Source organism: Benincasa hispida, chromosome 1, assembly GCF_009727055.1.
Source record: "Benincasa hispida cultivar B227 chromosome 1, ASM972705v1, whole genome shotgun sequence".
Taxonomy (NCBI): Eukaryota; Viridiplantae; Streptophyta; class Magnoliopsida; order Cucurbitales; family Cucurbitaceae; genus Benincasa; species Benincasa hispida.
The window spans coordinates 72,956,723-73,015,425 of NC_052349.1; the positions used below are offsets into that span (position 1 = coordinate 72,956,723).

The following is a 58,703-nucleotide window of genomic DNA, read 5'->3' on the forward strand; positions in this document are numbered from 1 at the left end:
AGTATATGCCTTCCCCTTCCCCTTACCACCCTTCTTCTTCTTTCACTCTCTAGTGTTAGAAGTAGAAGGTGCAGACTTCGTCCCTGAGGTCGAACCTCGATGGAACTTCTTTGAAGACGAGGCAACATTTGTTCTCACCTCCCCTCTTCTCCTTACTTTTCAGTAATGATTGATAAGTCTACAACTCGTTGAGGAGAGTTTATAAGGGTATATTCCACTTTGTTAAGAATCGCATTGTTAACAAAGTGTAGGAAGCGTTTCGGCAACGAATGTCATATTATGCTTACCTGACGATCCTCATCAATCCTAGACCCATTCATCTCCGCCACATTGAAGTGGACTATCATGTTAAGCACATGTTTACGAACAGAGGTGTCTTCTTCAATTTTTAGATTGAAGATGTATTTCAGAGCCTCATGCTTGAGCTGTCCAGACGGTTGTCTGAACATCCCCGCAGGAGTTGGAATAGGAGGACGCTTCTCCAAGGGCGAACATGAGATCCTCGATGATTGGTATAGCCATGATATATGTTTTCCAACTAGCATAATTGTCGCCATTAGCTTATCGGCACTAAGCAAGCTATTGTGTCTGTAGCCCATTTTAAACACCGTTGCTGAAAAACGAACAAACTTTTATAAGTCCTTTTGCTAAACCACAATTTAAACCAATTAGTTTTAGAAAATAGTTACCAAGTACTTTAAGTGATAAAGATTTCTATTTCGCAATGATGCGCCCAACGAGGTAGGACAAAGTCATCATGAGGTTATCAGATGCCCCTTACTAGGATGTGACACTCTCAATCATTAGGCGAACCAACTCTGAACTGCACCTAACCGTCACCATTTGTTCGTCTAGAACTGTTAACATTTAATAAATTCGCATAAGTGATAACCTCTTGTTTCGGCCCTAGAGTCCCGCCCTAATGCGTCCACCGTAGGGAAAAAACAGATTAGGACAAAAAGACTAAGTAACCTTATCCTATACAGGAGATCAAATAATGAAACGTGCAAAACTGTCATCCTACCTATAAGGGGACACTCCCAGGTGGCCTTGAGGTGCATAGAAACTTTATCCAACCTAACGAGAGAGACCGTGGGATATGCTATCGCACTTCGCTCCACTTACTATGAACATTCTCTCCATCCACCTTGATATTGACCTACCCAAACACCATCCTTTAGGGGGACACTCCTAGGGTGCCACGAGGCCGAGGCAGATCTCACGGTGTGGATAATAAAGAGAGAAACACGAGAGATTTAAATGAAGCATCAGATGCCCCAAGTACCTCCCACTGAATGTTCTACCTATTCATTAACTTATACCATCTATCTATTGATTTTAATCTACGTTCGTTTAATCTGCTAAAAAACAACTTTTGTCATTGAAATTAAACAAGTTCAAACACTTACTATGAACATTCTCTCCATCCACCTTGATATTGACCTACCCAAACACCATCCTTTAGGGGGACACTCCTAGGGTGCCACGAGGCCGAGGCAGATCTCACGGTGTGGATAATAAAGAGAGAAACACGAGAGATTTAAATGAAGCATCAGATGCCCCAAGTACCTCCCACTGAATGTTCTACCTATTCATTAACTTATACCATCTATCTATTGATTTTAATCTACGTTCGTTTAATCTGCTAAAAAACAACTTTTGTCATTGAAATTAAACAAGTTCAAGTAGCCACATTAAACACTTTAATGGACTGTCATTAACCTTGCATGCATGCATCAAATCTATCTAATTCACCTTTCTAGGTAGGTTCCTAGGTAGGGGTGTTCCGTTTTCGTCACCTTAAATACCTCAGCCTAGACAGAACCTGCCTTAGACAAAAGGTCCATTATAGTTAGATTTGCTACACTTTAACCTTTTATTAGCCAATTTAATCCTATTGAACTGATTAAAAGATTAAAGCCTAAAGTTGCTAATCATATTTGAACTGTGATCTTAGGTCTATCTCTACCAAGTTTTAAAACTCTTTTAAAACCATGATTCAAACCTAAGTTGGCATGCATGTCTTTCTTATAGATTTTAGTTCTAATTTCCTTATAATCATTATAAAAGAAACAACTAAAACCATATTGCCACACAACTAGGTATTTATAACATTTATAAATTTTACCTATGTGTTATGCTTCATGTAATGTCCGTTCATTACTATACATAACTTTTATATACAAGTAACAAACCAAGCATACATGCTCCATACACCTTTATACTATAATACTTATAATATAAAGATGATGCATGTCAATGCTTTATGCATGCATAAATATAACTCTTATATTATAGGATGCATGAGCATGCTCATACATAATTTAAATCATGCTTCTCTAAATCATTACACTTATAATAAAGAGATGATGCATGACCAATGCATAACCTAAGGTGGGATTTCTTCTATATGGCATACCATATGACATATAAATAAACATACATCCCATGTACATTCACAAAAATTAATGAACTGGGATGAATTGCCTCAAAACCGGAAAGAAAAAACTTTATCAATCGAGCAAACCGATTCATAGGCAAACCGAATCTTGAACTGCCCGGGCGAAACTCCCCATCATTTAGTAAACGCGGCTGAGTATACAATCGTTTAGCTACGATCGAGTAACAATAACTATGCGATGAAGCATGAGATACCTAATCGTTTAGTGCACTAGACATAAACAGGCGATTTCTAAATGGTCGTTTAGACGATAATGTAGCTGCGAAGCTCGATTGTCTAGACGATCAATTAAAAAGCGATTAAGTAAACGATTTACTCCGCGATCGTGTAGTTAAGAACTAAGCGATGAAGCTTGCTGAGCTACACGATCGTCTAGTGCGCGCGCGTTAACCTGCTGTCGAGTATCCGAAACTCTCCGATCGTCTACCCCATCGTTTACACAACTGGACCAACGCTTGGTCGTCTTCATCCTCGAAAAATAGCAACCCTTGCTATGAAGGTTCTTCACGAACGACTCACAGACTCAAACAACTTTGAAATTACAGACTCGATAGCAATTAATACGCCCAAAATGTAGGGGTCGTTACAATTAACTTCAAATGTAAAAGAATTTAAACAACTAGAGGCTTCATCCCAAAAACTCCATTAATCCTACCTACACAAACTATTTAATGCTTAAACAGAGAGCAGACATACTTTTACCCACCGAGAAAGTAAATGCAATTCTTTACATCAATGAATTTGGAATATCAGAACCTGGATCTGATACCAATTGAATGAACTCTTATACAAGAGTACCTTTGAATGGAAGCGGATCGTTCCAAACTCATTGTGACATACTTAACGCATTTACAATCAAACAGAATAGATATGCAATATTCAACAAATTACCGGCATGCTTTCAAACTTAAATAACAAGAGAACAAGAAATACATACCAGTTGAAGAACTCTTCTTCACCAAAACTCGTTCTCCCCAAACAAACTGCTCCTCTCGCTCTCGCTAATAACGTCCAAGCCAGTCGTTCACCAAATCACCGTCGTCTACCCATGAACGGACTCCACACGAACACAGCACAGGGATGACACCACCACTTAGAACCCTGGATATTCTCGGTGTGAGAATCCGGGGGGTGTAAGCTCTGTTGGATTTGGCAGAGGGAAGGAGGAAAGGCAGATCGTATACCACATCCAAGCAAGTGGGAAACGATGGTTGATCGTTTAAAAGAAGGTACACGATCATTTAGAAAAAAGGTCGCGATCGTATAGACGATCGTTTAGTTAAATGCTCGGATGCGCGATCGTTTAGGAAAGAACTAGACAATCGTGTAGCAAATCCTATGTGATCGTTTAGAAAGAGGCGTGCGTGTATGCGATCGTGTGGAAATGTTGAGCTATCATGTAGGCTCTCGGTTTGTTATGAGGTAGGCAGTATACAACTCGTGAGCGAATTCCCTGATCTTTTTACAAAATGAAAACCATTTTCATTTTATTTTTTAGTTACGAAAACTGAATGAAACCTTTCACTATCATACGGTTACGGAGAAAATATCGGCACAATTATCCTATAATTGTCCAATTAAAAATAAGAAATATAATCATATTATATTCTTTAACCTATGGTTTAATATCACATAATATGCAATACATTAACCGTAGCCTTTTGTCCTCCACTAGATATAAATCATATTTATATCAATTTCCTCCAAATAATATCTCTCATATATAAAGTCAATCATATCATATATAATTAACCAGTTCAATCATATCATATATAATCGAACTCCCTCTTGTCAATTTGAACATTTCAAACTGACCCAAAAACTGATTCTCAACTTGAATCCATTGAGCTACCAAGGGAACCTTATGGACCTATGGCTCGAAGCTTCAACAGTACGTGAATAGCTGACAAAACTCTTTAGTCACGAGATTCACCATCCGTTAATACCAGGCTCTCCATTAAAGACTGATAGTTACACTCTTCTCACCACATATATATTTCTGTGTCTACTGGATATAACCAATCAACAGTACGATAACCCTCCACAAATGCTCGTATGTACAGTTTGGCCAGTTTACTGTTTTGCCCCTGTAGTTACATCTAACTTCTTAAGTACAACTGATCCCTCTAGTGAACAATACAACATAGTCTTACTATGTGTGGACACCTCTCGAGCCATGAGAAGGTGTGTGAGGCCACATCGTTCTATCCCCGGGATCAGCCCTTATGGGAGCAATCAATCTACTTATCCATACTTCGAGGAAGGAGTGAATTCCATCTTGTGTAGCTGAGTTTCTAGCTCCCAAATCAGACGAATTCTCGAAGTGGTAGGTTTAAGTCGGCGATCTAGCCACTCACACCCATGCAAATCAAAGGACCGCCTGATAACGGATAAAAATGCACATTATTACAGCGCAAATAAGTAACACAATGAAGGAATGCGATGGTAAAAATATACAAAATCATGTCCAAAAGCGTTAAACTGAGAAAATTGCGATCGCATGCGCCCATCGCAGAAAAGAAGCTAATTTACTTATTTTGTGCAGGAAAAATGCGTTGGCACAAGTTAAATTGGGATCCAAGGAATTTGGTGTCCGCGCGCATTGAAAATATGCAATCGGAAAGTCATGCAATCGTATGCGCTCGCGAGAAGTCGCTCAAGAAGGTGGCCACATAAAGACGGTGCATCAAGGTGAAAGCTTAATAAATCATGATGGGATGGCAAGCTGATGACGGTCGAATTTGAATTTAGTTGACAAGCCATTAACGACATACTGTAGCAAGTACATTCAACTTTTCGGTGACCATTAAGCGACGCATCAGAGCAGAAGATTTAATGACCTCCCATCATTGCAATCATTAGAGAGAAAAGCTTCTTCACCTTGAGCTCTATAAATACCGAAGGCTCGTTAAAAGAGTTTGCCATATAGAAGAGAGATCATATAAGATAGTTAGTCGTTTGTCTGTTCATAGTCATTATTTTACTTAGAAGACGGAAACGAGTGAAAAGAAGAAGATGCCAAGAGATCATTCCCAGACAACTCGGAAGACTGTCGGGAAGCGCTACAAAAGGAGAGAGGGCCAACACTTGCGGAAGCAAGGATATTCTTCTAGGCAGCGTTGGGGTGAAAAGACAGTGTAAAAAGCCACGGGAAGCAAGACATTGCCACCGGGCTTCTTATCTCTACATTCTATTGTTATTTTGTATTCTACATTTAATCTCTAGACAATGGAAATATCCTTTCAACTTATGTTGAATCTCTCCATACTTCGCATGAGTAGCTAAATTTTCGAATGGGTTAAGAAGTACTTAGCTAGCATGACCTATGATCTTCACTTTATGCGATCATCTTGTCTTATGTATGCGTCATTCACCCTTTAGAGATGCTCGGGAGAGTGGTCTAAAGATAGAATATAGGCTTGCGAGAGTCAGATTAGAATCTAGGCTTGGGAAATTCAGATTAGAACTGCATAAGCAAGAGATAGAAACTTAGGAATAAATTCTGTTTGCTATTAACACATCGCATGCACCGTAGAGATAGGATATGATAGTATGCGGTCACCTTATGTATGTGTGCATCATTCATCATCGCATAGACAAGAATAGAGGCTTAGACATAAGTCCTATCGATATTATTGTATACATCGCATGCGTCCTAAAAGTTGGAATTATGGCATTTGCATTGGGAGATGACTTGCTGTTGTGTGAGTGTAGAATGATCGCATAACTTGAACGCATTCTTAGGAAGTGTTAACTAAATCCCTTCTCAACTTGTTCACCGCATACTCTTTGTAACTCTCGATTTCATCAACTCTTTACTCGAATCTATCGCATAGGATTTATACTTAAACAAAAACCAACTTATTTGTTTTTGCCACTCCAAAGGAATCAATTTTACTGTCGCATAGTAACTCAGTAGTCTCTGTGTTCGACCTAGACTCACTAGGAAACCTAGTGAGATTTATACTTGGGTTTTACTAGGAAAACTTGCATGTGCAACGTATAAATGATAATCGCAATTATACACCATAATCACATCACATTACAAAGCATCAAGTTTTTGGCACTCTTGCCGCGGACTTGGAATCTAATAGTTTGTTGAGTTTTGTGTTTTCGCAGGCACCCTTTTTACCTTAGGAGTATTATAGCTTGTGCAACCAAGTTGCAAACAATATTTTAAGTGTAGGTGATGCGTCGAAAGCCAGTATTGACCCCGAGATAGAAAGGCAATTAGTCGCATGAGCTGAAAGCAGTTATAAGCGCATGACGACCAACATGTGCCCAACAATTGCCGAAAGTTCCAATGGTTAGGGCGAGCCTCTTGACCTAAGTAGTTGAGATCAATCTTCTGCATGGAAGACTCCTTGCGGTAGCCTCACTCCAATTTCTCCAGAGACGTCTTCTACTTTATCTTTACCCTGCTTTCTTAGTTTAGTTTATTTTGATTATTGTTTTTTTGGATATGCGGCTGCTTTCTTGAATGTGGTGCGTTCACTCCTTGTATGTGCGGCAATAATTCTCCTCGGTGCGCAGTTATAACGGAAGAATTCTCTCCATCATTCAACGCATGGCTTTGACTACATGAATTCTAAAGTATGGTCGCAAGTGTTCTTCTACTCGAAGGTTCTTTTCTTGTTATCTTGTACGCATTATCCTTTTGAAATTTTCTTTTGCACGCTTGCCTACCTTTACATTGCATCTATGGTGGTACGTATAATTCACTACATTCGCTAACTAAAAATCGCAAGGCTCACTTCACTTTTAATAGCTTCTTCAAGGTTTGACAGTCGAAGTTTTGTTATGTGTAAACCTCTACTCAAACATTTGTTATCACATTCCTGATGAGTTTCTCTTTAGCTTTTCGGCAAGACCGCTGCTGCTCTCTAAGTTTGAGGGTGGCAGCGGTCCCGGAAAATGCGTCCATCACATTGCGATGTTAAAAAAAATAATAATGGTGTTCGGTAATAAAACTCCACTGTCAGCACAAGGGGAAACTGAAGCTGATAAAAGTTAAGTTGTGAAAGGAACTTACCCGTAGTTGAATACTTCACATGACACCCATGCAGGTAATCCAAAACGAAAGTAAGTGGCCATGATCAACGCATAAGAGCAACTCCTTTGTCTGGCGTAAGCCAAATTAAACCAAGGCAAGAGTTGAGTTGAATATGGCACGCAACTGAAGTTGGCTGTCTGCATGACAACGTGGGGGCAAGCCAAAACGAAGAGCGTAACCAGGTTCAACGCCGCATTCTAATAATAAATCGCAAACCTTCGAATTGTTTTAAACAAACGCATTGTTAAAAGCTAAAAGCAAAGTTTCAGGAAATGAGTAAAAAGTTTTTGAGCAGAGGCTTACCTAATTTAAGCTTAGAAAAGATCTCTTTGAAGAAGTAGCCAAAGTTGAGGAGACGTTGCTGCCAAGGTTAGAGGTACGAGTAAATTATATTTTGAGAGGCTGGTCATCGCAAAGGAAAGCCAGGGGGTGAATTATGAATTTCTTAATTATAAGGCATGCTTGAGGACAAACATGATTCTAAGTTTGGGGGTGTGATGACGAACAGAAATGTACGTTATTATAAGACTTTTATTTAGAATTATGAGGGCTGATAAGAAGAATATGCGGCGATTATACTAAGAATTCATGAGAAAATGAGCTTGCATAGATCAGCACTGAAAATCTCGGCTAACCCACTATTATGCGTTATTTTGTGTCCGAATGTCTATTTTGTTAACTATTGCAAGAATAGATCGCATGCGGTGAATCTTACCATTATAGAGGCGACCGCATACATTCGACTCATGGATGTTGTGGCCATTAACCGCATGCGTCCATCGTATAGAGGATGCGGGCAACAGAGAAAATTTGGGGGTTGTATCTTTCTTTGACTTTTTTTATTCCAAATTTTGCAACCTCGCATCTCATTTTTAACATTATTAATTTTATCATCGCACCCTCTTTAGTTTAGTGCAATCATTGAATGTTGATTACTTTATTCAGTCACCGCATTTTTTTCCGTACCAATTATGATTTCAATGATGAAACACATGCCTTTATTTCTCATCGCATGTACTAGAATCCTCTTAATTTCAGGACAGTCAATTTATGAAATATTTCTAGAAGTTAGTGGTCCACTAGCTTTCTTTCAAAATGATTTTTACGAAACTTTCTAAGAGCATCGCATGAATCATTTCAGTCTATCAGTAATGAGGACATTGATGCGTGTAAATTTATGGGTGCAAGTATTTATTTTCAACTTTTCTACTTTTAGACATTTGGAAAAAAAAATCATAACGTTGAGATTGGACCCCACTCGTAGTTGGATGTCCACATGACACCCATGGAAGCAAGCCAAAACGAAGGTAGGAATCGTGATATGCTGCCAAATGGGCATGAGTTTAGAGTGAGAAAGAGTGTCTTGCTCGTAGTTGGATACTCGCATGACACCCGTGGGGGCAAGCCAAAATGAAGACAAGGCACTTGGATCAGCGCAAGGTCACAAAAAGAATATCTAAACCGCTCAAGGATAAAAATCATTTGGAAACACCCCGATTGGAAAAAGTTCTGAAATAAATCATGCGATGTCCTAAAAGCAAGTAAAGTATTTTTTAAGGTTAAACTTGTGGTCCCTAAGTATTAGTAATATTTTATGAAGAGACCAGGATAGAAATTAAGCAGATTTTGGTTCATAAAATTTGAATAAGGCACCTCGAGAAATCTAGGTAGGAAAGAGGCGGCTGACTCTCTAAAGAAAATCTTTAGTTTAAACTTGAGGACAAGCATTGTTTTAAATTTGGGGATATGATAACGGATAGAAATGCACGTTATTACAACGCAAATAAGTAAAACAATGAGGGAATGCGACGGTAAAAATATACAAAATCATGTCCAAAAGCGTTAAACTGAGAAAATTGCGATTGCATGCGCCCATCGCATAAAAGTAGCTAATTTACATATTTTGTGCAGGAAAAATGCATTGGCGAAAGTTAAATTGCAATCCTAGGAATTTGGTGTCCGCTCGCACTAAAAGATTGTGATCGCAAAGTCATGCGATTGTATGTGCTCGCGAGAAGTCACTCAAGAAGGTGGCCGCATAAAGACGGCGCATGAAGGTGAAAGCTTAATAAATCATGATGGGATAAAAAGCTGATGATGGTCAAATCCAAATGTAGTTGACAATCCGTTAACGACATACTGTAGTAAGTACATTCAACTTTTCGGTGACCATTAAGCGGTGCATTAGAGCAGAAGATTTAATGACCTCCCATCATTGTAATCCTTAGAGAGAAAAGTTGCTTCACCTCGAGCTCTATAAATACCGAAGGCTCATTAAAAAAGTTCGCCATATAGAAGAGAGATCATATAAGATAGTTGTTTGTCTGTTCATAGTCATTATTTTACTTAGAAGACAGAAACAAGCGAAAAGAAGAAGATGCCGAGAGATCATTCCCGGACAGCTCGAAAGGCTGCCGGGAAGTGCTACAAAAGGAGAGAGGGCCAACACTTGCAGAAGCAAGGATATTCTTCTGGGCAGAGTTAGGGTGAAAAGATAGTGTAAAAGTCCACGGGAAGCAAGGCATTACTACCGGGCTTCTTATCTCTACATTCTATTGTTATTCTGTATTCTGCATTTAATCTCTAGACATTGGAAATCTCCTTTTAACTTAAGTTCAATCTCTCCATACTTTGCACGAGTAGCTAAATTTTCGAATGGGTTGAGAAGTACTTAGCTAGCATGACCTAAGATCTTCACTTTATGTGATCATTTTGTCTTATGTATGTGTCATTCACCCTTTAGAGATGCTCGAAAGAGTGGTCTAAAGATAGAATCTAGGCTTGGGAGAGTCAGATTAGAATCTAGGCTTGGGATAGTCGGATTAAAACCGCATAAGCAAGAGATAGAAACTTAGGAATAAATTTTGTTTGCTATTAACACATTGCATGCATCGTAGAGATAGGATATGATAGTATGTGGTCACCTTGTGTATGTGTGCATCATTCATCATCGCATAGACAAGAAAAGAGGCTTAGACATAAGTCCTATCGACATTATCATATACATCGCATGCGTCTTAGAAATAGGAACTATGGTATTTACATTAGGAGATGACTTACTGTTGTGTGTGTGTAGCATGATCGCATAACTTGAACGCAATCTGAAGAAGTGTTAGCTAAATCCCTTCTCAACCCGTTCACTGCATACTCATTGTAACTCTCGATTTCATCAACTCTTTACTCGAATCTGCCGCATAGGACTTATACTTAAACAAAAACCAACTTATTTATTTTTGCCACCGTAAAGGAATCAATTTTACTGTCGCATAGTAACTCAGTAGTCTCTATGTTCGACCCTGGACTCACCAGGAAACCTAGTGTGATTTATACTTGGGTTTTACTAAAAAAACTTGGATGTGCAACTCATAAATAATCATTGCAATTATACATCATAATCGCATCACATTTACAATGTATCACCACCCTCAAAGGCAGAAGTTTCCAACTCGCTCAGGATTAAGGTCATGTTACCTATGGTCATTCTAGTGAAGTGAAGTCTTTGAAATGAACGATGTTATATAAGAGACTATAACACTTCGTGGTCCGATCTTATACAAACTATTTGTATAGGACGTCGCCGCTCGCATGTCCTCACATGAATGATCAGGATCAGACCATAGTAAGTCACAACACTTCTAACTATTCTACAAAGCGAGCCACATCTGTATCGTTACCAGGATAAGATTTCCCTCCTATATCCATATACTACAGACCATTTTGGTTATCACTTAAGACATGATCCAGTTGTATGTCTCCACATACATGCTTAAGTTACAAACGACAACCAGGGATATCAGTTTATTGGTTTGTGGTAAAGCACATAAAACATCCAATATTCATAGACAATAAGTGAAGAAAATATCATATATTATACATCACAAGCGTTTGTTCGAAACTGTGTTTACAAACTACAGGACACGAGAGTTTAGGGCATCATCCCCAACAATTTTGGCTTTGATTATTGATACTCATTGTGTTTGGGTTTTGGATTCAAGTTTCGGGGAAATTTTGGAATCGAAAGTAAGTTGTCTAGCAGAGTAAAGGATCAATTTTGGCAGTTTTGGTAAATATGTAAGATTATTAGTGTTTTTCAAGGATGATTGGGTTGATTACTGATGCTTTAAATTGGGTTTTGATTCCTAAAATTTTGTGTTTAGTTTTTGGGTTGTGCTATTTTGAAAGTGTTGAAGTGGATTCAAATTGAACCACGCTTTGGATAAGATTATTTAGAATTAGTTGGAATTATTTGGTTAATTTGGTGATTGGAGTTAAGTCTTAGTTGTTAATTTTTAAATTTAGATTATGTTACAATCTTTACTTGGGATTCAAAAATTTTACAAAGATTATGTTGCAAACTCATTGGGCATAATATCAAGGTAGGTGGCTTTATTATTGGAATGCCTTCGTGTCGAGCATTTTGGTTCCTCAGTTTCAGTTGGAAATAAGTAAATTCAGAAGCATGTATTAAACCATAGGATTATGATGTATGTTGAATGATTCAGTTATGCGCATGTCAGAACTATGAGAATGTTGTATTCATTATAATCTGGGACAATAGATACACGACAAGAAAAGAGTTCTCCCGACGCCTAAATAGAGCGTCGGGAGTTAGGTCGTTAGGAGAGACGGTCTCTCCCGATGACATAAATGCCTGTCGGGAGTTCCCGGGAACTCCCAACGGATCTCCCGACGCCCGTCGGGCGACATCGGGAGAGGGGTCTGGTTTAAACCAGACCCCTTATTCTTCCCCACTCCCCCATTTTCCTCATTTTTCTTCACCATTCTCCCTCCCTCCCCCCATTTTCCCATCCTTTTACACCTTACCTCCCATTTTCTCTATTTTTTCCATCCCATTTTCTCTCATTTCTCCCTTTAGTGTTTTTCCACCAACTTCTTTCCCTCCCTCTCCCATTTTCTCCCATTTTCCCCCCATTTTTCATCGATTTTTCCTTCGCCGCCGCTCCTCCAATCAACTGCCCGCCGCCGTCGTCGTCTCCTTGCCGGTAATCTTCTCATTATATTTTATCTTGTATATTTATTTAAATCATTATTTCACATTTTTTTTTGTACAAATCATGCCCATTAACAATATTGTATTCGCTTTTGTTAATTCTCTGAAATTGTTGTACAAATCATGCCCATTAAAATGTGTTTCAATATTGTATTCGCTTTTGTTAATTCTCTAAAATTGTTGTACAAATCATGTCCATTAAAATCATGCTCATTAATATCATGCCCATTAAAATCTTCTCTGAATTTTTTTTGTACAAATCATGCCCATTAATATGTCATCAAATTTTCAGAATATATTTGTTTTACAATTCTCTGAAATTGTTGAGAGTAATTTTATAACGAACATGTCATATGATGTTGGTTTTTTGGAGCCTAAGCATGCATGATTTAACATTCCAAAGATGTTGAATAGTTGAAAGACCTATATTAATCTAAAAAATATAAAATAAATCTTTAAACCTCTAATTTGGTACTTAACACATTTAATATTTTAAAAAAGTTTAAAGAATCTACTAGACATAAAACTAAATTTTGTGTCTAATAGAATATTGAACTTTAAATTTTGTGTCCAATAGGCTTGTAAATTTTAGAAGATGTTGAATAGATGAAAGGCCTATATTAGACACAAAATTGAAGGCTTGGAGACATAACTAAATAAAACATTTGAAAGTTGTTAAGACAATTTAAACGGTCTAGGGACCTATGTGTTTATTTTGCCTTAAAAAATGAAAATTATGGAACTCAATGCTTAATAATACTTTGTACTTTATCCTCTAATCCAGGTTATTATTTTGGATTGCAAGTTGGTTAGAAAATATTTATTTTTAAGGATGAATAAAGAATGGATTAAACTAAGGAATAAGTTATCAGTAGAGTATAGAGAAGAAGTATCACAGTTCTTAGATATGATAAGATTTCATGTTAATGATTCCGGACGAATAAGATGTCCATGCAAGAATTGTATGAATTCAATTTGGGAAAAGATAGATATTGTGGAACGACATCTATTAACATATGGAATATCTCCCTCATATTGTGAATGGGTATATCATGGAGAGCCAGTAAACTTATCTAGAAGTCATACAAGTCATTCAATACAGGATGTTGAAGTAAATAGTATAGAGAGTAATACTATCAAAGAAAATGAGATGTTGAATCTTATAAACGATTTACAAGTTCCAATTGAAAACGAAAATGCAAATGAAGGAAGGATTGGTAATGAAATGTCTTTAATGGTCAAGAAAAAGATACCATAAACTTATTCGAGGATTTAATGACCGAAGCATGTAATGAATTATCCTTGAACTTTTTAGTGAAGTGGATGCATATCAAATTTCTGAACGGTTGGAGTAACAAAACGTTTGACATATTACTGGAATTGTTAAAAGCAGCATTTCCAGCTGGTACCTCTATACCTACTTCCTTTTATGAAGCCAAGCAAAAATTGTGTGATTTAGGTTTAGGTTATGAGTCTATTCATGCGTGCAAATATGATTGTGTATTGTATTGGAAAGAGTTTGTAGATTTGCAACAATGCCCTGTTTATGGTGAGTCTCGATACAAAGTTAATGATGGCAAGGGTAAAAAAATACAACATAAGGAATTGCGCCATTTTCCATTGATATCGAAATTAAAACAATTGTTTGCATCAAAAGAAGGCGCTTCTGACATGAGATGGCATAAAGATAAGCGAGTTGAAACGGAAGGTGTATTGCGACATCCAACTGATGTAGAGGGCTAGAAACATTTTGATCGTGAATTCCCTCATTTCGCTTTAGATCCTGGAAATGTTCGTTTGGGATTAACTTTAGATGGCTTCAATCCATTTGGAAATATGAGCACTTCTTATAGTGTGTGGCCTGTGGTGATAATTCCTTATAATTTGCCCCCTTGGAAATACATGAAGGAAACAAACTTCTTCATGTCTTTGCTCATACCTGATCCAAAATCTCCTGGAAAGGAAATTGATGTTTACTTGCAACCGTTGATTGAAGAGTTGAAAGAGTTGTGGACAATTGGTGTGCAAACTTATGATTCTGTTACTGGTGAGTGTTTTCAATTATATGCTACCTTATTATGGACGATTAATGACTTCCCTGCGTATGGTGACTTATCTGGGTGGAGTATAAAAGGTTATCAAGCATGTCCAATATGCAAAGAAGATAACTCGTACTTCGGGATAAGAGGGAAAATATCATTTATGGGACATGGACGTTATCTTCCAAAGAATCATAGTTGGCGTCAAAGTAGACAATATGATGGAAAAGTTGAACGTAGACCTCCACCAGTCGTAATGAATGGAAACAATATTTTTCTGTGCTTAGCAAACATCCATCGAAGCAAGATAAAAAAAAAAGAAAGCGAATTCTAAACTGGACTAAAAAAAGTATTGTTTTCAACCTTCCATATTGATCCAGACTATTGTTACGACATAAATTAGATGTAATACATATTGTAAAAAACATATGCGACAATTTGGTGGGCACATTGTTAAATATTGAAGGAAAGACAAAGGATACAATGAACGCTCGATTAGACTTACAAGATTTGAAGATAAGAAAGGACCTACACTTGATACGAGTCAATAACAGATTTCTAAAACCACACGCAGCATATACATTAACAAATGGTGAATGGATTTCGTTTTGTAAGTATTTGAAATCAGTGAAATTCCCTGATGGATTCGTATCTAACATATCACAATGTGTGAATGACAAAGATGGAAAAAATATCGGGGCTGAAAACACACGACTATCATGTGTTGCTTCACAGACTACTCCCTATTGGAATTCGAGCATACCTATTGAAGAACGTATCCATTGCTATTGTTGAGTTGTGTACATTCTTTCGCGACTTATGTTCAAAGACAATATGTGTAAGTGATTTGAACAGACTACAAGAAGACATTATAGTCACACTTTGTAAATTGGAGAGAATATTCCAATCTGCCTTTTTCGATGTAATGGTATACCTTGTAGTTCATCTACCATATAAAACCAAAGTGGTGCGTCTAGTTAGTTATAGTTGGATGTAATCTATTGAAATAAGTTTACGAACATTAAAATAATTTGAACGGAACAAAGCACGTCCCGAGGGATCTATAGCGGAAACATATGCAATGAATGAATCATGGAACTTCTGCTCGCGATATCTAAGTGGGATTGAAACGAGATTCAATAGAGATTAACCAAATGATGATAACATTCCCGATCACGAGATATTTAGTGAATTTGAATTATTTAGGTAGAGGGTACGACCATTAGGGGCGTCAACTTTACGGACGCTATCAATGGAGGAAAAGCGCATTGCACATTGCACATATAACTTTAATCGCTCGTTCTTACCCATTTAATTAGTATGTCTAGCATCATATGTTGTAATTACAATCCAGCCCCACTCTAGAAGGTTCTTAACCACTAACAGGGGATGAAATCTGTGAGACGATTTTGGGTAGACGACCCGGATATTCAAAAGGCCTAGGTTGGGGCCTTAAGCCTAAGTCAACGACAGAAGTAGCATCTCATCAACCGTCATCTACTCAAGGAACAGAGGCGGAATGGAGGAATTGAAAGCTAATTTCCAACAGTCTCATTCGAGGATTAAGGAACTTGAAGACGTTCAGAAAAAAATGCAAGAGGATCATGCAAGACAAAATGGAAGAAATGAAAAAATGATTGAAGACATGAACGATCACATAGAGAAGACCCATCAAATTAGGTATGATTACTACATTATTTAGTTTTTCTAATACGTTGCTATCCTACAGTTATGGTAACAAAGTTTAGTTATGCCTTAAGTAGCTTTATGAAAAATTAAAGAATTGTTGGCTATCCTGCAGTTATGGTAGCCAAAGCAATTGGATTTTGAAACGAATGCAATGAATGAATCATGGAACTTCTGCTCGCGATATCTAAGTGGGATTGAAACGAGATTCAATAGAGATTAACGAAATGATGATAACATTCCCGATCACGAGATATTTAGTAAATTTGAATTATTTAGGCAGAGGGTACGACCATTAAGGGCGTCAACTTAACGGACGCTATCAGTGGAGGAAAAGCGTATTGCACATTGCACATATAACTTAGTCGATCGTTCTTACCCATTTAATTAGTATGTCTAGCATCATATGTTGTAATTACAATCCAGCCCCACTCTAGAAGGTTCTTAACCACTAACAGGGGATGAAATCTGTGAGACGATTTTGGGTAGACGACCCGGATATTCAAAAGGCCTAGGTTGGGGCCTTAAGCCTAAGTCAAGAAGAAGTAGCATCTCATCAAGCTCGTCATCTACTCAAGGAACGGAGGCGGGAATGGAGGAATTGAAAGCTAATTTCCAACAGTCTCAGTCGAGGATTAAGGAACTTGAAGACGTTCAGAAAAAAATGCAAGAGGATCATGCAAGACAAATGGAAGAAATGAAAAAAATGATTGAAGACATGATACGATCACATAAGAGGAGACCCATCAAATTAGGTATGATTACTACATTATTTAGTTTTCTAATACGTTGCTATCCTAAAGTTATGGTAACAAATTTTAGTTATGACTTAAGTAGCTTTAATGAAAATTAAACAATTGTTGGGCTATCCTGCAGTTATGGTAGCCAAGTAATTGAATTTTGAAACGAATGCAATGAATGAATCATGGAACTTCTGCTCGCGATATCTAAGTTGGATTGAAACGAGATTCAATAGAGATTAACGAATGATGATAACATTCCCGATCACGAGATATTTAGTGAATTTGAAATTATTTAGGTAGAGGGTACGACCATTAGGGGCGCCAACTTTACGGACCGCTATCAGTGGAGGAAAAGCGTATTGCAACATTGAACATATAACTTTAGTCGCTCGTTCTTACCCATTTAATTAGTATGTCTAGCATCATATGTTGTAATTACGATCCAGCCTCACTCTAGAAGGTTCTTAATCACTAACAGGGGATGAAATCTGTGAGACGATTTTGGGTAGACGACCCGGATATTCAAAAGGCCTAGGTTGGGGCCTTAACCTAAGTCAAGAAAAAGTAGCATCTCATCAAGCTCGTCATCTACTCAAGGAACGAGGTGGGAATGGAGGAATTGAAAGCTAATTTCTAACAGTCTCAGTCGAGGATTAAGAACTTGAAGACGTTCAGAAAAAAATGCAAGAGAATCATGCAAGACAAATGGAAGAAATGAAAAAAATGATTGAAGACATGATACGATCACATAGAGGAGACCCATCAAATTAGGTATGATTACTACATTATTTAGTTTTCTAATACGTTGCTATCCTACAGTTATGGTAACAAAGTTTAGTTATGCCTTAAGTAGCTTTATGAAAATTAAAGAAATTGTTGGCTATCCTGCAGTTATGGTAGCCAAACAATGGATTTTGAAAACGAATGCAATGAATGAATCATGGAACTTCTGCTCACGATATCTAAGTGGATTGAAACGAGAATTCAATAGAGATTAACGAAATGATGATAACATTCCCGATCACGAGATATTTAGTGAATTTTGAATTATTTAGGTAGATGGTACGACCATTAGGGGCATCAACTTTACGGACGCTATCAGTGGAGGAAAAGCGTATTGCACATTGTACATACAACTTTAGTCGGTCGTTCTTACCCATTTAAATTAGTATGTCTACTAGCATCATATGTTGTAATTACAATCCAGCCCACTCTAGAAGGTTCTTAACCACTAACAGGGGATGAAATCTGTGAGACGATTTTGGGTAGACGACCCGGATATTCAAAAGGCCTAGGTTGGGGCCTTAAGCCTAAGTCAAGAAGAAGTAGCATCTCATCAAGCTCGTCATCTACTCAAGGAACGGAGGCGGGAATGGAGAATTTGAAAGCTAATTTCTATAACAGTCTCAGTCGAGGATTAAGGAACTTGAAGACGTTCAGAAAAAATGCAAGAGAATCATGCAAGACAAATGGAAGAAATGAAAAAAATGATTGAAGACATGAACCGATCACATAGAGGAGACCCATCAAATTAGGTATGATTACTACATTATTTTAGTTTTTCTAATACGTTTGCTATCCTACATGTTATGGTAACAAAGTTTAGTTATGCCTTAAGGTAGCTTTATTGAAAATTAAAGAATTGTTGGCTATCCTGCAGTAATGGTAGCCAAAAACAATTGGATTTTTGAAACGAATGCAATGAGAATGAATCATGGAACTTCTGCTCACGATATCTAAGTGGGATTGAAACGAGATTCAATTAGAGATTAACGAAATGATGATAACAATTCCCGATCACGAGATATTTAGTGAATTTGTAATATTTGTAGATGGAACGACCATTAGGGGCGTCAACTTACGACGCTATCAGTGGAGGAAAAGCGTATTGCCACATGTGTACATACAACTTAGTCGCTCGTTCTTACCCATTGATTAGATAAGTCTAGCATCATATGTTGTATTACAATTCCAGCCCCTATCTAGAAGGTTCTTAACCACAAACAGGGGATGAAATCTGTGAGACGATTTTGGGTAGACGACCCGGAATTCAAAAGGCCTAGGTTGGGGCCTTAAGCCTAAGTCAAGAAGAAGTAGCATCTCATCAAGCTCGTCATCTACTCAAGGAACGGAGGCGGGAAATGGAGGAATTGAAAGCTAATTTCCAACAGTCTCGTAAGTCGAGGATTAAGGAACTTTGAAAGACGTTCAAGAAAAATGCAAGAGGATCATGCAAGACAAATGGAAGAAATGAAAAAAAATGATTGAAGACATGATACGATCACATTAGAGGAGACCATCAAATTGAGGTATGATTAATACATTATTTAGTTTTCTAATACGTTGCTATCCTACAGTTATGGTAACAAAGTTTAGTTATGCCTTAAGTGGCTTATGAAAATTAAAGAATTGTTGGCTATCCTGTCAGTATGGTAGCCAAGCAATTAGATTTTGAAACGAATGCAATGAATGAATCATGGACTTCTGCTCACGATATCTAAAGTGGATTGAAACGAGATTCATATAGAGATTAAACGAAATGAATGATAAACATTCCCGATCACGAGATATTTCGTGAATTTGAAATTATTTAGGTAAGATGGTACGACCATATAGGGCGTCAACTTTACGGACGCTATCAGTGGAGGAAGCGTATTGCACATGTACATACAACTTTAGCGCTCGTTCTTACCATTTAAATTATATGTCTACAGTCATATGTTGTAATTAAAATCCAGCCCCACTCTAGAAGGTTCTAACCACTAACAGGGGATGAAATCTGTGAAGACGATTTGGGTAGACGACCCGGATATTCAAAAGCTAGGGGGGTTGGGCCTTAAGCCTAAGTCAAGAAGAAGTAGCATACTCATCAAGCTCGTCATCTACTCAGGAACGGAGGCGGGAATGGAGGAATGAAAGCTAATTTCCAACAGTCTCTAGTCGAGGATTAAGGAACTTGAAGACGTTCAGAAAAAATTGCAAGAGAATCATGCAAGACAAAATGGAAGAATGAAAAAAATATTGAAGACATGATACGATCACATAGACGAGACCCATCAAATAGTTATGATTACTACATTATTTAGTTTTCTAATACATTGCTATCCTACAGTTATGGTAACAAAAGTTTAGTTATGCCTTAAGTAGCTTTATGAAAATTAAAGAATTGTTGGCTATCCTGCAGTTATGGTAGCCAAGCAATTGGATTTTGAAAACGAATGCAATGAATGAATCATGACTTCTGCTCGCGATATCTAAGTGGGATTGAAACGAGATTCAATAGAGATTAACGAAATGATGATAACATTCCCGATCACGAGATATTTAGTGAATTTGAATTATTTAGGCAGAGGGTAACGACCATTAAGGGCGTCAACTTTACGGACGCTATCAGTGGAGGAAAAGCGTATTGCACATTGCACATATAAATTTAGTCGCGTCGTTCTTACCCATTTAATTAGTATTCTAGCATCAATGTTTGTAATTAACAACCAGCCCCACTCTAGAAGGTTCTTAACACTAACAGGGGATGAAATCTGTGAGACGATTTGGGTAGACGACCCGAATATCAAAAGGCCTAGGTTGGGGCCTTAAGCCTAAGTCAAGAAAAAGTAGCATCTCATCAGCTCGTCATCTACTCAAGGAACGGAGGCGGGAATGGAGGAATTGAAAGCTAAATTTCCAACAGTCTCAGTCGAGGATTAAGGAACTTGAAGACGTTCAGAAAAAAATGCAAGAGGATCATGCAAGACAAATGGAAGAAATGAAAAAAATGATTGAAGACATGATACGATCACATAGAGGAGACCATCAAATTAGGTATGATTACTACATTATTTAGTTTTCTAATCGTTGCTATCCTACAGTATGGTAACAAAGTTTAGTTATGCCTTAAGTAGCTTTATGAAAATTAAAGAATTGTACGCATCCTGCAGTTATGGTAGCCATGCAATTGGATTTTGATGTGTTTTTTGTTGCTATCTGTGGTATTTATGAATGTTTACGAAGTTCTAATTGTTTTGGGGTTCGGGGGGGGGGGGGGGTTGAATTTAAACCATTTTTGGGGACGAATTTGAGTTTTATGTGTGTTTGGTCATTGTTAACTCGTTTTGTGTATTTTTATGTTCGGGAGGTTCCATTTTATCGTGGGGGGTGGGTAGAGTTTCATTTAATACCTGTCTTGTCCTTGAACTTGGCTATTTATTGTATTTATGAATGTTTACGAAGTTTAATGTGTTTGTGGTGGGGGGAGGGTGAGAATAACCATTTTGGGGACGAATTTTGAGTTTTATGTGTGTTGGTCATTGTTTACTCGTTTTGTGTATTTTTGATGTTCAGAAGGTTCCATGTTTGTCGTGGGGGGTGGGTAGAGTTTCATTACACCCATCTTGTCCTCGAACTTGGCTTATTTTGTGTATTTATGAATGTTTACGAAAGTTTAATGTGTTGTGGGGGGGGGAGGGGAGGGAGAGGTGGTGTGAAGATAAACCATTTTGGGGACGAATTTGAGTTTTATGTGTGTTAGTCATTGTTTACTCGTTTTATATGTTTTTGATGTTCGAAAGGTTACATGTTTGTCATGGGGGTGGGTAGAGTTTCATTACCACCCATATTGAAGTTTGAACATGTTGTGGATGTTTATCGATATAACATTTCAATGTTTTTGTTTTATTGTAGAATGCTGTTCAGAGATGAGCTGGGACAATTGTTGAAGATGTTGTGTTCGAGACGTATTCTAGATGTTGTTTTGATTTTACTTCTTTTATGTATTTGTGATATGAATGTTTATCGACCTCGTTTGGATATTATAATTTCTAGTATCGACTTCGTTTGGATATTGTAATTTTTTATTTACTTGTTATAATATGGACTTCATTTTCGTTTTTTTAATTATGTTAATCTTTAGGTTTAATATGTTTTATAGGTTTTCAGATGTAATTTAAAAAAATTACAAACGATATATTAAATTTTAATACTGCCCACACATATAGGATCTCTCGACGCGGTTTGAGTTATGGTGGAACTCCCGATGCACAAACGACGTCGAGGGTTATGGGGGAGTTCCCGATGTCGTATATTAGGCGTCAGCAGTTCTAGGAACTCCTGACGTACTACATGTGCGTCGGGAGTTCCCCCATAACTCCCGATGCCATTTAGAAGTGCGTCGAGACGGGTTTCTCTCGACGACCATTTATTTTTCGGGAGAGGCTCTCCCGACGAATTTTTCACACTTTCCCGATGAAATGTGACGTCGGGAGAAGCCACATTTCTTGTAGTGATAAATGTTATATGATTCATGTTTAGTGGTGACAATTTCCCTTCTAACACTATCCAGTCTTCGTGATCCTTCGGGTTCACTACTATGTTACCGAGAGCCGACGAATTCTCTACCACGTTACTGTGATCCTTCAAGTTCATGACCATGTTTAGCTTCATGGACCGACGGATTCTCTACCATGTTTGTGTGCTTTCAAGTCACCAGATACGTGTTAGAATGAGTTTAATTGTTTACTAGATGGTCATCCATGTTTTCATGCTTCCAAGTGTTGATGAACTTATGTTTTTTGATGAATTTCAATATGTTTGTCCCACCACTATATATGCATTGTAGATATGTATGCATAGCCTGACCCCGGTAGTGAGGTTACTTACTGAGTATTTTATACTCATTGTTTACTATGTTATGTTTTTTAGGTAAGGGTAAGGACACACTGGCGAATGCCAGGAGGGATACGTGACCGTGCCATTGGGACTAGTCAGTGCTTCTGCTCATGTTTCTATGTTTTCATATTTTAAATCTAAGTTTTGCCTAGAATTTCGAAACTTTTAGTTTTTGCACTGTTGGATGTTTTAGATAAAATTTTTCAGTGTTGCTTTCTATTTTTTTTAAGGGTTCCTGATCAAAGATTTTCAGTTATTTAGTTTAATAAAAGTTATTTATTTTGTAAAATTTATTTGATTTTAGTCAATTTATAAAAAGGGTTGTTTTTAGATATATGCATACATGTAGTAATAGCGTAATACAAGTCCTAGGGAGTCGGGTCATCACAAATTTAATGAAATGAAAAGTTTAGCAGTTAAAATTGATATAACTTAAAAGTTTACAAAGGTTATTGATTGATCTTTTGCATCTCTCTCACATTTTTTATTTTTTTTTTTATTATTGTTAAATTTTTAAGAAGAAAAACTTAAGTGTTGTTTGACTCAGAGCAAGTTGCTTAGGTGTTGTTTGACTCAGAGCAAGTAATTAATTTTGAAAATAAGTCATTTTGACAAAAGATAAAGTGTTTGATAATCACTTAAAATTAAAGTATTTTAAACATCTTTTTTTAATCAAAATAGTTTAAATAAACATGATTTCTTAAAAATATTTTCCCATTAATCTTGGCTAATTTTTAATGGCACTTGATAGGAGAATCTTAGTAACACATTTGGAGGCAAGTATTATTTGATAGGGATCTCACTTAATAGTTTCTCCCAAAACTCAAAATATCATTTCTACAAAATTAATTTACAACCCTATATCCTAATTACACCAATTAAAGATATAATTTAATAATTCCCAAGAGAGGAAGGGGGAAAAAAAAGCAAAAGCAAAATTAAAAAATAAAAAATACTTATGAATATAATTTCAGAAATCCCTATAACTTCTTGAAGAAGACGAAGAGGAAAAAAAGGGGGGGAAATTCAATTGGCCACCATAGATGAACTAACTCGAGTTGCAGGAATCCGCATGAGTTCACAAGCCACATCTCCGAACTCAAGAACACCGCCATCGGAGCACCTCGAAAGCATCCGATTCGCTTCTTCTTTCGTCAATTTCACCGTAATTCTCACTACTTTCTTCTCTGTTTCCTCCTCTGTACTCCGCTCCTCTTTGTCAGTAATGGCTATTATCACCGGTTCCGTATCGGCAAACCTCACTCTCTTCTTCACTTTCTTAATCTCCGGCTGCGGCTGCGACGAAGACGGCGGCGGCGACTGCTTCTTCTTGCTCAGATCGTCTCTATATACATAAGTGGTCTTCTTCGTTCGTCTGCAGCGATTACTGATTTCAACCGCTTGCAGCTTTTTGTTCAAGCTTAAAATGAAGTTGCTGATCATGGTTTTTCAGATCTAATAGAGAAAGAAAGAGAGATGAGACTATGGAGGGAGATTGTGCGATGAAAACAGAGAGGGGAAAATGAACTATTTATAGAGGAGGAAGATGCTTGAAAATTCAAAGCCATGTTATTTACCAATTGAATGAAATTAAGACCGGTAAGTATTTCCTTTTTCTTTTTCTCTTTCTTTTTTTATTTTTGGTTTTTGAAAATTAAGTCCTATTTTTGTTTTGTTTTTTTTTAATTTCTTACCTTGATTTGTATATTTATCAAGTAAAAATTTAAATTTTAAGTGAACTTTAAAAAAGAAAAATATTTTTATAAAAATTAGTTTTTTAAATTTGGTTTAATAATTTGGTGGTTGAAAATTAAGCTTATATATAAATGCTTATTTAATTTCTAAATTTTTTTACTTTGTTATCTACTATCTACTGATGTTTTCAAAAACCAAACAAGTTTTGAAATTATGAAAACCATGTTTTTAAAAAATTGTTTTTGTTTTTGTTTTTTTAAATTGATTTAAGAATTCAATAAAAGCAAAATCAAAACCAAATTGAGAGGAAATAGGGTTAATTTTCAAAAAGAAAAAACTAAAAATTAGAACCTTCTTTGGTAACTATTTCGTTTTTTTTTTTTTTTGAAAATAAACCTATTTTTTCCATATTTCTACAATGATTTACATTTTCTTGGTTGAATCTTAATCAAATTACAAAATAAAAACAAAATTTTGAAAGCTACTTTTTTTAGTTAAAAATTTGGTATGGTTTTTAATTATTGTAAAACATAGGTAATAAATGAAGAAATTTAGAGGTAAAAGTAATCTACATAAGCTTAATTTTCAAAAACAAAAAAAAAAAACAAAAACAAACAACCAATTCGATTATTTTTAAAATAATTAATATAAATAGATAATGAAGAAAGTTAAGGTAGAAAAAGTATTTATGAGGTGAATTTTGAAAAAGAAAAATAAAAAAAATAATTACCAACGTGCCTTAGTTTTATATTTTGTTCTCACTTTTCAATTAATATAAAAAAAAATGTTTTCTTTGAATTTTTCCTTCCCATATCAATATTTTGAAGTTCCATTATTAGATTCTTTATATATATATATATATATATTTTTATCATTTCGGCATTCATTGGTTTTTTCTTTACTTACCGTCGACAGAAAACTTTTGACTACACAAGTTCCACGTTAGAAAATGGGGTTATTTAGATAGGGGATGGTTTTGAAATTTGATCGGAGAAAGGGGTGGTTTTCAACTTATTTAGGAAAAAGGGTTGTTTTGTTGTCTCTGTCCGAATACGTCTCTTGAAGAAACGTATTTTGTATTATTTTATTAATTTTTTAGCCCATACGCCGCATTTAAAATAAAATAAAATAAAATATACTCGGTCTTTCGAAAATATTTTATTATTTTTTCTCCCGTACGCCACATTAATGCGTCTGTTGAACACGATCGTTTAGTAAATTACTATGCGATCGTTTAGTAAATTATACACGATCATTTAGTAATTTATACACAATCGCTTAGTAAATTATACACGATCGCTTAATAATTTATACACGATCACTTAGTAATTTATACACGATCACTTAGTAATTTATACATGATCGCTTAATAATTTATAAAAAGTTAATAGTTAAGAGTTTAGAAACATATAAAAAATCATTAATAAAAATAATATAATATGTTCCTAATGGCTATTAATGTAAAATTATTAATATGTTCCTAATGCCTATTATTTTAGTAAAAGAGGATATTACATAGTAAAAAAATATTTATAATTTTATATTGACTTTTTTTTTATACCGTGTCTCTGAGAAAACTCTACAATCAAGTGTATATAGTTATTTACCCATTATTTGGAATGATGTATTCATTATTGAATATTGAATGTTAATGTTATTGTTAGTAATATTGTGTTGTTGTAAATTTTCTGATGATTAAAGAACAAAGATTTATGTCAATATAAAAGAATATTTATCAAGGATTTATGTTCAAATGATGATGCATGTCTTAATATTTTGTTTGTTTATTAAAAAAAAATCCTTTATTTGTACATATTAAAAAAAATAGTAATAACACATTCATATTGTTGGCCTAATATATACTTCCAAATATTTACCTCATTATTGTTGTTTTCATTATGAAAATACTAATAGCTAAAATTTAACTTCTGATTATTGTAGATGAAATGACAACTATTCTGTAATCAGAGCACTTACGCATGTTCTAGTACAGTATAGACACATACTCAATAGATATATACCTAACCAGGTAATATTTTATTCATTCATATCATATATTCATAATGTTTCAATCTTCTGGTTAATTCATTTTTTTTACACATATGCATGCAGATTATTTGGGAGTCATATAATCATCTGATCCAACTATTGCCGTCATACTATCTTGATGGCAATGAGATATGGACGTCCAGATGTCCGCTCATATGCTTCTTCGTTGTGGAATGGCATCACCCAGATCGTGTGATGTGTCAATTTGGGATGTTGTAACAAATTCCCGAACCTTGCAACACGGACACCCGACTTTATTCACACGATCTATGGGGAAGGCATGAGCGAGACTGGATTGCATATCTGGCTCTTCAAATTACAATCTGGAAAAATCGACACAGTTTGGTTGTTAATGAACCTTTTATTAATAACGGTGTAGGTACCGAGTCTGGATATATTGAATGGTATTCCACCGTGAGCATGGTAGGAGCATCCTATCACTTGTTGGTATGCGTTTATTGTTTACTATGCTTGTTTGATCTTATTTCTTCATTGCACACCAAAATAAATTTTAAAGTCATTAATTTGTTATTCAATTCTTTTCCAGGCCAAGCTTCCAAATTTGTCAATATCTGCTCAAAGAGCCTTGCGTAGACTCACCTCGATATATCGAGTGCGATATTTCAATGGTGATGTTCCAATGGAAGAACAAGGTGATCCAGTAAGACATGAGGATGTTCATATTCAACCTAATGTTCGGAATGAATATCCAACAACGTCAGTCGATCAGTACACTTCCATGATGTCCTCTCCCTCAACATTTGGTTTTTTTCCAACAACCTTCAGTACACTAAGCATGGAAGAAGGACAAACTTCACATGTCCATCCAAATGTCCATGACCAGTATGTTACATATCGACAATGTAGTGAGGGTATACACTTTCTAGAGGAAAGTCAACCACAAGGTGTAAGAGGACGTGACGATCGTGGACACTATATCACTCAACATGATCGATCTAGGCGTAATAGAGGATCTTCTTCCGGTCATGAATAAAGAACATTGTACATATGATTAAATTTATTAATGAAATTCAATTACAAAAATGCACTTGAAATTCAATTAATTACAATATTCAAAAGTTAATATCTATATTTTTGCATAAGTTTCTAACAATTTTAAACAAAAAAAATAATTTGAAATTAAAAATTAATATCGAGTATATCAAATAAATCATAGCTATTTCTTAATCTCAAAATAGCAATATTACTATCAAAGCAATCATAGATATTACTATGCGATCGGATAGATATTACTAAGCGATCGGAGAGAATATTAAGCGATCGGTTGGATATTATTAAGCGATCTGAGAGAATACTAAGTGATCAGATAGATATTACTAAGCGATCGGAGAGAATACTAAGCGATCGGATAGATATTACTAAGCGATCGGAGAGAATACTAAGCAATCGTTTGGCTAATACTAAGCGATCGTTTAGATATTCATTACGCGATCGCGTACTAATTTATAAAGCAATCGTTTGACTAATACTAAACGATCCCTTAAGTTTTGTTATTCGATCGTTTAGATAATACTAAGCAACCGTTTAGATTTTGTTAAGCGATAGTTTAGATAATAATAAGCGATCGTTTAGCTAATTGTTCCGCGATCGTTTCGATATCCATTATGCGATCGTTTGACTAATAATAAGCGATAGTTTAGATAATACTAAGCGATTGTTTAGCTAACTGTTAGCGATCGTTTAGATATTCATTACGTGATCGTGTACTAATTTATAATACTAAGCGATCGTTTAGCTAATACTAAGCGATCGTTTAGATAATACTAAGCGATCGTTTACCTAATTGTTACGCGACCGTTTAGTTTTCGTTTAGATAAATTTGTGCTAAATTTGTAGAATACAATCGGTGTTGTACATTTAACTAAGCAAACAAATAACTAAGCGATCGTTTAGATAAATTTGTGCGAAAATTACATATTGTACAGTACAATTGGTGTTGTACAAAATATAAATAACTAGGCGATCATTTAGATAAATTTAGATTACTGTTATATCATTTCTGACTTTTAGACCTTTCATATGACTACCAACAGAATTTCTTCCGGACTCTTCCCAATCCCCACCAAATCGTACAAAGATGCAAAGTAACGCCATTGATCTACAATTGGATAAATAAATTATTGATAAGTGAACGATCGTGTATAAATTACTAAGCAATCGTGTATAATTTACTAAGCCTTGAAAATAAATTTTAATTTAATCTAGGACAAGTTTGATGGAAGCTTAATTTATTTAATTGGGATTAGAACTATGTACTCCGCACTTAACTTATGATTACAAGTAATGATATTAAATTTTTATAAGGTAAATCAACATTTTTATTATATCATAATAAGTTAATGAAACATAAAGGTTTAATAAAATGTCTAAATAGAATATAAATACTAAACGTGTTAATTGGTCCAAAAAACATAAATATTTATTTATTTATTATTTATATTTTTTATAATTTTATAAATTTTTCAAAATACCCATGACATGGATATACTGTTGTTATTTTTTTTTTTACCGATTGAGGTCCATAATTTTTAAATTCTTGCTTAATAGATTTCTTAACAAAAGTTTTTTTGAAATAGGCACCAAACATTCAATTTTGTGTGTAATATGTCTTGTGTAATTAGGTCTATCAATTTCCATAAATATTATATAGGTTAAAGAATCATTAGATATAACAAGATTGAAAGTTTATTTTTTTATCATTTTTATTTTTGTAAGTGAAGAATGAAATGTCCCATGACAAATCACCCCAGGTTTGAAATCTAATTTCTATTTGAATCTTTGGTTTTCAAAATGTTACATATTTAGTCTTTGAATTTTGAATTTAGTTTCAATTGAGTCCCTAAGTTTTAAAATGTTACAATTTTACCCTTAAATTTGAGATTTGTTTGATTTTGGTCTTTAGATTTCAAGAATTTACAATTTTAACCTCAAGTTTTTCATTAAATACTCAATTTCAAATATTGACATCAATGTCTATTAATTAATTCAAAAATATTTATAAAGTAGAATTTTAAATAATGAAAAATAGTGAAATTTAATTAATTATAATTTATTAACATGCATTAACACTGGAGATTGAAAATAAGAATTTAGTGAAATTGTGGTTAAAAATATAAATCTTGAAATTATGAGGCCAAATTCAAACAAAACTCAAATGTAAGGATAAAATTTCAAACATTTTGAAGCCTATGGACTATATTGAAACCAAACTCAAAATTTAATGATTAAATGTGTAACATTTTGAAACCTAAAAATCAAATAATTATTATAATTATTGAACTTGCGTAAAAACGTTGTAATGGTCTTTATATTTACATTTTCGTGCTGCATTTAACATAACATTATAGGTAATTTTTTTCCAGCACAAAACAAACCAATTTTGGTACTAAGGGTCAAGAAATAGAACTTCAACCTTGAAGAACAAAATAGGTTTTATGCAAAATTCAGAAATAGAACCATTAATTAAATAAAAACAAGATTAAAGCAAGTGTGAAAGTTAAAAGATCCCAAAACCAAAAATTTAAGACATTAATTGAAATATGCATAAACTGAATTGAATTTCTAAAAATATGGTTTAATGCAAATTTTAGAAATAGAACGATTGATTATATAAAAATAAGTGTGAAAAGTTAAAAGATCCCAAACCAAAATTTAAGACATTAATTAAAATATACAAAAATTTAGTTGAATATAATTTTGAAGAATTATCACTTTCAAATATAGGTTTGAAAATCAACATGTTAATAAGGAAAAAAACAAAGACAAACAAAGAAGTATTAATTGGGTCAAGTAATTTGTATTTGTAGTGTACATTCCATAGTCTTTATATAGGACCCATGACTAAAACTTCCTCAAGAAAAGGAAAGCCTTTTGGTTTTGACTCTTGTAGTCTCTTTGTTTATTTAAAGGATACCAAAACAAGTAACTCTAGCCTCTAGGGAGTGGGACCCAATTTTGTATGCCAAAAATACCCATGTTTGAATTGGTCCATACTTTTTTATCATAGGGGTAAAGTGGGTATTATTATGTACTAAATATAACTTTGGTTAGTAACATGAGCATCGTATTCATCAACACGTTAAGACATATATCCTTAACTAAAAAGTTATAGGTTCGAATTTTCAACCTTTACTTGAAGCAATATATATATATAGGTAGAATACTTTATGCGTTACCTACAATATTGCACGGGTTGATACGCACAACATCCAGTATCCATCATTACAACTAGGACTACTGGGGTATCTAATCCCATTCTTTCCCTGACTTTCGTTTCTCAGTGTCAGTGTCGGCCCAATAGAGTGATTTCGCCATTAGTGTTCTTTCTGATCTCTACGCATATATATATATGTATGTATGTATGCATGCATGCATGTAAATACGGAAAAATGTATTTTATTGAGTAATGTTTTTAAATTATTAGTAGTTACATAAAGTTTTTTTTTTTTAAAAAAATTATTATTATTATATGAACATTTTAATTAGAGTGATTGTTGTCAAGTATAGGCCACCATGACGATGATACACAAAAACTATTGTCAAATTAGATACCTGAATAAAAAAATGGACGATAAGTTATCATTCAATAGTGATTCAAGAAGAAGGGTTGATCAAACTTATTTTTCGAGGAAGAACTCATAATATGTTAAACTAAGTTATTATATTATATGAATTGAATTAAAAGGTATAAATCATTGTAAAAATTTCACCGAAAGATTTTTTATATCTTATTCTCTAATTCAATTGTATGAATGATTTTTTTTCCAACTGTGAGACAACCAATGTGATGGAAAAAAAATGTGTTTAGCATCGAGGAAAAAGTTTTATTTAAAGGAAGGTTAATTGAAAGGGATGAAAGACATTGCAGAAGGAAAAAAAAAGTGGAAAAAATATTTATGGGATGGGAAATGCTATAAAACCTTTCTTCTAACTTAAGATAAATTAATGAAAAATGAGATGTTTTTTTTTCCATAATCGTGCATTAAAACAAGAAGAAAAAAAAAAGATTTGTATCAAAGTCATTGAAACTCTTGCATTTTTACAATATATATAATAAAAAAACACCATAGTTGAAAATATAAGTAAGAAGAAAATTTTAAAATTAATGTAAAATATCATGAAGTTGAAAAGTGATGGGAAATGAAAAATATTCAATCGTACACTATTCAATATCTTATCACGAGGGGGAAAGCACACCAATTTGACCACAATATTTCCAGGTTTAGTACAATTTTTATATGAAAAACACAAACTCAATGGGGAAAAAAAACACAAATTGAAAAAATATGTGTGGATTTTTGTGGACGACCGTCTTAATACCTAATTAGCATGAAAAATTCTATTGAAATGAAATATATTTTTTAATCTTAAAAAAATATTATAAGAAAAGCAATTAATCTAGATCGACAGAAGTAAAAAACTCGATCACATCTTAATTATATTTTATATCGCTTTAATTAAATTATAAAACAGACCTAGAAAAAGAAAACTAATCATTATTTTTATTAAAAGTACACAAACAAAAGTTTTCAAATAAGGAAGAAATTAAAAAAAAAAAAAAAAAAAAAAAAACTTATCATTATTTTTATTAAAAGTACACAAACAAAAGTTTTCAAATAAGGAAGAAATTAAAAAAAAAAAAAAAAAAAAAACTTGATCATCCATAATCTATTTAAAATATTATTAAAAAGAGGAAAGATATTTTTGGAGAAAAGAATCCAAAGTAAAGTCAATAGTAATGTAATGTAGTTGATGGTGATGGCATAAGTGTCATGACCAAGTCTTGAAAAAAAATTACATAATTGAAATTGAAATTGAAATTGATTTTTATTTTTATTCATTTTTATTGGAAAATGGATTGAGGTTAAGATGATAATTCTACAATTACACGGTTTTATTTTGGAAATATATGTTGAAGCCTAAATCAAATCATCAGTCATAATAGAGAGAGACCGAGTCAATTTGGAATTTGGACTGAGTTTTAATCTTAAACAATGTCAATTCGACATGTCGTCTAATGTTGAATTCACGTCGACATCCTTTCAAATTTCTCTCAATGTTGTTGAGCCAATTGATAGATAAGTTTTTATTGTCAAATTTTATGTGAGAGATTACCTCGACAAAAGGCAAATTATTTCAAATTATTAAAAATATTTATAAGATATAGCAAAATTTTAGAACTATCAATGATAGACATATCAATATCATTGATAGTCATTGATAAAATTCTATCAGTGTTTATCAGCGTCTATCATTGATATTTCTAAAATTTTGTTATATTTTATAAATATTTTAGTTTATTTTTCTACGTTTAAAAATAGCCCTCAAGAAAATTTAGAATTTGTTATTTTTTTTAATTGAATGTGAAGTGGAATAATCAAACCTCTAACATCGACGTCGATAGTGACAAAAATTTTGAAGTTTCACATATTTTCATTTATTCACAAAATTAAACAACTAATTGGTTTTTTTTTTTAAAAAAATCTTATTGAAAAAAAAAAACAAATAAAAATATGTGATTTATTCTCAAAATTAGACCTTTTCCTATTTAAAGAAGTGAAGATTATTTAAAATTAGTTGATGAAATTTTAATGGTGGTTTGATTACACCATCGTTGATATTGTTTATCGTCATATATCAACAAAATATAAGCAATATTCATATGAGAAATGTCGAGGTGGGCAAAAAATTCAATAAAAGTTATTAGATAATATGAAAGTTGATGTTTGGAAAAGAAAAAAAAAGAACGGAATGTTGATAAAAAAATTATTTGAATTAATTAACTTGGTTTTCGGGTTGTTTTCAAATTCAAAAAAATTAGTCAATTTATTTATAAATATAATACAATGTTACTGTTTATCATTGCTAAGCAGTGATAAACACATAGACATATATCAGTTTATATCATCGATATTAATAGATATCTATCACTATATTTTCAACAACTTTGATTTAAAATAATTACTCTTGATTATAATTATAAATTAATTATGATAATTGTTTATTATAATAAGGGTATAGAGATTTGAATCAAAGACCTCTTTGTCGCCTATAAAATTCATATGTCAGCTAAGCTATACTCACTTCATGATATTAATATTGTATATACAAATAAATATTACAAACTTGAAAAGACATCATGTCCGAACATATACAACTTCACAAAATTGCATTCAATTTTAAAATATAATTATACAATTTAAAAATTATATTAAAATGGGAGGTCGGAAGGGAGAGGAGAGGAGAGGGGGCTTGACTCAAGATAGAAATAAAAAGAGAACATTATTGAGATTGTTGATACCAAAAGTCATACCAATGGTAAATTTGTATTTGCTTTCAATGAGAATAACTTGATATCCTGCAAAAGTGTAAGTAAAGCTAACACCGGTGTGGTGTTAAGCCAAATTCACTCTGATACTCAAGTTAGAATCGAGTTTGAATTTAATTCAACTGGTAAAAACTTGTATGAGTTGAAAAGTATACCCCTCTTTGACCGTGCCTCCACAATCATATAGGTCGTTCATGTGATAACTGAAACTAGCTTGCCTCTTCAGCTTCCAAGCTATTGCCGATCATTAACTCGTCCGTTTTCCTTTTGAATCATCACTATCCGAGCCATCACACATTTCAATACTTAATGTGCTCGACTCTTGGATGGAATTATGATGCTCGATTCACCAATTGCCTTCCTAGCTCGAGCTATTTATCGAGTTTGACTTGCTTTTCTTAGCTTCAATCTTGCAGCTCGACTCGTTCTCTTAACTCGATTTACATTAATAGCTCAAATGAGTCAAGCTAATTAAAGTATTTTCTCAGCTCAACTACCTTTATCCAAACATTTGATTTAATTAAGTTAACGAGGTTTAATTTCACATTCCACATAGATTTCTGAACGTTGTTTAGTATCAACATGATATTTCTTCAACATGCTAGAACAACAATATAACACTTTTACATAAATAAGGTAAGATTGGGCAGTGACAAAAATAATTTTTTACGTGAAAAAATATGTTGTAAATTTCCAAGGTTTGGATTATTTAATAGTATCTTTCCCCCTTGTTTGAGGCTTAAAAAATGGTTTATTTAAGTTCTCAGTTTAATGTTATTGTAGTTAACCAAAGCGGACGTGAAATATTTTCTATTAAAAACAATATTTGTTTGTTTTTTAAATTTAAAAAATAAATAAATAAAAAAATTCCCTCTCTGTTCATCTCCTTCTCCCTCGACGTAGAGTGTGAAGGAAGAAGGAGACGATAGACGATACTTGTGGGTGGCAACAACTACAAATGGGAACGATAGAGGGAGAAAAAAATAAGAAGTAAATAAAATAGAAAGAAGGATAAAAAAGCGTAATCTTTTTACTTTTTAAATAAAGTTTTGAGAATAAAGTAAAATCTTTTAAAATAAGAGTTCCTAAAATATAACTATTCAAAATTTTGGGATGGAAACAACAAAAATTGTATGAAAATTTATAAACCAAATTCAATTAAACTTTCCTAACCTAATCTCCGTTTGATAACCATTTCGTTTTTTAAAATTAAGTCTATGGATATTACTTCCACTTTCAAATTTATTTATTTATCATCTACTTTTCATCAATGGTTTAAAAAACCATGCTAAATTTTAAAAACTAAAAAAAATAGTTTTCAAAAAGTTACTTTTATTTTTGGAATTTGGTCAAGAATTCTATTGTTATACTTAAAAAAGATCCAAATCATTATAAGAAAAGTAGATGATATAAATTTAATTTTAAAAAACAAAAACAAATATCCAAATGGAATAACTTAAGAGTAAATGATTTTTCATTTTTGTATGGCTGCTTCCAGTAAGTTTTCCCAAACGACTTTTCTTGTTTTCTTTAATTGAACATAACCTTTTTTTTTTTCCTCGTCCAAAATAACGAGCTCTTTGAAAAACGGGTTTGAAATGCATAACTTGGAAGTAGAAACGAAATTTGACCAAAGTATGAGTGCATAACTAATTGATTTTTCATTTAAAAAAAAACAGAAAAAAACACTAATAGATTTTCAAAGATAAATAAATAAGTAAATACTTATAGGTTAAACTATCCTTTTGAAACTTATTGAAATCCCAATGAACACTTCATATGATCCAACTTCAATGGAGGAAATACATGTCAATTATATTAGATCTAGTCTCACTTCACTTCATTCTTTACAACTAATTGATATAATTAACGGGGGAAAAACCTCCCACTTCTACGGTAAGAATAAACAAAAATATAAGATAGAAATTACAAGAAAACAATAACACTGGAAACACAAGAATTTACATAGAAAACTCCCAACTTGGAGAAAAGCTACGACCCACCAGAAAGAAGTTCACTATGTGAAAAATTGTTACAATCACGTAGAACAATTCTCTCTTACGATCCCAATTACAAGTACACTCTCTTAAAGCTTTTATACTACTCACACCATTTTCCTATTCTCAAACTAGGGAATACATAAAGAGAATTTAACTAGAGTTAACACACGCAAGCTTAAAGTGTTTCTAATAGGGATAACTTGAAACCAAGGGCATGAACTCCTTTTATTGGAGTCCATCCTCATTCTTCAATTTAACCGATGTGGGACAAACTGCATTTCTAGAAACATAAGAAAAACATTTTCATTGAGTAATATTAGTCTATACAACACTGTGCATAAGCAAAGGTGTCTTACGACTTGAACCTTTACGTAGTGTAGATGATTCATAATATACTAGAGTAACTCATAGTTTCGAACTCTATTTCTAACAACATCTCACACACAATATCATTAGGGTGTAGTTCGAAAAGCCAATGTTTTAAAGCCCAGCACATGTATCCTGGTTTAGTGAACACTCTAGAGAGTTTACCTAAAAACAATTTAGGTGATTCTATCAAGAGTGTTTTTGTAGCTAAGTACCCATTTGACATCAAGTATAGATCTCATGAAAAACTAATTTCAACCTTTTTTATGCTTCAAGATATCATGCTTAGACTCTAGGTTATAGGAAGGGAACTTTATGTTTGTTTTGGCATGATTCACTATATATCACTTGTGATCAGTTATTACACGATGAACCTGCTTCTTGGGATCTTTAGTCTAGAGGTTAGATTTTTCTTACAATGATTCATCTTTCTATAGGCATGAGTCCCATCCTTTTTGAGGTTTTGAAAACCTTCTCTCTGGTTAGTCCTTTCATGAAAGGATTTGCCAAATTTTCATCAGTTCGTATATAATCCATTCTAATTGCACCAGTAGTGAGGAACTCTCTAATGTATAGTGCTTACAATGTATTTTTTGTTTCTTTCCGTTGTAGTAATGGTTCTGAACTTTTGTGATTGCTGCAGTACTATCACAATGGATCAATATAACTGGTATCGGCTTTTTCCATAGGGGAATCTCTGACAGCAAAGTCAGCCTACTTCTTCACTAGCTATTGTTAGTGCTATCATTTCTGCCTCTGTTTCTTGGACTTCCAAGAGACAATTCCGCCTACTATATTAGAGATATAGCTACATGTAGCCTTTGAATCATCCGAGAGGGAGTTTCAGTCAGAATCTTGAATCCTTCCAGGAAAGCAGGAAAGGTTTTGAGTTTTCTTCAAGTACCTCATAACACTTTCTATAGCATTCCAATGCTCTAGACTAGGTTTGCTTGTAAACCTACAAGGTAATCCTACAACATGAGCTATATCAGGCCTAGTGCAGTCAGTAGTGTATCTAAGACTGTCTATGTCACATCCCCTCCTAGATTACCCTATTAATCTATTAGACAATGTGACGACATCAGTTATCAACCCTTTTGTGGTACTTACTGTCTAACCATTATCCTAAACCTACTTAGAGAACCTTGGAATATAACAACAGTTTAAGAAACATAATCTTAGATAACTCAGCCAGGGTTAAACATAAAACATTATTGCATTATTCACAAATACAGAGTTCAGTGGGTCCCGATAGCTAGCCCTTGTCCTTAATATGTTCAACACGTATGTACAAACATTTACATGTAGACACCTAAACTTTTCTAAAAACTAGAGTCTTTGAGTGGCAGAGCAGTAGTGCAGTTAACCTTTGTGGAATTGATCACTACTTGAGGAAGAAAATATTTAAAACGAGTGAGCTACTAGCCCAGTAAGTGACTATTAAATCATAAACATCATGCTTAAAAACTGGAATACTGCCAAGCAAACTCATATTTAGAACTTCCAAACATAGCATAGCTTAAAACATAGTTTAACATAATCCTTCGTTGAGAGAGTACATTTTTGCTCAATCCCGCAACACAAACCTTAGTTGATGTGGAGTATTCTCAACACAACCAACGTCAATTCTACCTACGTGTACGTGGTTATAACAAAGTACTGTCATACCTTAGGTACTACTGCCTAGATACCTTCTTATTGTCCTTCAGTATTAGGTTCTAATAATCATCATAAAACTCATACTTTAAAGTAAATCATACTTTGAAAGCATAACATCATAAATCATATGCTTAAATATCTTTACTATTGAGCATCAAATTCGAATGCATGCTTCTTGTATAATGAGTATTGAAATACTTAAGTCATGTTTTATAAACTTCTTTAAACTAGCATGCGTTAATGGCTTCAAGAAATATAGATTGCTTGGAAATCATCTTAAACATTCTTTTAACATAAGTAAGTATGAGCCTAAACATTTAAGTAAAGCATGTGTTACTAAAACATGTGGAAAACATTAATTTTGTCACTCATAGCCTTGGGCATTCCTCATGAGGTTGATAAGCCCTTTCTATTGGCGTTAACTGTGGAAATGAATAACATGTTTACCTAGTGCCTTTAATCTTCTTGTAAGAATAACTCACCTAAATGAACTTAACATTCAGACTAAAACATCAATTTCCCTTTCAACGGATACATTCTTATGCATCCAAAACTTAAGAAAATCTTGAGTAACTAAGCCTTAGCTATGCGGCCAACAAGACAACTCATGCGCCAATCGCATGCCTTATACGCCCAATCAGTCGCACATCAACGCATAGCCAGTACCCCTTTGCACCCACTACTTCAGTGCACGTTCACACAACTCAATGCATACCCTCGCATACAGTCCAGTGCATGCCTTGTGCTCAACTAGCTCCTCATGCGTGCCTGTAACCTTCCTAGGTTGAGCAGCTTGCTTGCTCAACCGTTGCAGCTACCTGCTCATTCAACCAAAATCTAGTTCAACTTTAAGCTCGATTAACTTATTTTCTTGACTTATTTTGGAATATTTCTTTCTACAATGTTTAGAAATGTCTTAACTTGCTTACCTTAAAATTTGAGCTCTTAATTTCTCTTTGTTTGTTCGAAAACATCAAATATTCATTATAGGCTCAGATTCATTTGAGAGCTTGACCTTCTTTCAATCTTCTTCATATTTCACCTTGAATTCCTTGGAGATTCCTTCCAGCAACCCTAGAACTTTAACTACACTCTTTAAGCTTTCGAATGGCTCTAGAATCACTTCATTAACACGAGTAAAATGCTTAAACCGAGCCTTTGAACTGAAGCTTCTCTTTTATACTCTTCCCTTTTATACTAAACACTGCATGTCCTTAATGCATTCTTAAGTTGCCAACTCACCCACTAAGTGGGATCAGTACCTTTAGTCATGGAGCTGGCCATCTTAATCGATGATTAAGCTGAATGCCTTCCCTTAAGACCAACGCAAGGCTTATTCTCTTCACACCTACCATCGCATGACTCAACATCACTTTACTAATGCATGCAGTACCTTATCGCATAGCCCACCAGCCAACGCACGCCTTGGCACTTCCTACACCCATCATCTTGCCCAATGTCATCGTATGGACTTGTTTGCCCACACCACGCATCTGGCCATTGCATGCATGCCCCCATCGCCTAAGGCCTCTATGCTCTTGCACACGCATCCTTGTCCATCTAACCTCCCATGGGCTTGACCAACACATGTCCTTACTCAATGTATGGCATCTCATACGACCGTCACTTAGCCACATAGCATGGTCTCACGCCCATCATGCGCCTAAATAACCTCAATGAAACATGGTTTTCGCACACCTAGGCAGCACATTAACGCTTCTAACGCAAAGTTACTATACTTAGCCAAATTTTTCCTTACAAAGTGCCTCTTTGTCTTACTACCCGAGTGCCTTAATGCTCAACACTTAGAATGCTTTTTCTTCTTTTTTTACTCTTCAAGCTTTTCCCTACAAACATATTATTAACTTATACTTAATCTTGATCAACATGTTAATTAACTGACTTAAGTAGCAAAAATAGGGTTTAGGGTTTACAACCTATGATGCTCGCATACTCAGATTGATTAATACTGTCACCAGTGTTCCTGAACAACTTAACACTAGGGTTATAAGGAGTACATGTTGGTTTACACTGAAAGTAATTATAGTTCTTTAGAATCTTTTCTACATAATGAAATTGATCCAAATAAATTCTCTTTTCAGACCTAGTCATTTTTATGCCTAAAGATTATACTCACTTCTCCTATGTCTTTTATGTCTAAATTTGCACTCAATAGGGATTTCACATCATTTATGACATGCAAGTTCGACCCAAAGATTAACAAATCATCTACATACAGACACATGATAATGTATAGATTATTTTCAAACTTATAATAAATGCATTTGTCACTTTCATTAACCTTGAAATATTTAGATAGGATTAGGTTATCAAAAATTTTGTGTCATTACTTAGGAGCTTGTTTCAGACCATATAAAGATTTATCTAGCTTATAAACCTTATTTTCTTAACCATGGAGTATAAAGCCCTCAGGTTGTTCCATTTAAATCTCTTCTTCAAGTTCACCATTTAGGAAAGCGGTTTTTACATCTATCTGATGTACTACGAGGTTATAAAGGGCAAAGGGAGAGAACAAAACACGGATTGAGGTAATTCTAGTGACAGGGAAGAAGGTGTCAAAGAAGTCTATGTCTTTTCTTTATCTAAAGCTCTTTGCCACTAACCTGGCTTTAAACTTGTCAACTTTTCCATCAGGTCTAAGTTTCTTTCTTAAGATCCATTTGCACCGTATTGCGTTGCAACCTGGAGGTAGGTCTACTAAGTGCCAAGTCCTATTTGACTCAAAAGACTCTATCTCATCATTTATGGCATCTACAGAGGACATAGCAACTTTTAGGTCTTTAGGATCTTCTTCTACATTATAGGTCTGAAAGTCATCCCCAAAATTCTTGGCGGTTCTAGTTCTTTTGCTTCTTCTAGATTTTGGGTCAACTTCATCTGTAGAGGTAGGGTTTCTAACTAGGGTTAGACCACTGGATCCCTAGCCCCCATTATTTCTCGATTTAAAGGAAATCTATCCTAAAAAATGTCGGCATCGTTGGACTTAATGATCACTTGGTTTACTAGGTCATATAACCTATAGGCTTTATTGTTTATGACATAACCTATAAAGATACACTCATAGGCTCTACTAGCTAGCTTTCTTCTTTTAGGGTCTAGAATCCTTACGAAGGCTAGACATCCCCATGATCTAAAGTATGACAAGTTTGGTTTCTTATACTTAAGGATTTTGTAAGGTGAAGATGTGTTTTTAGAATTTGGTATTCTATTTAGAATATAACACACAGTAAGGATGGTTTCACCTCACCAATAAGACGCGACTCGTGGACTAAATAAAATAGCAACTACTAGCTCAACTAAAGTTCTACTTTTTCTTTCGACTTTTCCGTCCGTTTCAGGAGAGTAGTGTGTAGTCTTTTCATGTATTATTCCATGTAAGTTAAAGAACTCATTGAAGTTGTCTGTGTTGTACTCAATTCCTCTATCACTAAGAAGTCTTTTAAGCTTTCTATTGAACTGATTCTCTACTTCAGTTACAAATAAATTGAAAGCATCAAACGCATCACTTTTGTTTTTCAACAAATATACAAAAGTAAAATCAGAGCAATCATCAAGAAAATTAATAAAATATCTTTTACCATTCCTAGTCAGGATGTCATCAAATTCACATAAGTCAGAATGAATTAAATCTAGAGGCTCAGATACCCTAAGTACTGATTTATGTGGAGTCTTCGTTATTTTAGCCTGACTACAATACTCGCATTTATCAAAGTAATTCATAGATAACTTAGGTATCATTTCCAGCATAATTATGTTACAAATTAATTTATTATTAACATGACAAAGTCTAGCATGCCAAATATTCAAAGAAATAGCATATACACAAAATATTTCATTTTATTTATGTCAAAATTCAATCTAAACATTCCCTTAGTTGCGTAACCCTTCCTTACGGATACATTATTCTTAGTAAGGGTATATAAATTTGCCTTATGGTTTGAGTAAATCTGGCCTTGTTGAGGAGATAGCCCAAGACCAAGTTCTTTCTTATCTCCGGAATGTGCAGGACATCTTTCAACGTGAGGCTCTTCCCCGAGGTAAAGTTCAACTTCACCTTGTCGGTTCCAGCAACCTCCATTGAGTGGTGATCCCCCAAAAGAATATTCTTATACTTAGTTTTAGTATAAGTTTTAAAGATATTAAGGTCGTGACAGACATGACGCGTAGTGCCAGTGTCTATTCACCACCCCTCAGAACTACCGATCAAATATACTTCTATGATCATGGAAACTAACGGTTCCTCTATCAGGTTCGCCTAACCAGCAGGACAATGCTTATTCCTACAGTTCCTAGTCATGTGTCCAAGTTTATTACAGTTAAAGCAAATGAACTGTACTATTTCTCCCAAGGGGGTTTCTTCTTCTTCTGTTGGTTCTGGTTGCTAGAACCATGGTTCTGACCTTTCCTCTTTGTCCCCTTGGACTTTTAGTCAGGCTTTATTACAACAGAGGTGGATCTCCCAGGTACGATATTCATCTTCTCCCTCTGGTCTTGCTTCCAGGCTTCCTCCTCAATCCTTGGGTGGGTGATAAGACTCTCCAAGGAAAACTCCTTGGTCTTATGCCTCAAGGTGTTCTTAAAATTCTTCCATAAGGGGGGTAGTTTGTCAATAATAACAACAACTTAGAATAGTTCGTCTAGGAGCATAAATTAAGTTATTATTTCATGGGCTATCTTTAATAGTTCATGGGACTGGGCCTCCAAAGATTTGTCATCTGCATCTAGAACTTGAGGTAACGACTGAAAGCATATTTTTTCGACCCGACCTCCTCAATATCGTACTTTTTTTGCCGATCATCCCAAACTTCTTTTGTGGTCTTCATTGTGTTGTAATAATCATATAGATCATCAGACAAACCATTTAAAATGATTTTTTTACATAAAAAGTCCTTTTCTTCCCAATCAGTAGCCTCTTTTATTTGTTGTTAGTCGAATCTTCGTTCGGAACGGTTGGCTTATCCATGGTACAAGCATTGACAACTTTCTTGACGGTAAGGAAAAATAACATCTTCTGCTTCCACCTTTTGAAGTTTACTCCTTCGAATCGTAATGGACGGTTGAGGTAGCAAGTCATAATGTCGTTATGACTTGTAAGGGCCATCGCAGCAGCGCAGATGAAATCCTTTTAAAATTGTTGGAACCAGCTACCCTTTGACAGTGAAACTTGACAGCAGTGAACGGTCACGAACAACAGTTATCATAAATATAGAACTTGAAAAATAGAAACTCACTATAGGTTGAGTCGTGCATCTCATTCTCTATAAGGCATTTCGCGGCTCTGTTGTAAACAATTCAACAATATTGCCACGTCGTCCCTAAGATAAACAATCCAGAATTATAAAATTGTCTCGATCGAAGATGCATAGTAACCAACTGAAAAACTCACACCCTTCAATATGATATGCTTGGAAAAAAATTGGAAACAGAGGAAGGAATGGAGAGGGATTGAATTGTGAGTGGAAGAATGAGTTGTGAGAAATGATGGAAGGCTGGCGTTTTTTCCAGGCCTCGAAGGCCAACTATAGTGTGAAACTGTCGGGGAGGAAGACACGTGACGGAAGACTAATGAGTGAAGACCAAAAACTGATATTATTATTATTTAAATAAAATAATAATAAAATTAAAAAACAATTTTTTATTAAAAATAATCACAAACATGCGCCGTAACGCGCCACGCCACGACCGACTGTAGCGACCCACACGTGTGGGATGTCCACCATACCCACATTCATCTATCTCCTCACTTCATCTAAACTATGAGTACCACCTTTGTTTTAAATCTCGTAGGGTTCTATAGTTTGTAAACATTGTATGAAAAAACTCATTATGTGATTAATAAAATGTACGATATTTTATTCATTTTGTCTATAAAATATGTGATATTTTAGTTGCATTAACTACAAACCAATAGACTAACATTCAAAGCTATCTTTGTAACTTAAACATGTATGTGGAGACATATGGGCGGATCATGTGTAAGTGATAACCTTTATGGTCTGTAGTAGATGGATAAGGCTAGGTATCTTATCTTATCCGTGTGACACTACGAGTATGACCTGCTTTATAGGTGTTACAATTGTTATAAAGTACTGCAAATGATCTGATCCTGATCATTAATGTATTAGACATGCGAGTGGAGATATTCTATACAAAAGAATTTGTATAAGACCAGACCACGAAATGTTTAGTCTCATTATGTAACACCGTTCATAATAAAGACTTACATTTCACCAGGATGACCATAGGTAACATGACCTGAATACTGAGTGAGTTGTGAACTCCTGCCTATAAGGGTGGTCTTTTGATTTGTATGGGTAAGAGTGGTCAGATCGCCGACTCAATAACACTTTTATTTTGAGGATTCATCTGATTGGGGAGCTGGGAACACAACTACACAAGAGGAATTTACTCCTTCACCGAAGCAGAGATAAATAAATAAATTGCTCCCTTAAGAGTTGATTCCAGGTCTTGAACAATGTTGCACCACACTCTCTCTAGGCCCGAGAGGGGTTTAGTCATAGTAGAACTATGATCTATTGTTTATTAGAGGGATCAGTAGTAATTAAGAATTTAGATGTAACTGCAGGGGGGAAAACGGTAATTTGGCCCAGCTGTACTTACGAGTAATTTGTGAAGGGTCATCGTACTGTTGATTGGTTATATCCAATGGACACAGAAATATATCTATAGTGTGAAGAGTGCAACTATCAGTTTTTAGTGGAGTGCCCTATAGTTAATGAATGGTGAATAATGTAATTAAAGAGCTTAATTAATTATTCATGTACCATTGGAGCTTCAAGCTACAGGTCCATGAGGTCCTCTTGGTAGCTCAAAAGAATTTAGTCGAAAATAAATTTTTGGATTAATCTGAATTGTTCAGATTAATAGAGGGATTTGATTATATATGACATAATTAAATTATTTCAATTATATATGATATAATTGTCATATTGTATTTGATGCATTATAGCTTAATGGAAGGAAATAAATATTTGAATAAGAATCAAATATATTTTCTATGAATGGGATTCATAATTGTTAAATTTAATATAAATGAGATTTATATTAAATGTCATATAATGGAGAAAAGAAACTATAGTTTATATTGTATGTAATACAATATTAAAACTATAGATTATATGTTATATTTGATATAACATATAATTTAATATGAATATAATATTTGAATAATAAGGAAGAGAATTACAACTTCCTTCCCCATCTTTTCTCTCCACCCACTTTAGTGGGGTGGTTATTCAATTTGGCAATAGGAGAATAAAAGAAAAAATAGTTTTTCTTCTTTTTCTACGATTGCTATTGAATGATTGAGAGAGAGTTACAAAAAAGTTCTGTGAGTTCTTGTGTGATACTTCTCAATCTTCTTCCTCTACCTTAAGCCTTTTCTCTTCCTAACCAAAATAGTCAGAGCCCACCACTCCTATGTTCTCACCCTGAGAATATCGAGGACTCGATTGTGGTTGTGTCCGGGTTTCTGTTCGAGGTTATTTTGAAGAAGGTCTTCAAGAGGTTTGTGACTGTTCGAGGGATTTGTGAAGAAAGGTTCTACAAAGGTGATATTTCTTGAACTTATTTCTTATAAAAGTATGTTGTAGCTTAATTTAAATGCATATCTATTTGTATGTTTATTGTAAATTTAGTATTCGATAATTAGTGGAATTTTGTCGATCCGCTTTCGCTCCAAGTTCTCCTCACCAGAGTTCCTTCATCCTTGGGGTCCATACCCAAAGTCCAAGATGGGAGTATATGAAGGAGAGTAAACTTCCCAACCTAAGCAATGTGAGATTCTCAAAAGATTTTTTTCCTTTTAAAACTCAAATTTTCATCAACAAACACATATTGCCCATCCTATCTCTCAATACCTGTTCTACATAGTCTTATGTCCCTGATAAGCAATTATGAACATTCACTTCCTCAGACATTCGCAAAACAGAACAACTAAAATGGATACACAACTTATATATACATAATAGAACATGCATACATATACAAACCAGTGGTCCCATCTCCATCTATCCATAGTCCCTAATATGTACATGGTGGAAACTATTAAACAAAACAACTTAACAACCTAAGTTTGTCTTTAGTTCGAACTTGCATTCTGAGTGGCAGACTAGCAGAACAACTATCTTCTGGGGAGTTGACCGCTACCTGAGGATAAGAAAACATTGGAAAAGGTGAGCTACTGACCCAATGAGTGACTTTCTTCTAAAGCATTCTTATTAAACATCAAGTAGAACATCAAGATCAGAAATAACATACATCTCTAAAATTCAGGGTCTAGAAATACTTGAAATCATAAGTATGTAAAACATGTAGAACATTTTAAAACCTTAAAAACTCAATCATCAATATTCTCCTTGAAAATCATTGTCATTCAGCCTTAGTTGAGAGAAAGCCTTTTTGCTCAATCCCTCAATGTCAAATCCTTAGCTGTAGAGTAATCTCAATACAATCAGCATCGATAGTACAGTACCTACGCGCACGTGGTAATATCCCAAGTACCGTCATACCTTAGGTATCAGGGGGCCCAGATACCTTCATACCTTCAGTATCGAGTTTTCTCAATAAATCATTATAACACCTCATTTAGAAAGGATCTCAACTTTAAAACATCAAGCATTCCAGTAAAAACGAGATATAAGCATATTCATCATGAGAGAATAACATAAATTAAGGAATGCTAGCTAACGCAAGCTAGAATTCATCAAACCGCAAATATATTTCGTAAATCTCATTATTTTAGAAAAAGGTTGGACTATGCGTCCACACATCAATCCTCAAACCTAAGCATGTGTCGAAGTAATACTTTAAGAAATCATGCCTCATATTGGAAAACTCATCGCAAGGCTAATAGCTTATGCGTGGAACTCTGTAAAACAACATCTTTAAAACTTAGAAACTTAATCATAAATTATGCGTTGAAACCTCCTAAGAGAAAACATTCATAAAATTTAGTCACTCATTGTCTTAGGCTACTTCTTCAAAGGATGATAGGCTTCCCGAATTTGTGTTTGCCCTGTAACATCAATAAATACCTAAGGTTAATGCCATCAGCTCCCTTTCAAGATTAATTAACATTTAGTTAAACATTGAACTTAGACATCTCTCACGATTCATCATCACATAGCTTATCTCAACGCATCACCTACACTTGAAAAAAAATTACCTCAACTGGTAGGTGCCATTGTGTTCACAGTGTGCACTTAGGCGCTAAGACATGCCACTCACATCTATGCATCGAACGCTTGTCTACGCTTCCCTTAGCATGCTTCGATCGATGGGATACTTTCCCTCGAAACCTTGCGTTCGCCTTAGCACATCCCACAGCCAGCGCTTGCGCTCATCCATGCATCTCCTTGTACGCCAACTACTTGTTTGTCCCTCAGATGCAGCTGCTTGCTCACTCAACCATCAAATTTTCAGATTCAACTTTCCAACTTTAATAACTTAAATTCCAAATATTATCTCATAAAATTTTCTTCTAAGAACTTGCTAAAAAAACATCTTGACTTCCTTACCTTAAGTCTTGGGTCTCTGATTCCTCTGAATAAGCTCAAAATTCTTCAATTTTCTTAATCTGCCTAAGAAACCCGAGAGCTTGTAAGCAATAGTTAGAAGAATCTTTTTCAACCTAAACTCATGGGAAATTTTTCTTGGTAGCCTCAAATCGTCTTCAACATTGATCAAACCTCGATTCGGCAGCAAATTTCCTCCCTTAGCATGAGTGAAAATGCCAAACCAATCTCTTCTACTTGACTTCCCTTTTATAATAGTGCAAGTATATCCAGATAGCTTATTAGGGTGACAACTGGGCCACTAAGTTGTGCTTAGATCCCTAAACACACCACCTGACCCATTAAACTCGGTAATTAAGCTGAGCACCTCTACCTCATTTCAACGCATAGGTTGACTATCAGCGCACAAGTTGGCACTCATCGCATAGGCCAGCTAACGCACAAGCTAGTATTCGTAGCATAGGCGTCATCTCTCTCGGCTATCGCCTCTCAAGCCCACTCCTAGGCCTTTGATCACCTGTCAACCTAACTTCTTCATGGTCCCCAACACAAGCCTCACACTTAGCCATTTTTCCTCTTTGTAACCTTGGACACAAGGTATGAACAAACCTTTTCACGCTCTATAATTTCTTCTAAGTGACACCATTACTCACTTCACCTGAATACCTACCTTTCTATACTTAGAATAATTTCCTTCAAAAACTCCATAAGCCTTTTCCCTACAAATATCATACATACACCTAAGTTAACCATACACCCCATGTTAACTTAAAATGCTTACATAGTAAAGTACGGTCTGGGGTTTACGTGCCATAAGTCAAAGTTCATCCTTCCATCACATTTCTCCACGTTAAACTTTATTGGACTCATAAAACTTGATACACATCTGCTTCGCTCTTAGAAAATCAGCAAATATTGAACAACTTACACTATTCACAAAACATCGTAGCTCGTTTCAAGAATTATTTTCTGATGTGGAAGCTTAGACAAACCTGCAACTACAAAGCATACTTAGACATTCAAGAAACTATGAATCTGACGCTCTGACACCACTTGTTGAGAAAAGCAGAAAAACACAAGAATTTTCACCATTAGAAAGAAAATCACTAGGTGAAAAATTATTACAATCACACAGAGCAATTCTCTCTCTCAATCCCAAGTACAATAGCACTTTCTTAAAGCTTTTATACTACTTGCATCCTTTTCCCACTCTCAAACTAGAGAATATATAAAAGAAATTTATCTAGAGTTAACACACTCAAGCTTAAAGCATTTCTAACTGGGATAACTTGAAACCAAGGGCATGGACTCCTTTTATAGGCTTGAAGCTCATCCCCATTCTTCAATTTATCTGTGGGACAAACTGCATTTTTGTTATTTTGCCAAAAATCTAACAATAGTTTCATGCTATTAAAAAGATGTTTGGGAATGATCTTAAAATGGTTAACAATCACTTTTATCATTTTTAAATCACCCTGAAATGTACTTTAAATATTCAAAATCAATTTTGGTGATATGAAAGTTACATTTAAAATTATACAATTAAATATTAAATTATTTTTAAGTATGTTAGATTAAATTTCTTTTTTTTGGAGAAATTCAATTTGTTGAATGAATTTCAAATTTGTATTGATTTCCGTATTGTGAATACATTCTCTAACAAATGATCCTTTGATGTTTTCTCTCACAAAGTAAATTTGCTTGGGGGATTTTTCGCTTGTTCTCAAAGCTATAGTTTTTTTGGGTTTGGAAGTTGTTTGATTTTTTAAGTGCTTTTGGGTCTTCAAAGACATAGTTGATTCTCAAGAGCTTAGATATTGTCCTGCTTTCTAAATTCCATCTAGAATTTCCTCTGTAGTCTTTGATGTATGCCCTGAATCGTTTATGGAGTTTTTAACTTCAAGAGCTTCAAAGAGTCCTCTGATTTTTTGTAAGTCTTCTGAGCTTTGATGTTCAGATCTTTAGTAGAGCAAAATTAATTTTTGAAACTTCGATCTTTAGAGTCTTGAAAGCTTTTGAGAGCCTTCTCTTCTCTTATTTCTTTCTAATCTTTGAAGCTTTAGGAGCTCCAGAGTTTCAATTCTTTGGATTTTTGAAGCTTGAGAACTTCAAAGTTTTAGTCTTTAGACTTTTAGAGCTTCAATCTTCAAAGAACTCGAGAGCTTCCGTTCTCTGAATCTCCCCCTCAGAATGAAGGATAAAGCCTCTATTTATATGTTTTCGTGGACTTTATGTTGGTTTAGGTCTAATTAGTTGTTGAGCTCAACAATTGGGCTTGGGCCAAAACTGAACCTTGTTCAAATCTTTTATTTGGCCCAACTTTCCACCATAGACTTAAATTAGGTTGGATTTTGGACTCAATGACATAAATTACTACTAGACACGATCCAATTTATAATTTCAAATCCAATTTGGCTACTTAGCCAAATTTATCGATCATCGCTCATGCTTAATCATCATTGAATTCGATAAATCTCATTATGATCAAATGACTAGATTGAAGACATGTTGCATCTTCTAATTTGCCTTTTGTTTGCCTCCACCCAATTTTTAACTTAGGGACAATAATTCTCAAGTGGCCTTAAATTCAAAAAAATTGGTCTTTGTTATGATGACATGATGAAATTTGATTGGCCACAATTTTTTATTCAACCTAGTGATTAAAGACATGTTTGGGATGATTTTCAATTTGATAAAAACTATTTTAACAATCCATCACTCCAAACATGCACTAAATAATAGAGAATAAAATTTTACCCCATAAATTTGCTAAGTTGATTCCATTTTGACCTTTAAATTTGTTAAATTAATCACTCTCAAACTTGCACTAACAATAGATAAGCATAGTTTTAACAATGAGTTAGGGTAATATGTCATCATTTGTTCGATCCCAAAATTGGCACCGACCAATGCTCACCCTAGATGATATTTCTTTCTATTAAGTTACAAATCTAGTCATTTTTTTAGGCATTACAAATTCAGTTATTGAACTTTTGAAAGTTATGTTTATTGTCTTTAGACTCTAAAAAATATATAATAGGTCCTCAAACTTTTAATTTCCTACTTAATAAATTCTTGAATTTTAGTTTTGCGTAAATTAAAATGGTTAAAAATTAATCAATTAAATTAGATACAAATTCAAAATTTTCTAATAAAACCACAAACATGCAATTTTGGGTGAAGTAAAACTGTGAATTCTACAAAAATTGGAACCTTAAGCCCGTTTAATAGTCATGTGTCTGTCTCTTATACACATCTAGATGTGTATAAGAGACAGATATATATGTTTTTTTTTTCCTTTCAAAAGACTTAATTTTGAGAACATTTTTAAAATGTAAACAACGAAAGATAGCCTATAGGCTTAATTTTCAAAATCATAAGAATCATCAAACCGGTCTAATTTCAGGACTAAATGACGCAAACGCCACAAAATTAGGATTAAAATTGTTATTAACCTTTAAAAAAAAATCTCTAATGATAACTCATTAAAGTAAACGTTACAAAATTAAAAAATAAAAAATGAAGGTGTTTGTTGGATTAGGAATATTCACAAAATTTTCCAATTAGAAATTTCAGGATAACAAACAGATGAAGAAGAGAAAGGAATCACCATCACCGATTGGAATCATTGAGAATCATTTTGAAGAAGAGGTTCAAGAACAGCCGATCTAGGGTTCTTCATCGGAGGTCCTTTTTCTCTTCGTTCCAGCTCCTCCAATCTAAACGTTATCAATCGATCCCAATTTCCTCCTTCGAAAAGAACCCCAGCCTTTCCATCCGTGATTCTCTGAACGATTCCACAATACATGTAGTACGGATTGTTTGGATTCTTCACAATCGCGATCATTCCCGGCAGCAACAGCGGGAGATCTGGTGGCTTCGGTTTCTGCGAACTCAGAATCGCACCGATTTCGCTGGAATTTGAAGCGGAAGGTTTCGGTCGAGGCGGAGGAGGAGGATTTTCCGATATGAATTTTCTTAATCCCTTCTCACCGCCAGGAAATCCTCCGGTTAAGCCCATCAATTCCTTCTCGAATCCATCTTCCGGAACCCTATCGACGGCTAATTTCTCGGAGGTTTCTGGAATTTCACCTCCATCTGCGACGGGATTATCCTCGACGTTTCTTTTGAGTTCCTCTTTGAGACCTCGCTCGCCATTGCAGAGGCCTCTTCCGCCGAGAAGCTGGGCCAAATCGAAGGCGGCGGAGGGCCGGAAAGCGTGATGGGTTGGTGATGCTCGATGGGGAAGGGGGAATGGGCGGTGGAGAAGGAAGCGGCGGCGGTTTTGGCCGAGGAAGGTGGATTTGAGAAGCGGAGTTTGGGGAGTTGGAAGGGAAATGGAGGAAGCCATGGATGTGGCTCTGCTGATTACAGGGATGGAGTGGTCAGTGGGTTTGGGTTTGTTTGGTATTATTCTATATATCTTTTCTTAACTAATAATGTTGGTGCTAAGTTCCTTTCCCTTTTAAATAGATGGCAAAATATGATTTTTTTTTATTTTTTTTTAATCTAAATACTCTTACTAAAACTTAAATTTAGTCGTTTTATTGGAATTTTGTTAAAAAATAGGAAAATTATTTTGATGGACAAAATTGTTCAAAATATTTATAAATTATATGGATCACTGGTGTTTAGTTATTTTATTGAAATTAGTTTTAAAAAATAGGAAAGTTATTTGAATAAATAAAATTGCTGAATATATTTATAAATAATACAAGAAAATAAATTATGTTAATATATTTGGTATAATAGAACAAAACGAAGTGGTTAACTCTTAACATTTTCTTAAAAGATAATGTTGTAATTCAACCAAAATAAGCCTTATTATGTGTAATTAGTGATAAATAACATATGATCTATCCCTTAAGTTTTGGGTTTTTAAATCCTCCTTGTTAAACTAAAAAAATTAGTTAAAACTCCATTGAGTGATAATTTCAAATTTTGACTGCACAAAGCAATGTAGGGTAAAAAATATACCTTTTTCATGGTTTGTTACTATCATTCAATTACCAAGTTTTGAAAAATTAGGGCGAGTTATGAAATGTCATTCACCGTCTTTGTAAAATTTAAGACTTTGTTTGATTTTGGAGTAATTGAGACGAATTTTTAAAGAAAAGTTTCAAAACATATCTAGAGAGATTGGACTTATAGCTCTTATCGATTTACTTTTTATTTCAATCAAAAAGCTTCATATCGTTCAAATAAAGTACAAGTTTCTCCTCAAATAATCATCTACAATAGAGCTCTATGTAGATTAGGTTGTGGATTACCTTGATCTTCATCGTTTACTTATCTAGTCCATATAGAACTTTAAATATTTATAATAAGAAAACAAAGAGTTTGAAGGATTTGCTTTCAAGCTACTTGATTTTAACTATTTTTTTTTCACAAAAATTAGAATATCAAACCTTTTTCTAATGGATATAACCCACCCACTCTCTTTTTCACTACTTTGCATATTAAAGTTTGAGAGTAAGATTATCTATAGGGATTTTTTATTTTTACAATAACCATGTTACATAGGATAAGATAGTTAACATGTGGTTTATATTTCATTGGAATGGGATATGATATCTATCAACACAAGGAAGTTGGTGGATATGTTTTGTGCAAAAGGGTGAATGCGGGGCCCCAAATTCTCTATGCCATCAAGATCCCTATTTTATTTATTTATTTTGAAGAATTACAATGACAAATAAACATGTGATAGAATATGATAAAAACAATTTAAAAGTGACCGAACTCGGAAAAAGGGTGACACTTCTCAATCTATCAGTGATCATGCTCGATTGACTTAAAGATTAAGATGATGATCATGATTAGAAATATCGAAGTCTGGAAATAGAGATATCTACTAAAACAATGCCTTCTATTCAAAATTTCTCAATATTTAATTCTATTAAAAGAAAGACACAACAAATACAATTTCTAAAAGAAGAAATAAATCATAAAAGAATTGAAAAACAATTAGATGATCCTTATATTCAAAACTAAATTAATCAATTCAAGGAATTAATTGAAAAAGACATATGTGCTTATATTCTTAATGTCTTTTGGAAAAGAAAACAGCACATTGTTAGTCTACCATATATTAAGAATTTTTATGAATAAAAAATTTCTACTAAAGCAAGACCTATACAAATGAATGTTGAACTATTAAAACATTGTCATAAAAAAATTCAAGAACTTTTAGAAAAAGGACTCATACGGTCTAGTAAATCACCATGGAGTTGTACAAGTCTTTTATGTTATTAATCAAGTCGAAATTGAATGAGGAGTGTCTCGTCTTGTAATCAATTACAAACCTTTAAATTCTGTTTTAGAATAGATACGTTATCCCATACTAAACAAAAAGGACTTAATCAATCGAATACAAAATGTATTAGTCTTTTCAAAATTCGACATGAAATTTGGATTTTGACAAATTCAAACTACTAAAAAAGATAAGTATAAAACAATATTCAATGTTCTATTTGGACAATACGAATGGAATGTAATGTCATTTGGACTAAAAAATGCCCCTTCTGAATTTTAAAATATTATGAATGACATTTTTAACTCATATCAAGAATTCACAATTGTTTATATTGATGATATTTTAATCTTTTCACAATCCATAGAACAATATTTTAAACATTTTACAGAATAATTAAACAAAATGATTTAGTTGATTCTCTATCTAAAATAAAACTATTTCAACAAAAAAAAATTCTTAGGATATGATAGTTTTCAAAGAAAAATAAAACCAATTCAAAGATCGATAGGATTTGCTAACAAATTTCCAGATGAAATCACCAATAAAAATCAATTACAACTTTATTCCAAATTTAAGACAAACATGTGAACCTTTATATCAAAGACTTAGGAAAACTCCTCCTCCATGGAGTCATCAATATACATGCATCATTAAAACCATCAAAGGTCTAGTCAAAAGTCTTCCATGTTAATCCATCATCAATCTACATGCATCACTCATTGTAGAAACAGATGCATCAGATATAGGATATGGTGACATTCTCAAACAGTCCATTAATGGTCAAGAACAACTAATAAGATATCATTTAGGTATCTGGCTAGGATCTCAAAAATAATTATTCAACCATATAAAGGAAGATTTTATCCATTTTTTTTTATGTACAAACAAATTCCAAAGTGGTTTAATCAACAAAAGATTTTTAATACGTGTTGATTGCAAATCAACTTAAAAATGTTTTACAAAAGATGTTAAAAATCTAGTTTCTTGATAAATTTTTGCTAGATGGCAAGCAATACTTTCTTGTTTTGACTTCAAAATTGAAGCTATAAAAGGAAGTACAAACTCCCTTCCTGATTACTCACGAGAGAATTTCTTGAAGGGAAAAGTGAAAAAGAGAAAAGAAAGAAATAATGAATTCTACTAGCAAGAAAGAAGAGAAGAATGAACGTGATCAAGAATAACAACAACGATCAATACCTCCGCAAACCAAAGCCTCCTACTCAGAGTGTTTCAATTTCTCAAAGAAGAATCATCACAAGCAATGGAGGATTGAAAGGGAAGAAATCATCAAACAATACCGTTATTAAATAAATTTTAAATTTTGGGATCTTCCATCCTTTCAAAGCCTTCTGCCTTGATAATCAAACCAAAATTGAGGAGTCATCCACTCCTCCAACTACTCCAAGCCATCACAAACTCAAACCCTCCAAATTCAGAAATTATACCGTAAAAAAAAACTTTAATTACCGATCATCATCATCTACCTCTTACCATAATAAAACACAAACTTCATATGTTCCAACTCTTAAGCGGAAATTCCTAGGAAACTCTATTCCTGAAACAATTCAAAAAAATTTCCATTTTATTCCAAATCATCCACAAAAAATTCGTTTATTCTATGAATTTATTCTGGTTGATACCGATTCAATTGAAATTACTCATAACATAAGAAAAGACGACCCCAAGAATTGCCTTTTTAAAAGTTAGGATTCTTTGTGATCTAATTCTAACCAAATGGAACCCAAGTATTTATACCGAAAAATGATTTTCTTATCAATTTCTTCCATAAACTTATTCATACATCGATTATCAAACTGCTTGGTACAATATGTTTTAGTTAAACAATTTTAATCATTCTTGATTTATAATGTTTGAAAAAACATGTTGGTACAATATGTTTTAGTTAAACAATTTTAATCATTCTTGATTTATAATGTTTGAAAAAACATGTATTCAAAATTTTCTATTATGGTTTAGTGATTGGTGGGATATATTTGGTATTTAATGAGACCATCCTACCATATCAATTTTTTGAAAGTTTTAAATACTTTTCAAATAATATTTTCTCAAATTATTTTGATTTAACTCTATGCTTTTCAAATTTTTTTCATTTGGCATGGACCTTCTCCTGGAATTACTCAATCACATAATCGAATGGAATCTCCCGCCTTTTCTAAACATATAGTTATGTGGTGGGACAAATTCAACACGATCGTTATTTCAAATAATGTGATGGAGAAATGGTTCTCCATCTATCCCCACAACATGAAGCCAAACCTACAAAAAGTTAACAATTTCTGACCAAAAAATGAAGACTAATGGCTACAATGACACAATTATCAAATGAAGAAGAACTCATTATTATCCTTCAACAAATTTCGTCTCAATCAACTACCAGCTAAGAAGAAAATACATCCAACTTTAGGAAGAAGAGGATGAAAACGAATTTACAAATTTTGTGCATCACATTTACACTAAAACCCAATCCACCGATCCAAGTTAGTAGAAGATAAAATTCTCAAGTTGTAAATGAAGACAAAGTGTTGTACATGTTTCATTTTAGGTTTTAAAGTATCAAAGTATTGTCCAGGTATAATTTTAGATTTTATGTGTCATCTTTTGTAAAAGACATGTCTTACAACTCATGATGTAAAGAATAATGTGGCTTGTTTTATGTAAATAGTGTAGTCTCCTAAATTTATATAAAAGAGGCTTAGTAGATAGCTAGAGCAGAGGTTTTTGGAGTGAATCTTACATGAGTTTTTTTTTGTACTTTTACTTGAGAAAAGGAAGAACTTGTACTGGTAAAATCTCAATAAAAGTTCTCGGCTACACGGAAGTCACTCCATGCCGATGCTCCTTTTCTAAAGGGAGTGAGTGGTCACGCATGTAGTGACCACCTCACTCGGCACAAATTTTTCCTCTTTGAATCACCATCATCATCTTCAATTTTAAATTTCAAGTAGGTATCTTCTCAAATTTAATTTCCCACATTTTCCACTATTAAAATAAAATAATTATTTGTTTCTTCCTTTTAATAATTCTAACATAATCATTGTTTTAACTTTCAACAAATAATATAATTGTAAATTTAATCTTCATATTTACATGAATTTTCCTGTACCATCATTCCCACAACACTACTTATTTTCACACATGCCACATGTCACTCATATATCACTACCACATCTCCCGGATTATCATCACAAACTATCACGTGTCACTTTCAAATGTACCCATATATATATTTCCTTAATAAGAGAAAAATCAAATTTAGTTCTTGAATTTAACAAGTTATGTCAATTTTACCTTAAACATTATATTTTATCAATTGAATATTAACTTTGTACGTGTGTTCTAATATTTTTCTACCCTATATTAGTTTTTGCTAATTCACTGACAATGTTAAAAAATAAGTAAATTATTTTTCTAAAATAAATAAATATAGTCCATAGTTAATGCAAATAATAGCCATTGAATAAATCTTTCGAAACTCCCAAATTTCAACCAAATATTCACAATTGGGTTGTTTTTTTCTCCTTTTTCTTCCGATTGGGTTTGTATAAGACACGTGTTTTATATTCATTAAATACACTGGAATATTTTTATTGATATTTTTTTCCCTATAGATATTTGATATTTTTATTGATAAAAGTCTATTCATGAGTAAAAGTTGTAACATCTATCCAAGTTTAAAGTAAGATTATTTGAAAATTTTATCAAAGGTTTAAAGTGCAATTTGATGTCGATCAGCAAAATAGCTAGAAAATGTTAACATTGCACCCAAATTGTGAGTGCAATTTTGATTTGTGGAAACAGTTTGTACATTGCACCCAAGGTGGCAAACTCTTCCCCAAACCATCAAGTTGCACTTCCTCGAAGAAACTTCCTGAAATTTCCCCCTTGACAACTTTTTCAAATAGGGTAAACGAGCTTAGCTCAATGATAATCTCCCGTAATTATACTAAAAAAAATTTAAAGACTAAAAATTGCAATTTTTATTCAAATTTAAAGTTAAAATTACAACAAATTATCAAAGTCTTAGATGAAATTTGATAAAAGTGAAAGATTAGATTAAAAAAAATGATACCCTTTTCAAGAACATAGTAACAATTTTTATTTTTCCAAAATTTTATCACTTTGTTTTAGGTTTATATTGGGTATTGGGTTTAAAGAAGTCATAGACTCCAAGTACATCGTCATGGACTTCAAGCACTATAAAAGAACTTTATGTCTTTAGTTTCTAATCATTTCAATTTGAAACACTTTAAAGTCTGGTATACTAACTCATTTAGTAGTATAATAATTTGAGAGAGTGGTTTTGTCATAATTGGTTCTGGGAGAGATTTTTATATGATTATAATAACTTTTCACATAGTAGAATTTTTTCCATATCTAGTTTTTTCTTTAGTTTTGAGTTTTTCTACATTAATTCTAGTGTTTCTAGTTTTATTGTTTTTTTTTTTTAATTTCTCATTTATTTTTCTATTTATTCATGCGATAATAATGAATGGTTGTTTAACCAATAAAACCTCAATAATTATCTCAAATAATGTGGTGGTAGTGAGAGATTTTTTATCCAATGAAACGTGAATAATTATCTCAAATATTAATGATTTGATTGCAAATAGTTATTGAACTAAAAAAAAAAACTCAATTTGTTCACAAAGTTCAACAAGAATTAATAAGCTTGGCTTGAACTAAAATAACCCAAACTATATATATAATTCTGTTGTGAAATTGAGGAGCACACTGGAGCATAATGGATATGGAGAAAATATAATACAATAATATATAAATATAATAATAATAAATAAATAAAATAAAAAGAGAGAGATCTAGTAACGCTACGAATGCGACCCGCTAGTGGAATGGTCCCAAGTGTTATGACTTGTCATAGATAGTCTGATACTGATCATTCGTGTAGGTGACATGCGAGTGGGGTGTCCTATACAAAGAGTTTGTATAAGACCTGACCACGAAGTGTTAACGTCTCGTTATATAACACCGTTCATAACAGAGACTTCATTACACTAGATGACCATAGGTAACATGACCTCAATCCTGAGTGAATGGAAACTCCTGCCATTGAGGTGGTCCTTGATTTGTATGGGTGCAA

At 34.0% G+C, this 58,703-nt stretch overlaps 2 protein-coding genes across 6 annotated transcripts; both read right to left on the minus strand.

Moving 5' to 3' along the window:
• Nucleotides 1-23,427: 23,427 nt before the first annotated feature.
• Nucleotides 23,428-24,180, minus strand: LOC120092170. The gene has a single exon (XM_039050403.1). It carries the CDS (start codon nt 24,095-24,097, stop codon nt 23,681-23,683), a length of 417 nt encoding a protein of 138 aa, XP_038906331.1. The 5' UTR covers nt 24,098-24,180; the 3' UTR covers nt 23,428-23,680.
• A 21,562-nt stretch (nt 24,181-45,742) lies between these two features.
• Nucleotides 45,743-51,772, minus strand: LOC120089232 (NAD(P)H-quinone oxidoreductase subunit S, chloroplastic). 5 transcript variants are annotated; one of them, XM_039046667.1, is made up of 2 exons: nt 50,945-51,772; nt 45,743-45,961 (listed from the first exon to the last, which is right to left on the minus strand). In XM_039046667.1, the coding sequence occupies exon 1, from the start codon at nt 51,677-51,679 to the stop codon at nt 50,954-50,956; it is 726 nt and encodes a 241-aa protein (XP_038902595.1). In that variant the 5' UTR covers nt 51,680-51,772; the 3' UTR covers nt 45,743-45,961; nt 50,945-50,953. The 5 variants fall into 5 exon arrangements, with proteins under 5 accessions (XP_038902595.1, XP_038902579.1, XP_038902605.1 ...); XM_039046651.1 differs by having other exon boundaries at nt 50,939-51,771; XM_039046677.1 differs by lacking the exon at nt 45,743-45,961 and adding an exon at nt 48,357-48,679.
• Between the last annotated feature and the right edge of the window lie 6,931 nt (nt 51,773-58,703).

What these genes read in the sequence shown, in the direction of transcription:
- LOC120092170 (XM_039050403.1), bottom strand. Translation starts at nt 24,097, where the DNA reads ATGATCAGCAACTTCATTTTAAGCTTGAACAAAAAGCTGCAAGCGGTT.
- LOC120089232 (XM_039046667.1), bottom strand. Translation starts at nt 51,679, where the DNA reads ATGGCTTCCTCCATTTCCCTTCCAACTCCCCAAACTCCGCTTCTCAAA.